The sequence below is a fragment of the Crotalus tigris genome, unplaced genomic scaffold (genome assembly GCF_016545835.1).
Source record: "Crotalus tigris isolate CLP2741 ecotype Arizona unplaced genomic scaffold, ASM1654583v1 scf7180000018371.15429387391:27106975, whole genome shotgun sequence".
NCBI classification, from domain to species: domain Eukaryota; kingdom Metazoa; phylum Chordata; class Lepidosauria; order Squamata; family Viperidae; genus Crotalus; species Crotalus tigris.
Window position 1 is genome coordinate 17,218,471 of NW_024096970.1, and position 72,089 is coordinate 17,290,559.

A 72,089-nucleotide genomic window follows, 5' to 3' on the forward strand; every position below is an offset into this window, starting at 1 on the left:
AGATTGTTAAACATTCTTACACTGTTCCTATTAATGTAGTCCATAACTTTTATAATTGAACGGATCTTTTTTTTCTTCTAAAATATTATCAAAACTGTTACTCACCCAGTAAAATTATCTCAAGCCTGGCAATCAGTTTTCTTTTTTAATTATATGTAATCTATGGATCTTTGTAGTAACCCTATATAGTTGGGTCTTTAAAAAACAAATACAAGTGTCAGTATTTTACAGCAAGAAATTATTTCTAAAATATACATTAGGACACGGGTCGGCAACCCACGGCTCCGGAGCCTCCTCTGCCATTTGCGCAGGCACTTGCACTTCTCTCTCTCTCTCTCTCTCTGTGTGTGTGTGTGTGTGTGCAAAAAAGAGAGTGGCCTCATGCTGTTCTCCGACGAGCTGACAATCTTATTGGATGGGGCTCCTATCTCGGCTGTCTCTCTGCAGGAAGCAGGAAGGGCAGGAGAGAGCCAGCCCAATAAGAATGTGTGTCAGCTTGTGGGAGAACAGCCAGCTTGCCAGGTGAGCAGAAGATTGGAGAGAGGGAGAGGGGGGGAGGACAGAGAGAGAGGTAGAGGAGAGAGAGAGAGTGAAAAAAGAGAGGGAGAAAAAGAGAGAGAGAGGGAGAGAGAGACGGAGAGAAAAGAGAGAGAGAGAGAGAAAAAAAGAGAGAGGGAGGAAGAGAGAGAGGGAGAGGAGAGGGGGAGAGGAAAGAGAGAGAGAAAGAGAGGGAGAGGAAGGAGAAAGAGACAAAGAGACAAAGAGAGAGAGAGGAAAGAGAGAGAGAGAGAAAGAGAGAGGGGGGGAGAGGAAAGAGAGAGAGAAAAGAGTGAGGGAGGGAGAGGAAAGAGAGAGAGAGAGAGAGAGAGAGAGAGGGAGAGAGAGGGGAAAGAGAAAGAGAGAGAGAAAGAGAGAGAGAAAGAGAGAGAGAGAAATTTCCACTGCAATTGTTCTAATGTTAATTTAAACTTCTTATTCCATGTGGACTAAATACACTCTAGGTCTGTCACAGACCTTTTTAGAAAATTTGGTTGTTTTATGAAATGCCATAAAGGTGGGATGAACCAAAGTATGTCTGGAGGATTTGTTGAATTAGGTGTGTCTGGGTCAAATATAGAAGTTGTACTAAACTTTAACTGTGGCTAAGAATGACAGATCACATTCACAGTGAAGGATCAAAGTTATTTAAATGTATTGTTCTATGAATATAGGGCTGAATGAAGAATGTTAGACTAGTCTTCTTGAGAGCTGTAGTCAGTTATAGGGAGGTTTCTCATCAAGCCATTCCACTGTGGACATAAAGGTCCAATTAAGAACTACTACCAGTTTCGAAGTCCAGGCAATAGATGCTAGACCATCAAATAGGGCACATCTTAGCAGGTACATTCTCCTCTTTCCTCTGGTGTTTGTTTTTGTCTATATCTTAAGTTTTGTAATATACCTAAGAAAGTATGGAAAACATGGACAGCATGGCTTCTGGAATATTTCCCCCCAAGGAGCATCTCCATTTTTTATGTATGTCTAGTTATCCAGTATACCCAATTATCCAAGTATATTTGTTCAGTATATCAAAGTATATTCTCTATTGCCTCTGTAAGTGTGTGCCTGTCTGCCTCTGTGTGCATTTCTGCCTTGTGTTGCAGTCTGGGTTCTTCTGCACTGGAAGTACACGGCAAGCTGCATATGCTCTGCTTGGATCAGGTGATGAAAACAAAGGAGGGGCAGCTTAGATTGGATCAATCAGCTGTCCAACTGACTCTTCCAAATAAATGCTTTGAGGGATTTTTTTTCTAGAAATGTTTTTCTTTGAAATTTTTTGGGATTCGAATTTTCTTTCAGCAGCTTCTGCCTTAGCACCACATCTGGTCCCATTTTGTTCTGTTTTCAGAGCATTATCTTGCTGATGGACAGAACCCCCGTATATAATTTCTTTACAATATTCCACTCAGTTGGAATGGATAAAAATTTATTAATCAAAATATCCTAATTTTACAACTAAGTGTCCTTCAAAAAACAAATTATATGCTTTTGTTTCCCTGAAGATTCCAAAATAGAATAGACATAATTGATAAAATAATAAACTATGGAGAGACAAAAATTAAGTATTAATTCAAATTCAGAAAGGCAAGTTCTCAATACACAGGTCAACAAGGTTACTATATTGATATACAGGTAGTTCTTGATTTACAACAGTTCATTGGGTTTGGCTAGTCTAAAGAAAAGAAGAAATAGGGGGGACATGGCAGCAGTATTCCAATATTTGAGGGACTGCCCCAAAGAAGAGGGCATCAAACTATTCTCCAAAGCACCAGAAGGCAGGACAAGAAACAATGTTTGGAAACTGACCTAAGAGAGAAACAACCTGGAATTAAGGAGAAACTTAAGGAGATAGTGAGGACAATTAACCAGTGGAACAGCTTGCCTTCAGAAATTGTGGGTTCTCCTGCTTGAACAGGGGGATGGACTAGAAGACCTCCAAGTCCCTTCCAGCTCTATTCTATTTTATTTAGTGACTGTTCAAAGTTACAATGCCACTGAAAAATTTGACCTATGACCGTTTTCCACAGTTACAACCTTTGCACATGATCACATGATCAAAATTCAGATGCTTGGCAACTGGTTCATATTTATAACTGTTGCTGTGTCCCAAGGTCATGTGATCACCTTTTGAGATTTTCTCACAAGCAAAGTCAATGAGGAACTCAAATTCACTTAACAACCGGGTTCCTAACTTATCAACTGCACTGATTCATTTAACAACTGTGGCAATAAAGGTTATAAAATGGGGCAAAACTTACTTAACAAATGTCTCACTTAACATCAGAAATTTGGGGTTCAATTGTGGTTGTACATCAAGGACTACCTATATAGGATATATGTTTATTCCCCAATGACAGATTCCTAAAATTAATCTGTTGGATTATCTCAAACTGAATAGGAACCAAAAATGTGTCTTTGTTGATTGATAAGAGAACACCTATCCGACCTTGATGAATATAAATCACCGGGACCCAACAAGTTACATCCCAGAGTTCTGAAGCAGCTGGCAGATGTTATCTCAGAACTATTGTACCACATCTTTCAAAAATCCTGGAGCACCAAGGAAGTACTTGAGGAATGGAAAAGGGCTGATGTGGTTCCCATCTTCAAGAAAGGGGAAAAAACAGACGCAGGAAACTACAGAAGAATCAGTCTAACATCCATACCTGGGAAGATCCTGGAAAGGATAATCAAAAAACAGATTTGTGAACAACTAGAAGCAAACAAAGTGATAACTGGTAGCCAGCATGCGTTTGTTAAAAACAAATCATGCCAAACCAATCTTATTTCATTCTTCAACAAAGTGACTAAACTAATAGACTAGCGAAATACTATGGACGTGGTAGACTTAGACTTCAGTAAGGCATTTGATAAAGTAGACAACTACTCCTTGGTAAAATAGAAAAAGATGGAATAGACAACATCATCACCGGATGGATCTGTAGCTGGCTGGCAAACCATACTCAATGAGTAGTCCTCAATTTCACTACGTCCACATGGAGAGAAATAAGCAGTGGGATACCACAAGGTTCCGTCTTAGGCCCAGTACTGTTCAATATCTTCATCAATGACTTAGATGAGGGACTAGAAGGGGAACTCATCAAATTTCCAGATGACACCAAACTGGCAGGAATAGCCAACACCCTAGAACACAAACTCAGAGTCCAAAAAGATCTTGACAAACTTGAACAATGGGCCCTATCCAACAAAATGAGTTTCAATGTGGAGAAAAGCAAAGTCTTACATTTAGGCAGGAAAAATCAAAGGTTTAAGTGCAGATTGGGCATGACCTGGCTTAAAAACAGTAACTGTGAGAGGGTTCTTGGAGTCCTAGTGGATGATCACTTAACCATGAGCCAGAAGTGTGCAGCAGCAACCCAAAAAGCTAATACAATCCTTGGTTGTATAAACAGAGGCATAGAATCAAGATCATGCAAGGTATTAGCACAACTTTATAAAACCCCACTAAGACTTGCTGAATACTGCAGCCAGTTTTGGTCACCATATCAGAAAAAAGATGTAGAGAGTTTGGAAAAAATTCAGAGAAGAGCAACTAAGATGATCAAAAGCCTGGAGACTAAAATGTACAAAAAATGGCTGCAGGACTTGGGCTTGGCTAGTCTAAAGAAAAGAAGAAATAGAAGAGACATGACAGCAGTATTCCAGTATTTGAGGGGATGCCTCAAAGAAGAGGGCATCAAACTATTCTCCAGAGCACCAGCGGGCAGGACAAGAAACAATGGTTGGAAACTGACCTAAGAGAGAAGCAACTTGGAATTAAGGAGAAACGTCCTGACAGTGAGGACAATTAACCAGTGGAATAGCTTTCCCCTAGAAATCGTATGTACTCTATCACTGGAGATTTTTAAAAAGAGGCTAGACAGTCACTTGTCTGAGATGGTGTATGTTCTCCTACTTGAGCAGAGGGCTGGACTAGAAGACCTCCAAGGTACCTTCCAGCTCTATTCTATTCAATTGTTCTATTCCTACTTGCCTAGGCAATTGTATGCCAAATCATTTAATGGGAGGCATGTACTTGCATTGTTATTTAGCAATGAAGCAAGACTACTATGTTGATTTCACAAGGGTGCCAATTCAGCTATCCTGTATTTTAGACTGGCCTGCTGTATGTTGATCTCCATAATGAATCCACCTGGTGGACCACACCCCAGCTGTTCATAAATTATGCAACTGATCCAAGCAATAGATAACATGTTTTTTTATTTCAAAGGTGTTTCATCAGATTTTTTCAGAGTACATGTCCATCCCACTGAGCTACTGTAATGAATCTCCTACATGAGGTCACTCCTATGACCACAATTGACATTGAAGTTGATGTTCTTCAAATGTGGAGCAGGTAAATTATTATCCCATCCCAGCCTAGGCATTCTTACCTATCCTCACTTAACTATAATGATTGGAAAATGACAAGATGTGTTCTGACATCATAACACAAACTCTACCTTTTCATTAACTGCACATACGAAACTTATTCAACTTGTAATTCATTTCTATCACTTTTTCCTCTATTTCTTGGTTATACTGTCAAATATCTATTACAAGAAAAGAAGAAAAGGAAGGAAAGGCTTTCTGTTGTGATGACCAAATGGCCATTTTTTTTAAAAAAAAAAATTCCATGTGGTTAGCTATGAATATTTAATTATTTGCCGCCTGTCTCACCATGGGGCTACATTACAAGAGATTTACAGGAAATTAATTACAGAATCACAGGAGATTCTTTTTATTGTTCACTATCCAACAAAATGTTGCAAAGACACTATGCTAAGGTGCTTGAAAATGACCATCTTTAATAGTATAACTCTCCCCAAAAACAGAACAAGACCAAATTTTATGTATTGGGAAAAGAAAGACTGTGTTTGAAAATAATCTGGATTTCTGAAGAAATTTCTGAAGAAATTCATTCAGTGCCTCCCTCCCTATAGGGGAAGTCAATGTGCAGCAGCTCGGAATGTTGTTTGCTCCTCCATTCTGAATCCCTCCTATTTGTTCTGGCCATGTGACCCAGGACAGAGCAGCTATGAAGGCATTGGAAAGAATCCCAGAAATCATGCTCCAACTCTGCTATGCTTTCCAATCTAATGGAATGTTGGAAAGAAATATTTAAAAAGGCTTGGGCCTCTGTCAGCAGAGTAATTCTCTGAAAACAAAAGGGACTGAAACCAAATTTGATATGGTGAGAGAAGCTGGCAAAATAAACCTTGAGCCAGAACTTGCCAGGACTGCTGACTCCTCCATTGTATGCTGCTGCTCTTTCTTCTTCTTAATCACACAACCCAACATGGAAAGTGTGCAATCTTCAAGTGCATAGATGTACTGTATAAAGCATATATATAGAGAGAGGAACAATAAGAGGAGAGAGCTTCAACAGACACATTGGGTTACTTCATTACCCAGATAAAAATACACACTAGACTCTTTCAAGTAGCTTGGATAATGACCTGAATATTCTCACTAAGATAAACAGAATTTCTACTTATGGGTTTCCAAGTCTACAGCTCATGAAGAACCATCAGCCAGTTTGATCAATAGTAAAACACAGAAAACTGTTAACCAATCATTGTTTACTTCTATTCAGTTAATGAATATTGCATCCCAACCTTCCATCATGCCTAAACATACATTCCTATCTGTTGTCATAGACATAAATGAGAATAAACTGCTTGTGTTTGCAAATGATCATCTAATCACAGCAGCCTCTATGATCGAATCCTAGAATCCTAGAACCCAAGAATCCTTTCTGTTAAGAATATAGGCATCTGGTACCCAGTTATGTGAAAATGGTAAAAACATGTGAGATCTTAACACAAATCCTGCCTTTTGTACTTGTATTCTAGTGTCTTAGTTTCTCACCTGAATACATAAGCTAGCTTGCATTGTGACATTATGATATGTTTGCCTCACTCCTGCAGAAGCTCACAATGTGTGTGTGCATGAGTGCATGTGTGTATTTGTGTGTATGGAGAGAGAGAGAGAGAGAGAGAGAGAGAGAGAGAGAGAGAGAGAGAGAGAGAGAGAGAGAGAGAGAGAGAGAGAGAGACTGTGATTTAATATACATATATTAGACCCCAAACAGCACTACATTGCCATTTTGGGTATTTGGTGCTTTGGTAAGGATTTTCTATACCATGGATACAGTATCACTAACAAAATTGGTCATGTTAACAAGCTCCCAGTTCCGATGTTGTGCAAACAGTGGGGGAGTCGTCTTATCTTACAACTGGAACTGTGGCTTCATTTGGAAGATCCTTCTGTACCAAGTTAATCCTCAATAAAAAACCAGTCCATTTCTGAGGAGCCAATTCACCTAGTTTTGAACAGCTTCCGCCTCTAAATCTTTCATCCCACACAGAACAAGTTTAACCATATTTCCACAGGCAACACAATTGTCTTTACAGATCAGAGTAGCCTCAGGGGTTAGATAATCTAATTGAAATATTAGACAATCATCATGAACTGATCCTCTCTGTGACCTTCCACTATGATCCTATGTCCTTAGCTAAAGCTCAGCTGACCTTACTCCATGACATAAATGTCAGAAGTGTTCTTAACCTATTATTCAAAGTGTTTGGCTGAAAGGGACCAAAGAATACTATTTGAGAATAATTGACTGACAGATAAAATATCTGTCTTCATCATATAAAGGAAACATTTTACTCTATAGGTGTTTCCTGGTGGGCTTTTTTTCTTTATACATCCACAATAAATTTTATTGAATTATTGATTTTATTTCCCACTGACTCCAATAACAAGAAACATAGTCCCCCTTTCTGGAATGAAACTATTTTATTTGGTCTAGTGGTTAAAGCATCAAGCTAGAAACCAGGGTGAATTCTAGTCCCACCTTAGACATGAAAGCTGGCTGGCTGACTTTGAACCATTCACTCTCTCTCTCTCTCTCATCGCAACCCATCTCACAGGGTTGCTGTTGGGCAAATAGGAGCAGGAAAGAGTATTAGATATGTCAGTCCCCTTGAGTGGTTTATTTATATCCTGCCTTTATTATTTTTATGAAATGAATAATTATTGGGTTGGGCAGGATGCTTAGTTTGTGTATTACAAACTGTTCTGACTCATTGAGATGTGTTTTATTGTTTGGTGATATGTTTATTTACTGATGTGTTTATTTACACAAAAGCCAGTTTGGTGTCATCTTTAAAGCATTAGGCTAGAAACTGTGAGACTGTGAGTTCTAATCTCATCTTAGGCATGACACCAGCTGGGCAACACTCTGTCTGGGTCTTAGGAAGCAGGAAATGACCAACCACTTCTTAAATCTTGCAAATAAAGCTTCAGGAACTGGTCCAGGCAATCCATCAGGAGTCAAATATTGATTTGAAGGCACTTTATTTATAGATTTATTTTGTATCCAGTAGGGCAGGCATGTCAAACTTGTGACGTCACCTGACATCGCACAATGTATCAGGCCAATTTTGCCATTGCCGGCAATGGGGTGGGAGTGGCTTCCATGTGACGTGTCCGGCCCGCGGGCCAGCAGTTTTACACCCCTGCAGTAGGGGATCATCTGTCAGAGAGGAGGAATGTTCTTTGCAGCTTTTCACCTGCCACTCTCAAATGCAGATCAGCTACCTGGCTTTCTTTTAATAAAGAGATTCCAGCAATCATGATATCATTAAAACACTAATATTGCTCTTCCATTGCAACTGATCTGGTAGAACTGATTCATCAGGAATGAGATGAAAGAGCTAAAAATCAGTTAAAATTCCTATTTTTTTCCTTTATCTCTTCTATGTGTTTTTTTGTTTGTTTCTGTTTATTTTACCTTAAGGTGCAACCCCAAAGAGTCAATAAGTCAAGATGGCAGCCATCACCATGTAATATTTAATCAGCCAAGATCATGCAATCAAAGTCCTGTTGTTGTTTTCAGACATCACGTGGTAAACAGGGGCAGGGTTTTGATCACAAGGTCTTGGCCATTATTTTGATTTTTTTAAAGCTGCCCTTGCGGGTGCTCTTGTCTACCTTTTAACTATATATGACCTTAGTTTTAGGCTCCAAAAATAATTGTAACCTTCATTCCTTCCATCTGCACTAGCTCTTCATTTAACAAACTCTGCAGCATTTTGGGATCTGATCAGTGGTGGGATTCAAATATGTGAACAACCAGTTCTCTGTGTGGATGCCACTTTTGGAAGTCCATTCTGGGCCTGGGCAACAAAAAAATTAGCTACTGGTGTGAACTAGCTGAATCCCACCACTGGATCTGATGCTTCAGAACATGTAGGAGCATGCACAAATGAGCATTGAAGGTACGGAGAAATTGCAGGCAGGCACTATAAATGCATCCTATATAAGCATCTGCTCCAAAGCAATCTTTTGTCCTTGTATCCCCAGCCCTGTATTTCCCTAATACCTAGAGTCATAGGTTGCCTTTCTTAGATCTCACTTGTGACCAGGGGTCAAAGTGCACCAGAATATGTAAAGCTACTCACTCTAGCCTGATTTCTTAATCTGAACAATATTGTTTGAACAATTGTTTGTTTTCAGAGCAGCTGTCTTGATTAACAGTTACATTGGCAACCACTTTCCTTTTTAGTGTGGTGACATTGACTCAAAGTAATCTCAAAAGCATTCTGTTTCCAGAATATCTCAATAGCTCAATAGTTTGTAGCTCTTTCTTAAACCATTATTTGTGGTGCACACTAAGCAAAATACTTTGCAAAATTACTTCTGCAAAATTTTATTTTGGAACACACGTATATAAGTTGCAGCAGAGGTTTCCAATCTCTCCTTGAGTAAAACTGATGCCAAATATTGAACTGAGTAACTGATTGTGATTCCCCCCAAAATACTAACATTTGTTAATGATTGGCACTACTTGGAATTTCTTATGCCTGGCCAAAGATACCAAGAAAATAGGGGTGAACAAATTCCCTTACATGATTTCTGGCAATAATGTAAACAATTCAAAAACTTCATATTTGAATTGCTATAGTATCTTAGACTATTGTGCATTTGCTTATTGATTAAAATTTTTCAATTGCAATGAACCATTATGAAATTACCTACAGTTGGCCACAACTAGCAGAATAAAATCCATAAGGACTCATTTGCCTTTTTTTTTTCAACCGTGATGAAACAGAGAAGTTTAATTAGCTGAAAAATTTCCATATATGCTCAATTCTGAACTTTAAAAGATAGTCAAACAAGACTTTGTTTTTTAAAAAAATAATATCTGAGAATAAGGGTTCTGTATTGTGGGGAAGTGACTTTGAGAGTTTACATATTCTGATGATTTGGCACAAAGACAATAGGATATATAATCTTAAGAGAAATTATGCAACATTTGGAAAAACAAGGTTGTGAAAGGGCATTCCAAGTACTACAGTTCAAAAGGAGTTGTCATCTCCTGTTTTGATCAAGAAGATCTACCTAATGTGTCATGCCATCACTATATTTGTACAATACTTTTCCCAGGGTGCAAAATTTCTGTCTGTCTCAGAGAATTCTTGAAGATGTTATTGTTGTTGTTTAACTTATATAGGGCTTTATAGATAAAAGCTATTCCTTAATGGAACCCAAATAATATTATACAATCAGCTTTCAGTGAATCATTGACTAAGGCTGGGATTACATAGTTTTACTCACTATCAAATTGGGCCTTACCTTGTTGACAGAATGCATCTTTATCTCTTGTAATTATCAACTCTTCAAGGTCATTTTAGTGATCTTAATCCTCTTCATTCATCTTATCTGTTGGCTTTGTTCTCTTTTATTTCCCTGAAACATGCCTCTCACATATTACTTTTCTCATCTATTATCCACTCACATATAATTAAACTATATGAATTTCTGCTTGCTGGCCATCACATCAGGGAGCAGTCATCTTTTATTTGGTCCATTTATTTGATTTCTTTTTGTAATCCAAGCTATTCTTGGCAACTATTTCCAAATTAATAATTTGAATGGGTTTATCTTCTTTCTTTTTGTTCTTTCAAGCCATATGTTACCACAACAAAACCTATTTTAATGAATTAATTGGAAGAGGTGTCTTTTTGATATCTGTTTAATACAAAACTACATCACATAAGAATTTTTAAGAATTTGCTTAATAATATAATTCTACAAATTATGGCATTTGAGTCAACTCACATAATTTACACAATGATGGCATTCCACAAATGACACAAATTGTGCTATTTGCATATTTTTATATTATTTGCATAATGATCTCAGTACGCAAGTGATACAAATTGACAGAAGTGATGTAATTTGCATCATTTGCAAAATATTTTAACTATGTAAATAATTGCAGAAATCTGCTCCATTGTGCTTGAAATCCATTATATCAAGTTCCACTAAGATATTTTTTCTTTCAATTATTCTGATATTTGTTGTCATAGAAATATCCTTATCCTTCATGATTTCACATTCATTGTTGTTCCTGTCTTCACTAGAATTAATTTCCTCTTTATTTATTCAATATACTGTTCTTTCTCTTGACACCAAGATGATGAAAACGATTTCCTATTTTTATTTCTTCACTATTAAGTTTGAGTTCATCTAGAGTGATTAAAATGCTGACCTACAGACCAGGAGAATGTGAATTCTAGTCCTGCCATGAAAGCCAGGTTACTTTGGCCCAGTCATTCTCTCTCAGTCCAACCAATTTCAAGGGTTGTTATTGTGGGAAAAATAAGAGGAGGAAGGAAAATTTGCTACCTTGAGTTACATATTAAGCAATAAAGGAAGGATTTTAAAAAAATCTGATAAAAATGCTGGTTGACATAGTCTTTGATGTCTTAATATTAATGATAATCCATATTTTACACTGTTTACTTTTACTTTGCTACTTAAGCAAAGCCTTAGGTAGCATTTAACCCTTATTTGCTTTCAACTAACAAAGTAGCATCATCTGTACATCTCAGATAGCTACTTTTTCTTGCTCCAAGTTTAATTGCAAATGTCATTTCTTCCAATCTTATCATTTTTTGAATTACATTTGCTTCACAATTTAAACAGATGCATTTTTGTCCCATTTCCACTTTTAAATCAATACTTTTTCAAACATAATTCTTATAGAAGTAGTTCCTTGTCAACTGCAACAGTTCCACAGAAAAATAATTACATATACAAGGGCCTAACCGTAGGTAAATTTCCTTCTTAAATTGTCTTATTCTCATCATTGTCCATCTTGTATTAGTTATCCTATCTGTTGTCCTTTTATCTTTACTGAAAGTTGCCTGTTCATATGGTATTGCTATATTTTTTATAAAACTTTAGCCAAAAATTTGCTTGCAGGAGGAATTACTCTGATGCACAATCTTTTGCATCTGTCTTGTTTGGTATAAGCAATTATGCACTAAACCTTTATATACATTGATTTTTATATACATTTTTATATATACCAATCTCATATTTATTGACATAGAACTGTTAGCACTTTAATTGCTGTTTAACTGCCTTTTATTTGAGTATTTCTATGCTTTTGCATTACACTTTTCCCCAAATATTTTATCCCTACAATTGTTTGTTTCATTCTACAGTTCCATTCCAGATAATCTTCCACTGTTATTTAACCCAATTTACTTTTGTTAGACTTCTTCCATGATTACCTTTGACTAGTCTTATATTAAATGTAGCATTTCATATGATTTCTGATTTTTCTTAAAAATATCTCAGTTTACTTTTCTCATTACTTTCGTCTGTTTGTTAATATTCTTAACTTATTATCCTTTTTTGCTTCTTGTGCAAGGTCTGTGTTCAGTGGTCATATATCCTTGTTCCCCAACAATTTCATCCCCTACTTTCTTAGCTATCATAGTAGCTTGGTCTGAAAATCATTTGGATGCTTTCTTCTTTGAACAGTTGGGAATTGTTTCCCCGCTTCATTTTTCATAATCCATCTCATCTGTTCCAAGAGCTTATTATTTATTTTTTACAGATTGGTTTCAAATACCTAAATCTTCACATTTTTTTCTTTTTAATATTCTTTTAAGAGACCAAAAAGTCTGCTGGTCATTCAAAAATCTAGCTTTGCCAGAAAGCCAAAGCAAGCAAACCAACTAACAAATTCACTTGTTAAATTTTAGTGTGCCAGATGGATTTTAAAAGGCCAGGAACTATGCCAATGTACCCAGTTTCAATGAAGTTACTATATAGGCTTAAAATGCTTCAATGCATATAATTATCCTATACATTCTTCCATGTGATTTTCACATTGTTCATGTGAGTATTGTGTACAACTTTGCCTAAGATACAGAGCTCTCTGTGTCATTTAAGATTAGACAGAGGAACTTCATGTCAAATGAACAGATTTTCTTTTTAGGACTCAGAAGCACAACAAATTGTCACGTCTTGTTTGGACCGCAAAGATAAGAATGATATTATGATTAGGGCCCAAATGCTTTTAATGTCTTTCTCCTTCCCAGGATTATTACAGGACAAGCAAGTTCCTGCACAAGGCACACAAATAATATTATCTGCTGGAAGCATATTCTCACACTCTTACAGTGAAATGCACGACCCCTAGAGGAGAGAGTACGCCATTGTTGGCTTCAGAGTACATTTTGCTGATAGAAGGAGAAATTGTTGTCTGTTTCCCCCCACCTCATCCCACTAACTTATAATGCAAAAGCACCAAAGTAATGTAGAAACTAATAAAAAAAAAACAAAAAAAGAAGACACAAAGAACTTTTCTCAGGAATATTTTGCACAGAAATATTAAGCAAAAATATGATTTCAGCTGAGGACAACACTCTCTTTTGTGTATTATATACCAGGGTATATAAAGAGTAGAAGAATATACATGTATTAACCTTCTTAAATAAATAAAAAATGCACTGCCAGGTCTGTGTTCTTTCAAAGCAGATTATTTGTTTTATGACAATGAAGAAAATTGTATTCCCTCTGATGCTATCTTCTACATGGAATGGTCCTGGTTTTGAAAACCATCTAATTAAGTTAGTCTTAGGACAGACATGTCAAACTCACGACGTCACGTGATGTTGCGTGACATATTGGAACTTTTTCCCCATTGCCGGCAATGGGGTGGGTGTGGTTTCGTCGTAAACACATCCGGCCCGCGGGTGGGCAGTTTGACACCCCTGTCTTAGGAGGTTACTTAAATTAATCAGAAAGAAGGAAAGATCCTCAAATGTATTTTACAAGAATAAAAGCAATGTTTATGATTCTTTTATGCTTGGGGAGAAAGGAGGCATATCCCTCAGAATAATGTCAGCATTTTCTTTTCATTGAAGTAATTTTCTAAAAGACAGAACTAAATAAGCCAGATGGAATTCAGCAGAAAAGGCATCCCAGAGTACATACAGCATGAAGGAGAGTGCTTGGGATCTCATCTACTTGATGAATCACAGAGGGCAGGGTCACGTAAAGCAGGCTGGCCAGGTCTGATGATCGTAATTGTAATGCAAGAAAAATAATATTTACAACAGAGATCTACTATATACTCTATTATTATTGCATTTAATTTGCTTGTTTATTGATTTTATAGCATTAATGGATCCTACTTCCACCCCAGATCTTGTCAGCTGCAAAACAAGTAGCAAATATAATGCAATAAAATATCACAAATAAACCAGAAGCATAAAATAGCGGAGCAAATCCAATTTTGTCAGCACTGCATATGGCAAGGCCCACATTTCTCAACTCTATATTAAAACTTTGCAGAGCAAGTTTTCACAGAATATGATGTCCTTTGCGAAGGTACAGTTTGTACAATGTCTCAATCTCAGGGAGTTGCTGTCTTTCCCAAAAGCAGAAGAAAAGTTCATTGTATGCTGTATCCATTGGAATCCAGAAATTTCAGTTTAGTTCTCACCAATGCTTTTGGCTCATCAAAGTTCCTTGGTAGTTGACCATGTTTCTGTATTCATAACACATGTGTGGCTCATGGTTTTTAATCAGGCGTAAGCACACACACAATCCCATGATGGAAAATGAACTTTATAGGCCCAGGAAAACAGAGGTCTTTACTCTGTCAAGTAAATATACCTGTTTCTTCACAGAAGAATTCTAATGCTAGCAAGATGCAGTGTCCTACTCTTGGTGTTAGTAAAGGAATCTTTTTTACATGGAACATTTCTATATTTGCCCAGAGGTCAAATATAGAAATACAGTCCATTACTTATTTTTTACTCCATTGTTCCTTCTATTGTACTTGCTACTTACTGTGCTGATTGATTAGAAATTGAAGTTGTCCATTTATAACTTTCAGACTCTTAAAAGGACATATGGAGAAAGGTAGCAAAATTTTGTTTAATTGCTATTGTCATTATGAAGTTATTTCAATTGAAATATTAAAAATAACCAATTCCACTTGTTATTTATTTATTTATTTTTATTAAAAGTTTTACAATTTTACAATAATATCCCTTACCCACTACCTCCCAGCCCTCCCAAAAACCCTCCCCCCCTCTTCCCAGAGCTGAATACAGGGTTAACAAGAACTAAAAATACAAAACATTTAAACTTAAGTAAACCTAAAACAAAAATTACATTAATAAAAAAAAATCCAATATATATATATATATATATATATATATAATAAAAAAATCCAATATATATATATATATAATAAAAAATACTTATTGTCTTAAACTTTAAACTTTAAACATAAATTATTCAAAAGCTAAATAATATCTTTTAATATCATACTTATTCCACTTGTTATTTATTATTGTATATTGCATTGATATGTTTAGTATGGGCTGGGAACAAATTAGTAAAATAAATAAGATGGAAATAAAAATGGATGCTCTATGATTTTAGCTTCACTGGACACTCAATAGGAACATTTAGTGACTAAACCATTTCCTTCCATTCTTTCTTTCCTTCCTTTCCTCCTTTCCTTGATCCCAAAATCATGGCTACCCTCTTGATAAAGATACATTGAGAAAAGATTTATACAGGCTATTTAGATTTTTAAAAAGTACACTTATTCCTACTCTTTGATATCTTCTAACACGACTTAAAATTGACAAAGTGCTTTGCAAATTAAGAGGGTAGAGCTATGTAAATAGGTTTTAGTATTTCTCAAATGAGAGCTGAAGAAGCTTCTTGGATGAAAAGTGAATCTCTTCAAAGAAAAAAAAGGAAGTCCAGTTGCCGCTTGAAAAAAGCACCTTTGGATTCTCACATTGGACACTATAACCAGTGTAAATAGTCATGATCTGGAATATCCAAGAGTCTTTTCCCCCCCTCTAAATCATTTAGGATGGGGAACAATTTTTAACCTCCACTTAGGTCTTTCTCTACAAATTTTGGCAATATATTGGTCTTTCTGTATATTTGTCCTGCTTGTTACAATGACCATGATTTTACTGATCCTAAGTGCTAGTATTGAAGCTCTTTCTCTCTGTAATAGCATCCCAAGAAATTGAGTCTAATAGGGCTACACCCAAAAGAACAACTCTGAATCTCATTGTCAGCAGTTGGTACTACATTCTGTGCAATGAAATTAATGGGAAAATTGTAGAATTCTTTCGAGGGAGGGAAAATTATTATGTTAGTGGAAAATGCACAGATTTGGATTACAGATGCAGAGATTTTAAAGGGAAAAGGACCCTGATTGTCATACTATTATTGCATTTAGTGCCTCTCCTCCCCTATATCTTTGTACTTTAAAGTTTTTTTCTGTAATAAATTGAAATATGGCATGCTAAAACTACACAACATTTAACAGACAAAGGAAGTTAAAAAGAAATGAATGAGTTTGAAGTGGCCATATCCATTATTGATAAACTTTTTAAAGAAAATAATTTTTTTAGATAAACTCCTAACTCCTTTTTTTGATTGAGATGAGGCTAACAAAACTCAGAAAATATTAAGATAGGAATTAAAAATTGTATTTTGCACATGGGTCCTTTTTTTGGCAGTACCTATGAATAATGGCTGATCTTGAAAACTAAACAGGGTATGATGCTGGGGGACCCACCAGGATATCTTGAAACTGTAGGTTAGTCTGAGAATTAAGGGGAAAAAACTAAGAAAAAGTGACAAACCATTTTCATACCTGACCATGATGTTACTGGGAATTAAGTATGATTTGAAAAAGAATTCACCATTTTACTCCTTTCTTTCAGGCAGAGCCTGAAAGCAATTGAAAGCAATTTCCCCAAGCCCACAAATGGAATGGATTCTGTCCAAAGTATGGTAAAGTATTTGAATAAGAAGGATCACTGTCATTCAAAGTAATAAAAACAATCAATTAAAGCAAAACCCCAAGGCTTATTTCAATATTTTGGTTCCCTCTTCACATTCCTGCTTATTTGGCCTGTGGATGGGAAAAAACAAAGGATGACTGACATGGATTAAGGTAGCAAACATCCTGCTAACTTCTCAACATGTTTAGCTACCATGAATCTTTCAGCTGGAATGTCCTCTTAGCCTTTATTTAATATTTATTAACTAATTTTATTTAGATTGATGGGTGTATTTTATATCCCAAGTTGCTCAAAACATCATATATAATTTTATCTTTTCCTATTTTCACAACAATCCTGTAAAGCATCTTAGAGAAAAATAATGATTGGCATAGGGCTACCAATAAGTTTTGAGACAAAGAGATATCATTTGTGCATGCATGAAGGGGCTAGAGTCACTTGTTCAATCCTCTTCTGACTGAGTATCTTAACAGTACTAGAAATTAGGCATACTTGTTACTCCTTTTTCCCAATAAACATTTTTCCCTTATGTTCAATTGGTCAGAATGTTTGTGGTTTGAGAGACAGGCATATGAAGGGAGAGACCCAGTTTAATCTGATAAAGTACGTTAAGTCTCTTTATTGTTGTTTTATTCTAGATTCCCTTTCAGTATCACATTGAAATGATCTTCAATTATAATTAAATTATGTTTATTTGAATGTAATTTTCAAGAGGAAACATCTCACAAAGACTCCTGGGAATATGCAATGGTATTTATGCTAGTGAATGCATTTATGTTTAGCATGTTGGTGAATCTGGTGTTTATAGATGTTGAGATACTATTCTGTTTTATAAGTGTTTGGGTAGGTTGATGCATGAGAATGGTTCTATTGTCCAAATCATAGTTTCATAGTGAATATACAGAGCTAACTGCCTTTCAGTCCCTAGGTATCAATAGTTTTAAAATTAATTTTCTGAGAATCCTACAGGGCTACATGTGGCATAAAGCTTCTTGTTTAGAATATACAGCAAAACAGTCATAAGAAAGTATAACAATATATAGATCTAAGAGATGAATAATGGAGGGAAAACTAATATTAGCTTATACCCTATTCAGGTATACCACCCTGGGCTGCATGGGAGAAAAAGAAAATTCATTCCACCCTTTTTATATGGGCTTAGTTTTTTTTAAAAAAGCTATTCTATTGCTTCAGAGAAGAAGGCAATTCACTATAACAAAACCTTTGGAAGGTATGTTGGTGGAGCCAACTGTTATCTGACACTGTCAGATACCTAGAGCCAGGTTTCCACAGCTACACTGAGAAGCCTTCACTAACAGATTTTATCCTGATGCAAGAGAAGTCCAAAATAATCTGAGATCCACAGGTCACCTTTCCAAAGACTCTAGCTCTGTAAGTTTTGTTTTTTTAACTAACTAACTAACTAACTAACTAACTAACTAACTAACTAACTAACTAACTAACTTAGGAAGGAAGGAAGGAAGGAAATAGCCATGGTGCAAATAATTGAAGATCAATTTAAAAATTGTAAAATAGTATTTTTGAAGCATTTAATCTAGAATGAATGACAAGGCTGCCTTTGAAATAAATTATAAGTCAATGCTCAGTTTAAATGTGCTCTTCTCTTTCCTGTTTTTTTATTCTCTTACTTTAACAGATGAAGTCAGACTGGGTGTTTCTTGTGTTTCTTTAAATACCAAGAAGACAACAAAAGATATTTAAAACAACACTCACTAATGTAGTTGATAGTTGTGGGAGGGAAATGTACCAAAATTTGCCCTTTTCTAGAATGTATCAGTCCTTACACCTTCTTGGAATATACAAAGGGCAAAATAATAATGGGGGAAAGCCATAAAAGAGAAAGAGAGAGAAAAATTCTAGATAACAGTATATCCTTTTTCTGTTTCACTCTGTTTTTTGAACATGCTTTCCCAAAGTTTGAAAGCATGTGTAAAAGACTGAAAAATGTGCATCTGAGATATCTAGTTTGTGGGGTTTTTTTTTTTTTTGAACAACAAAGCAACATTCTTCCCTCCCCCTCCCTTCTTGCTCTGAGAGAGAGAGAGAGAGAGAGTTTTGAGAATTTTACTTTTCTATTCACTGTAGTCCTGGCCAAAGTAAAGCCCTCTTTTACATTGACGTCAAGATCTTTACTAAGATTAGGGTTTCATTTCTCTATTGCAGCAATTAGCCAGGGAATGTATAAAAGGCTTGAGGGAACCAAGCGAGGACTCCAGAGGAAAAGCACTTTGTACCACAGGCAGATAGTGAGAGGCAGAGAGAGACGAAAGAGTGGCAGGGAGAGAGGCTGAGCAGAGCCAGCCCAGCCAGCGAGGGAAAAGCAGAAAGTTTGTGTGCAAAGACTTTCCTCCAGAGCCCTCCCTTGACAGAAAAAAAGCATTATTTCACCTGATAGCTCCAGTAATAAAAGAATGAGAAAACTACTGAAATAGGAGGAAAATTAGAGGAAAGTTAGCCTATTTCGTTTCAATTTTAGAATTATAGGCAATTGGCAGCCCGGCTGTCTCTCTCTCTCTCTCTCTCTCTCTCTCTCTCTCTCTCTCTCTTTGTATTTAGGGGACTGCAAAGGGCTTTTGGCTAAGTAAAAACAACAGTAGTTTGAGTTAGAGTTTCTGAAAAATTAAAAGCAGCTCAGTGTGGAAAAACGTTCATGTTGGCGTGGTGCTTTCCTTTTTTTTCTTCTTTTAAGCGGCTCTACTGAAGTGAGAACTGAGCCAACTTTGAAAGAGAGCTAACAGAGCACTATGAATTTTTAAAAAGCCCTTTATATTTTATTATTTTTATTGCTGTTTTTCATGAGGGCGCACAGAGTATGAAGAGGGAAGTCAGAGGAATCCTTTGAAGAAGAAGAAGGGCAAGCAAGATGGGTCTGTTAAGCATTGACCTGTTGATCACACTTCAGATCCTGCCGGTTTTTTTCTCCAACTGCCTTTTTCTCGCCCTCTATGACTCGGTGGTCCTCTTGAAGCACATGGTGCTTCTTCTGAGTTGCTCCAAGGCTGCACGTGGTGAATGGCGAAGGATGCTCACATCAGAGGGCTTGCGCTGCGTCTGGAATAGCTTTCTTCTAGATGCCTACAAGCAGGTAGGTTTGTGGACAGGCATGGGCTGAAGAAGACCAAACATCTGAAGAGCAAAGAGGAAGAGGTATTAAGAAAGCATGTGTGTGAAATTGATATAATGTTTACTAGATGAACACAAGAACTGTAAATATTACTAGCCTAGCAATTTAGTGCAGAATATACTAAGTTACCATCTAATTTTGGGCTCATTTGTTTCAGTATTTTTTTATTAAGAGATATTACATTCACATTCTAATTTAATTGCTTGGGTCTAACTATTCTGTTTTTAAAACCTTTTCTATAGTGCCCACTTCCTGTCTAGTTAATAGCACTATGTTAAGATTTAAGCAGAGATTGAACTGTTTGCACTATTGCCCTTATTGGTGATTTTTCTTTGTGCCCTCCAAACATTTTTTTTAGTGCATATAAACACACACACATACAGACTGGCAAATTCTCATGTCTTTCCTTTGTGAAAATAATGGTAAAGTTAGGTGAGTCCAAAGATACGTAGAACTTCAGACTTAATAGACAAACAAATTATCCCAATTTCTCATACAGCCAGCTATTAAACTTAATCAACCCTGAGAATATATTTATTGTTACTATTTAAAATGCTAAGTAGAATTAATAGGAAATTAAACCTCTTCATCTCACTATTTCCATCCACAAAATGGAAGTAGCCGTATACTACTTTTCTGGCCCAATTTCCATTTTACAGATGGAATCAGTGAGGTAGGGAGGATAATTGTCAGTTATGGAACTAATACATATATCAATTGCAAGGATATATGTATTAGTGCAGGCTGTCCTTGCATTTTGCAAGAGGAGCATAAAAAAATTCAGAAGACTGTATACAAGGGTTTTCAATACTTGTGGTTAATAAACTGATTGGCTGATTCCCCCCTAAAAAACATCACTGGGGGGAAACGTGTCATACTGGCATCATTTTACCTTGGTATTTCCCCAGTTGCTGACAAAGCAGAAAACTTAAATTCCTAGAAATTGACTTTCTGAAAAAGAAAAAATCTGAAAGAATAATAATAGCTAGCATGAACATTCCATACAAAATTTGAATATAAAATTCAAATAAGCCTTTGTTGTGTTACTTGAAACAGATAAATCTAACTTTTTCATTACCTTAGATAGGGAGACACTTGCTTTTTGTTGGTATCAAAGGTGCTTTCTATTTTTGCCAAAAAAGCTATTAAGCAGATTTTCCCATTTTAGCCTTTTTCTGTGGTATACGTATACTTGTGAGGGACGTCTTGCACCATGGAGAGCTCCCATGGTAGTATCATCACAAGTAAATTGGAGTCTTAGGTACCCAGGGATAACTCTCTTCATATGTTTTCCCTTAATAAGTAGAATTATTCCTGAATAAAATAACTCTCACAATTTTCAATAAAGATACACAAAACATTTTAAACTATACTTAATACTTTTCTGCTTCTGGGTAATCCTGTGGCAGGAAATATATTTTGCTAGAACGTTATTGGTATCTTGAAGTTTTGGAATATACATATTGAAACTCTTTCACTGCAGAATTTATACAGAAGTATAAACTAGTGTAGACATTCTACAAGGCAATACGTATAGGCAGACCTATATACTACTATATACAGTAGTGAACATTGTGTCCAGATTTCAGCTAGTTGCTTTGTATAACTTTCCAAGAAAAAAAAGGCTTGAGACATTAATATTTGGTGGATTCACTAGGTTGATTATTTTTTCTCTAACAGACAGAAAGTATTGGTGTTAAAAAATGTCCCAGAGAATCAGATTTTATGAGTATTTAAATTGCAAACATATGGATATATTTGGAGATGTTTTAATATCTTGACCAATATTAAAATTTGTCTGGAGTAGTAAAAAAAAAACCCCTCAGAAAGACAGTATTTGTCTTCTTTGAAGAGGTACATATCCCAACACTTTCTGAAGTAGTATAAATTCTGACTGTTTTGAACTGTGCACTTCTTCCAATGCAGTTTGCAAGAACTGCAGCCTAGGTTTCTTGAATACTAATAGCTCCAGTAGACAAGCAAACAAGCAAATATTTTCCCTCAGGCAAATAATAGCATCTTCGCCATTATGTTATTAAAATTCTTCTGTTTAGTTCTTCAGTGTTTCTGCTCCTACTCTGTAATATATTAATAAACACCTGTTGGTCAATCCATTCTTTGAAGCGCTTTTTGCATGTGAAATTTTCAGGCATTCTACCAAAAAACAATTACACAAACAATATTTTGATTAGTACCCAACTTTGATACATAGATGAACATATAAAAATTATTTTATTGAAAACTTGCATATTCAATTTCTTCTATTTTATTACACACACACACACACACACACACACACACAATGGCTATTTCTGCAGCAGACACAAAAAATATCACAGAAGTACTGGAGCTGAGATTTCTTTGAAGGTCATACTATTCTGCAAGATGCTTATGGTCTATACTAGACAAGATGAGCAAAGTTCAATTTAATAACTCCCAGGGATGTTTGTATAAAAAGAACATACATCTTACAATGGGATGGCTGTATTTTCCACATAGCCTAGATCACTGGTGGCGAATCTATGGCACGTGTGCCAGAGGCGGCACTCGGAGCCTTCTCTGTGGGCACGTGTGCCATTGCCCCAGACCCGCCTCTCCCTGCAGCCCCCTCCTCACCAGTAGCCCCTCTGGAGGAGAGTCACCCCCGGGCGTGGCCTGCACAGAGTAGTGCAGCCAAGGAAATAGCCAGGCATCAGGAACAAGACTCCGCCCTCACGCTCCAGTGTGCAGATGATGCTGCGGAGTGTGGGCAGAGGGCATGGCTGCCATGATGCTGCAGGGATGCCTGGGTTATCTGCTGCGGCAGACCATGGAGATGGTGCGTGGCCCTGCAGGTGGGCGGGGCAGGGGATGGGCAGGAGCGGAGCAGGCAGGACGGGAGGCGGAGCAGGGGCAGAGGGCGGGTTTTGGGCACTTGGTCTCTTAAAAGTTCACCATCACTGGCCTAGATCAATAAGGAGAAAAAAGGATGATGTACTTATCTGCCTGAGTCTCATTTTCATAAAATGTTCTCCATTTTCTACTCAACTGCACCACTAATGTGTTTGAGCAAAGCCCAGCTAATCTATTCCACAGTCACCAGTCAGACTATTCAGTTGCCTGTCAGAAAAAAAAAATGCTTTGTTTCCACCATTAATGGCAGCAGAAAACCAAGGATCTGTTTGCAGATAGTCAATAGATCATGCCAAATAGCTGGCCAGTGGAAGTAGTCAATGATATTTCTTCTGGCTCTGCAGAATTTTTGCATTTGACAGTTTCTTGCAGCCAGGTTGCTCCAGTCTAATAAAATATGCAACAATCTATGGCAAAAATACTATGAATTGGTTATTTGGTGAACCAAATGGGATCATTTCCTTATTAAAAGGCCAGGTACCCAATCTTGAAATATTCTTAGATCTGAAATGGAAATGGTGAAAATTTTCTGTTAGACTAAAGTAACTTGACAATTGCTATCCTAGCTATAGAAAGCTGATCTAACTATAGTGACACATGTATTTGTAATGTCTACATAAGATTACTGTAATATGATACATAATGAATTGTTCTTAATGTTAGTTTACAATTACAATTGGTAGGAAGAATGCGGTTGCTAGTTACAGATTTCATTATATCTATTCAACACTGGTTATATTGGAGACCTGTTTGCCTCCAGGTCTTTTGCAAAACACTGGTTTTCTTTAAAAAAATATTTCAGACCATGTAAATTGAAAGACAGACTATATTTATTTCAACCCCTAGCAGCATTAAAATCAGTATTGATTATTATATTCTGATCCATCATAAAATCCCTTTAGGTGATAGACATCCAAGACAAGGCTTCCTCTATGGTGGCCCTATACTTTAGGAAGTCTTTTCCTATCACTGCAGTCTTTAAATAAATGATTTTTCTGTTCTGCATTTTAGACTTAATAACATAATGCTTAGCTACTGTTATATTTTATTCATTTGTTTATATCACCTTGTTAACTCCCTTGTGAGAGCAGGGTGCCAAGAAAGAAAGGCTAAAAGCTTTAAAATAAATCAATACTTTACACATCTCATTTTGCACTAGAGCATCCTAGATTATATATGAATATGATTTAGAATAGTGCAGTAAAATAACTAAAAGCAACTGAGTGGATGTTCAGACTGTATTGAGAGATTGGTAATTAACATTGCACTAACACCTGTTCTGAGTTGAGCACTGGTCTCTTCCTTTCTCTTCAGCAGGCTATCTCTGCAAGGAGCAGAAATGAGGAACTTAGTTGTGTTGCTAGAAAGTTGGCATAGTGGACAAACTATGTTAGGAGCCATATTGAATTTAAAATTCAAAGTAAAATAAGCCTATTTACTGGCCAATACAATATGGAGCAATTTGTTGTTGAAACTGCTGGATTCTGTTTCATTAGATAAAGTTATTGATGATTCCCTTCTATTTGCTCATTTTTCCTCTTCAGGTACCCAGCTTTAGTAAGTATTTTCCACATTGAACTTTGTTGAACTTTGCTTTTCAATTTGAACACCTGCCAAGTCAGTGGGTTTTTGTTTTGTAGTGTTCCCTCCTTATCATTTGAAAAGCAGACCTAGTAGCATAGAGAGGGTTTTTAAATAATGTTAATTATCATAATGAGGGTTAATAGAGTTTTTAGGGTTTATAACACTAGGTCACTACACATTTTAGAAGACAAGGTCAAAGAAAGGGCTCATTTCTGAGGGCACTTCATATACTTGCTCTGAAAGGTACTAAACTATTGAAGGGTGCTATTAGAATGGAAAAGGAAGCTGAATTTTATCTTATATTATGAAAACATAATGCTTCTCCCCAGCTATTGTATATGTGCAAAATATGCACATGTCATCATTTCTATAAGTCATCCAATACAGAATTAATGCCACCATGTTTGATCTATATCTATATATGTGTAGAAATTATACAAACAATATTCAAGTCATTACTGGTCTTTTGTGGGAGCTGTAGATGGGGTAATGTCACCCTGTTCATAAGCTTGTGCTTCAGCCTTGCCTGGAATCTCATTTTATAAATTCCAGGAATAAAGATAGCAATAATGTTAGGCAGGGATGCTATCATTCTGTGATTGCATAAATAGTACGGCACTTATAAATGTCCAGTTTTACAACACTTGCAAAGCAGATGTCTCATGCTAAGATTCAGTGGGAGGTTCAAAAATAAAAGTCTAGATTGAATCTTTATTTTATGGATAGGGGACGGAAAGAATGTGATCCTTAGCAGCTAGAAAAAGAAATGCAAGGAATCCAGAGGTTCTTGCAGTACAGTATAATGAAAATTCCTTTCTTTGATCTTCAAGTTTGCATAATTTTTTTCCTGAAGTCCCAAAGATGTGTTTTTCTGCTCCTTTGCAAAGAAAGAGTCACTCAGGCTTAAACTGGAATAGAATAAATAGGAAATATAAAATATTTTTTTTTTCTGGATCAGACCAAAGGCCTATCTATTCTAGCACCCTATTTGGTCTGGGATCTGCTTTGCCTTTTTTATTTCTGAGAAACTAATGCTTCAGAGCCATACAAGTAGGAAAACACGATGCTGGCTATTCTATAAAGTCAGCATGACCTCAAAAGCTGACTTTGTAGTTGAAAGTAGAAGTACAGTAACAGAAATCAAACCCATGATTTTTTGCATGTGAAGCATCTACATCTCAACTTTCATTGGATTTGGGATCACTACTATGGTCCTATGGCAATATCTGGCTGTGCAGCCACTTTATTTTTGGTTCAGTGAAACTGCAGAGGTCTAAAATAAACAAGGAATCATAGTAAATCATTGTAGCAGAAACCCAGAAACTTGGGGAAAGGCAGTGTCCCCATTAGCAGGAACTTTCTTATCATCCAGAGTTTCAAATTCCCTATTCCCTTTGAGGTTAAGATGCCATGGCACCATATCACATATCAAGGTTTTTAAAGAGAAAAGCTCAGTTTTATATTTCCATTATATTTATTAATTTGTTGTGAAATCAAATGTTGGGTTAATTGAAGATGGTCACTAGCTAGATGCCATTTTCTATGGTTTTGTATTAATCACTTAGAGGGAGCATTGATTAATTTAACTAGAAATTATGGTATTTATTTGTTAAATTTATATGTTATCTTTTGTTTTGGCATTAAGGACTATACAGAAAGCTATCTCCATCCCCCCAACAACAAGTAGGGCTGGGAAAATATGACTGACCCAAATTCACCAGGTGAACTTCCATGGATTTGAATGTATCTCTCTGTTACAACTTCAACACATTAATGCCTATATCAGACTAGCTCTCAATTGGCAAAGTTGAAGACATTTATGAGTCAGTGAAAATTAGTTTCTGAGGATTTCTGAAGTAAAAAATGGTAGCTTAAATTATAGTTTTATTTTAAGAACCAGAGCCAGGAGGTCAGGAAACTTGATACAGCTGGGTGAAGAGAAAGTGCAGTATATACAGAGTGCATGTCTTTGTTTATATATGATTAGAGGTTACTATGACTCTTCTTACAGCTTTTCATGGTTTACTGAAAGCTTTACAATGATTGTGGCTACCTCAAACCATTCCTGAGATCAGAGTCAGAATTGCTACTTGAGGATCTCCTTAACACAAGATCAAGTTGACCCAAGTCTCATCTTTATAGATCAGGAATTGAATCATTTTGTATGCTCAAGGTACAAAGAAGCCTTTTACTGAAATTTAACCTAAAGGGCATTAAGCCAGTGAAAGGTTGCAGCACAAATTTACTTAAATGGGTGTACTTTTTTCTCTCATGGTTTGTAAGACTTCCAGGGTTCAATGGTATGGGTCTACCCTGTATTTCAGATTAGGACATTCTTATGAGAAAAGTGTCTGAAGGCCCAGAAGACAATAATACACTTGCTCATCAGGCATGTGTAGCAGAAAAATTAACTCCTAGAAACAATAGCTCTATTCTACTCTAAACTCTATTTCCCTCAAATCTTCTCTTAAGTGTCAACTGAAGTAGCTACTCAATGTGCTTACTCACTCAGAGCAGAAGAAAAACCTAGCAGCTAAGAGCAATTGTTCTGGGTTGGAACATCACCAGCAAATTGTCAAAGGTCAACTTTTGTTCCAGGTGATGATATATGTAAAGAATTTAGTTGGAAGTGGGCAGGGGGCAAGCCAACATGTTTTTACAAACTAATTTAGCAGTCCCCTCATCTCTCTCAGTTGAAAAATGCATAACTGCTGCTTTCAGAAAAAGACTTAGAAGTATTTAAGGAACTGTAAAGAAAATCAGTAAATTATTACATTGGGGGAAGGATCATTTCAGCTGTCAATGATAACCCTGTAGAACTTCTCTCATATGCAGCACTTTCTATGTTTGTAAATGAAATGTAAAGCATTTTAGTGCCTTAGATTGATATATGACCATAAGCATGTATTGACATGGGGTTCTGTGTAAGTTTGTGCTTTTGGAAAGTTGTCAGCACATACAAGTCTGAGAAATAATTCTTGCTTAACGTCTATTCATGATTTGTTTCTTGGAGAAGATGTCTCTGCAATAGTTTCCTAAATGACATCTCACTAAATCTCACTAATATGAAATACGATAAAATATAGTATCATTGTAGAAGCAGTATGTATAGAGGAAATATTGTAAGGAATAGTGGATGATATTCTTTGTATTGTATGCTTAGTCGGTAACAGTGGCTAACTTCTCTAGAGATGACATTCAGAGCCATGTACAATGTATATTGTAAGAAAATTAACCGTAGAGATATTCACAAACTGTTTCTGAAAAACAAGACCTCAGATTGTTTCTCATGTTGCTTTGATGTAGAATAGGATCAGTTTATGTCATTTCAAATAATTCACAACTTGCTTGAATTTCTTTGATACTGTTTTTGACAAAATAATATAATTCCTGACTTGAGAATGACAGTGCCCATTTCAACCTCATTTTTGGCTGAAATTATTATTTGAACTATGAATAAATAACAGTTATATCTAAGCCAAGAATCAGAAACCTGAACCCTCAATGCTTCCTAACCTTTGGAAATCCTCCATGCAATTTTCAATCAGTTACCAAAAATGGTAGAAAGGTTTCCCATCATTTGGAAGCAAGGAGAATTCAGAAGCTGCTGTAAAGAGTTTGAGATAGGCTTAATGTTCCTAAACTGCATTTCCAAACTTCATTACATCTCTACACTTTAGCCCTCATCCTCTATAAAAATGTTAGGTGTAGCCCCTGGCCATCACAAATTTCCATCTCTGATTTGAGTCAAGAAAGTTCTGAGGTCTTCATAAAACCACTTGCTCTTTCAGATGAAACATAAGAAGCTTTAACATTCAGGACCACTATGTGGTTACCAAAAGGAATCATTTGAGCCACTGGGAGGTGTCAGTAGTGGGGGAGAGAGATGTAGTGATTCTAGCCTCTGGTAAGGGCAAAGAGATGCCATTTCGGAAAAAGTATATTTCCATTCATAGCTTCTAGCATCTAGCTCTTTAGAGGTGTGGCTTTCCAGGAACTGTATATAATGAATAGGGCCACTGAAGAGCACAGCAAAATTGTGGGTCCTGTCAAAGGAAAAAACAACACAATAGTAGCTATGGACTGTTCTCATGCCAGCGGCTGTGAAAATTTGGATGAATCATTGAGAAATGACAGGCTGCTAAGAACTTGGATGTCTGTGAATGGAAAAAAATAAAAGAGTAAATCTTTAAATATTTCTGACTGCTAAAAGGAATTCTGAATATAACCCTAATATATTATGTCTGGATTTAAATGACTGGTGCCTGAGCCCACTGATTATTTGGCAACATTTCTTTTCTACAAGGAACTGACACAGCCTGACAGTCTAACCCCTATGGAGAATTTGAAAAGACTTAAAGTTGTTCCTTAAAGACGGATGAAAATTGTTTAAAAGGTTAGGATATTTTGTTCATGAATGTTACAGTGGCAAATTCTAATTCCAGTCAGTGATTTATGAATCCGACTCTTGTCTCCCTCCCTCTGACACTTCATTTTTCACTTTGCCTGCATAAGCAAGCCAATCATGTTCTTATTACAGAATATAAGTTTAAAGAGAGATTCCTTAGATTTAGAGTGTTAAATAAAACTGCCTATTGAACTGTATTTACAAAGCAACTTTCATCTAGTAGGATAATGGCAATGATCTAGAGCAGAAGTTCCCATTCTTGCTATCTGTTGCTCATATAGGTAAGATTCACTGTGTTTTGATCTGAATTAGGTTAGTCCTGAGAAAAATAAATGATAGTGCGACTTCATAATTGGCCTATGGAATTCACTGCCACTAGATCTGATGATATTTAGATGTATGTAAAAAAAATGAAGAATTTAGCAGAAGCTGTCAGTATAAGCTATATGTGTCCCAGTACATTTTAAAACTATGTAAGCAATAGCTCACCTTGTAGCAATAAAATCAATAAACCAACTATGCATTCATCCTTTTCACTGAACAATCTTCAATAGAGTGAAGAAGAGACTTCCGGTGGTTCCAGCGATGACGAATGGCGGCGTTTTACAAAGCCGCCCGTTCCTGGTGCGTGTAAAAGCCACGGGACTTTGACAATCAGCTGTCCCGCGGCTTGAATCTCCTCCCTGGGAAAAAGGGAGGAGGAGAGCTCTCAGGTAGAGGTAAGAGCTCCCCTGGATTCCTGTTATTTTGGGGATCGGAGGGTCGAGCTCCCTCGGAGCCTGAGCAACTCCGCGTTCCAGGGAGACTTCATTCCGAAGTTTTTGGGATGAAGCAAGTTGCCGCTTCCACATCTGCTTTTTTTCCCAGCTGCTTGTGAGTATTTGAAAGCAGACGGAGCAGACCAGGAGAGACTGTGCTTAAGTTTGATGGTGCCTTTAACTTCAGCAAGTTTCCTCTTCCTTTTCTTTTGTTCACTTTCCCTTTAGAAGAAAGGGAAAGTGAAAACTAAAATGGCGATCGTCTTTCTTGCCTGATTTGCATTACAGAGTAAAACCTGGATACAGATTAACTCTTTAAATACAGAAGTAAGAATTTGGGTTTTATTCTTTCCTCTTTTTTTCCTATTTTTCTCTCTCTTTTTTTTTTAAGAATACTTAAAAGAACTGTGCCCTTTTTTTTTTCAATAAGAATCTTTCTTCTTGGAACTTAAGAAAATGGCTTCAAAACGTCTTCCTCCCGCCCCTAAGGTTCCTATTTCTTCTCCAATGCCTCAGCCTGCATCTCAGAAACCAAAATCACCTCCACCTTCTCCTCCTCCTCCTGCAATTTCTCTTAATGATTTACAAGATGCTTTAAAACAGCATGCCTTGGATATTAAGGAGGAGGTAAAAGATCTTATAATTGCAGAGAGGGCTAGTACAGAAGAATTATTGGAGAAAAAGAATAAACAAGTAAGAGACCATATCCTTCTGGCCTTTCAGGGCTTAGCCCTGCACATAGAAAGGATTGATGACCAGATGGAAAAGATTACTGAAAATGCATCAAGGATGGAATTTAGAATGCAGGAGGTAGAGAACAAGATAGAACTTACACAGGATGAACAAATCATTTCACAATATAGGGAGATGGAACACGCATTGCGTATCAGAGGCCTGAGGGAGAACCCTCAGGAAGACTTAAAGATGCGTATTGTGAAAGATATTGCTCCTAATATTGGTTGGCGGCCTGAAATAATTGAGAATGAGATAGAAAAATTTTTTAGAGTTAATTCACGGGTTGCTAGACAGAGAAATCTACTAAGAGATGTGGTTATTTATTTTTCTAGAAGATCTATCCGTAATGAAATTATACAGGCTTTTTACAAACAAAAGTTTCAAATTGCTGATCAAGACGTGATAATTTTAAAAGAGATACCTCCAAAAATTTTAAGAGCCAGAAAAGATTTTACTTTCTTGTCTGATGAGTTGAAACATCGTCAAATTCAGTTCAGATGGGAGATTCAAAGAGGAATAATAGTAAATTATGAAGGGATACGTCACAGATTAACTACTGTTTCCAAAGCAAGAGATTTTTATCAGTCTATCTTAAAAGCAAGATTGTCACCACCTCCACAAATAAGGATGACGGAAGAGTCTCTTATGGCAGGAGCCTCATCAATGATGGTTATGGAACAAGCTGCACCGAATTCTGACATAAAAGAGCAAAGGATGACACGAGCTGCCCATAAACGTAAATAAAAAGAGCAGTTGCAGAAGAGTGGTGAAAGTTTGGTTGTTACAGAGCCTGTGGGAGGGGCAAGACCAAAAAGATCTTCGACAGCAGATCTGCAGGCCATGCTCCAGAGGCTCCAGGCCGGTGGAGATGGTCAGGTTCCTGACCTGGAATGTTAATGGCTTAAACGTGCCACAGAAACGAAGAAAGATTTTCCATTATTTGAAACAACATAATAATGATTTGATATGTTTGCAGGAGACTCATATAACTTTAAAGGATTCGAAATTTTTGATGAATTCCCGTCTGGGCACACATTTTACTGCTCCAGCCCCTGGGAAAAAAGGGGGAGTGGTAATTTATGTGAAGAAAACTTTTTCAGCTAAACTAATTGAGGCTGATTCTGAAGGAAGATATCTTTTTGTGGAATTATTATTACAAGGCCGAAAGGTTCTTATTGTTGGATATATGCTCCCAATCAACAACAGAAACAATTTTATAAGTTGCTGCATGGCAAGATATCTCAGTTGGATTATAAATCGGTAATTTTGATGGGTGACTGGAATGGGGTTGTAGACCCAACTATAGACAAAAGAAGTTCCTCTAAAACTTTTATTCAAACTAAATTACCTATGACTTTCTTTGATTTGAAGGAAGAATTGGAGCTTATTGATAGTTGGCGAGAAAGGAATACAAGTGATAGAGACTTTACCTTTTATTCTGATAGACACCAGTCATTTTCAAGGATTGATTTTTTTTTGATTACTAGTGACTTCCTCCCTAGAGTGAGGACGGTGAAAATTTTTCCTAGAACATTGTCAGATCATAGTCCGGTGTGGATGGAGTTATATTCGGAAGACGGGAATAGAAGATCCTGGAGATTGAATGAGAACTTATTTAATCGGGAGGAGTTCGTACAAAAGTGTAAAGAACATTTAAAGGACTTTTTTAATATAAATATGAATAAGGGAACATCGATGTCTATGGTGTGGGACGCTAGTAAAGCATATATGAGGGGAATTTTGATTCAATTGAATAAAGTTTTTAGGGAAAAAGGTCACAAAGACGTAGAGAAATAGAAGAAGAGATCAAATCAAAAGAACAAGAGTTGGTTCTTAACCCTACTGATAATAATTTAAAGGTATCTATAAAGATGCTTAAGGAACAATTTAACATGTTGATGGCAGATCAGGTGGCTACCAATCTGTCGTATATGAGACATAATACTTTTTGCAATGTGAATAAGCCTGGGAGGTGGTTGGCTTATCAGTTACAAAAGAAACAGAAAGCTAGAATTATAGAGAAAGTAAAATATAAAGGTACTGAGGTTTTTCAGCAAGATTTGATTAAAAAAAGCTTTTTGGACTTTTACACAAAATTATATTCAAGTGATAATATAAGGTGTTTGGATATAGATAAATATTTACAATCAGTACATTTTCCTAGACTTTCAGAGGAACAACAAAAGGGGATGAATAGTTTAATTACTGTGGAGGAAATTGGTTTAGCTATTAAGCAGTTAAAGGTTGGAAAGTCTCCTGGAACAGATGGACTGACTTCTAGGTATTATAAGATTTTATCTGAAGAAATGAGAGAGCCACTAAAGGAACTCTTTAATAGTATTTTGTTGGGTATGCAAGTTCCTCCTTCTTGGAAAAGAGCTTTTATATCACTGATTCCGAAGGAAGATCAGGATCTTACAGAGCCTAAGAATTATAGGCCAATTTCATTATTGAATGTTGATTATAAGATCTTTAAAAAAATTTTGGCAAATAGATTAATGCAGGTTATGAAAGACTTGATTCATAGTGATCAAGCAGGATTTATAACAGGGAGATATATGAAACATAATGTTAGACAAATTATTAACTTAATTGAGTACTTGGATAAGAATAATCAGATTCCTGTGGCTTTTATCTTTTTTGACGCTGAAAAAGCTTTTGATCAATTGGACTGGCAATTTTTATTTTCTTTGGTAGAGAAAATGAATTTTGGGGATAATTTTTTACATGCACTTAAAGCTATATATCAGCAGCAATCTGCACAAATTGTTGTAAATGGGGGATTGACTGAGAATTTCAATATTCAAAAAGGGACAAGACAAGGATGTCTATTATCCCCATTGTTATTTGTTTTAACATTGGAAATTTTATTGATTCAGATTCGGGAATCGAAGTTAGTTAAGGGTGTAAAGATAAGGAAGAATGAGTATAAATTGCGGGCATTTGCGAATGATTTGGTTTTAATTTTGGAACAGCCGAATCAGGCGATTGATGGTTTATTAGAACTTATAACACAGTATGGGAATGTTTCTGGTTTTAAAGTTAATAATTATAAGACTAAGATATTATCTAAGAATATGTCAGTTAAAGAAAGGGAAAGTTTGATTAAAGCCACAGGTTTTCAGATGGTAAAAAAGGTTAAATACTTGGGAGTATATCTAACTGCTTCAAATGGAGAATTGTACAAGAACAATTATGAACCACTATGGGCAAAAGTCCAAAAGGATTTAATAGATTGGAAAAAATTGCAATTGTCATTGTTGGGGAGAATTTCAGCTGTAAAAATGAATGTTCTACCAAAGTTTCTTTTTTGTTTCAGATGATACCTATTCTTAAAAAAGAGGCAAATTTGGAGGAATGGCAAAAGGGTATCAATAATTTTATATGGGCCGGGAAGAAACCAAGGGTTAAATTTAAGATATTACAGGATGCTCGAGAAAGAGGGGGACTTAAGGCACCCAATTTGAAATTATATTATGATGCAGCCGCCCTAACTTGGTTAAGTGATTGGCTTAATTTAACAAATATGGATATTCTTTTTTTGGAAGGTTGGGATTTAATATATGGTTGGCATGCATATTTAATTTTTAATAAGAAAGTTGATCGGACTTTTAAATCACATATTTTGAGGAATGCCTTACTTCGTGTTTGGAAGAAGTATTATTATAGATTAAATTATAAAATACCTATCTGGGGGATTCCCAGACATGCAATTGAGGGAACCTCTAAGGGGACAAATTTTGATAAAATTTCATATAAAGAATTGTTAATTTGTTCTGGTTCGAATTGGCATTTGAAATCCCTAGATGTATTAAGGCAGCAAAATATTCTACAGTCATGGTTTCAATATTTACAAATAATGGATAGATGGACTGTAGACAAGAAAGAGGGAATAACACTAGAAGATAGACAATTGGTTATTCAGATTAAAAACCAAGGTCCGGCTCATATAAAAAGAATATATAATGTTTTATTAGAGTTAGATTCGGAAACAGAATTGGTTAAAGATTGTATGATTAAATGGGCTCAGAATATACAGGAGCCGATCTCATTGGATTTATGGGAGATAATTTGGATAAGAAATGTTAAATTTACACAAGCTCAAAATTTGAGAGAAAATTTTTATAAAATGTTTTATAGATGGCATTTAGATCCTAAAAAATTATCTTGTATGTATTCCAACATACAGCCCAAATGTTGGAGATGTGGCAATAATGATGCGACATACTTTCATATTTGGTGGAATTGTAAAAAAGTAAAGGCTTTTTGGATTATGATTTGGTGGAACATTCAAAAGATTTTTAGAAAGAAGATAAAGTTTACTCCTCAACTATTTTTACTTGGTATTTTTGTTGACTTAAATGAAAAAGAAACTACTTTGATGTTGAATTTATTAACTGCAGCAAGGTTACTAGTAGGTCTATATTGGAAGAAAGATTCTTTGCCTACTTTAGAAGAATGGATATTTAAAGTATCTAGTTTTGCAGAAATGGCAAAAATTTCTGCTTATTTAAAGGATCATACACAAGAAAGATATATTACTGTATGGGGAAGGTGGATAGATTATATTCAGAAAAAATATGGAATTAAAAAGTTTTATTTATTTTATGAATGAATATCAAATATTATAGAGAATTGTTTTATAAGTTATGGAGTTAAAGGTTAATTATGATATTTTTTTTCTTTCTCTTTTTTTTTCTTTTTTTTTAATTATTATAATTTTCTTTTTCTTTTTTTTCTTAACCCTGTATTCTGCTCTGGGAAGTGAAGGGAGGGGGGGTGGGGGTGGGAGGGAGGGTAAGGGGGGGTTCTCTATTTTAAAATTTTATTGTATTTTTATAAATGATTGTATGTTTTAAAAAATAAAAATTTTCAATAAAAAAAAATAAAGTGAAGAAGAGAAGTCAAAGAAAGCATGGATGACTTGAACTGCTGCTTTCAGTTCAATAGAGCTAGTGGTGGAAGAACAACTTGCTATCTTCCCTATAGAGCAGTGGTTCTCAACCTTTTTAATGCCACGACCCCCAACCGGTTGTAAGTCGAGGACTACTCAACCAGTCGTAAGTCGAGGACTACTCAACTGGTGCAGCACCGTTTGCAGAATGGGACTTTTGGCGGGCTCAGCAGGGCAGAGACAGCCTGGACAATTCCTATTGGCTTTTGAAAGCCAATAGAATTAGACTCTATTCAAGAGAGTCTATTCTATTGGCTTTCAAAAGCCAATAGAATAAAAGGGAGTAGCACAGCTAAGGAAAAGGGGAAAAAAATGGCGGACTGCGTTGTTTAGCGACCCCCATTAAATGGTCGTTCGACCCCAAATGGGGTCCCGACCCACAGGTTGAGAACCACTGCTATAGACAAGAACTATGTGAGAGAGAAACTCAGTCCCTTTTTTGATAGAGCCTCCATGATAGACTATGTAACTAGCTTGTTAGGGAAAAAAGTCCATGGTTATAGGAAAGGAAAGCTGGAGCCAGAAATATTGCGTGTGAGTGAAATTTCCTGGGTTTGCTTCTCATAACTGCTCTCTTGCTGCCTTTGTCTATAATTTCAAAAGATGTTTGGCAGAGAATTTTTTTAAAAAATTTATTTATTTTGGATGACATTTCACTGTGACGCATTATAGGTATTTTTCCAAGAGCTAATTTCACTTCAGTAATGAATGACAACAACAAAGAAACCAAACAGTCCCTCGAAATGGATGTCAATCCCATCTCTCAACTTGCAAGTATAAAGATGACCTTTGGGAATGTTACAGCTTCATCAAGACCAATTAGCAGGAGATGCAGCCAGTTTTGTCTAAGCATTAACTACTAGTCAGGATTGGCTTTTTGGAGTGGCTAATGCTAGCACAGAACAAGGCACCGACCTAATTACTCTGTTGCAAGAGCAGAAGAGGCCTTGTGAATGTTTGCTTGGCAAGTCTGTCTCATTAAGGATAATTTTTTTCAAGCAAACACAAGGACTTCTAACAGTAAAACAACAATAACAACAACAACAACAACAACAACAACAATAATAATATATGATAACCTGTGGCCACAATATTTCTTTTGCTGATGTGGGAAACTCAGTGATGCTGTCCATACTAAGGGATATCTTATGATGTCGTGAAACTGGTATTATTTATTTGCCAAGTCAGTTGTGATTCCTTGATTGGAAGGCAGTTGTTAAATATTCCTTTGTTAGAACATAATTAAACCAATGTCTTGGCACCAAGAAAGTTTGATAAGTGAAAGAACAATGATAGCAAAGATCCTGGATACAGGGTGCTCCTTCTCCTCCTCCTCCTCCTCCTCCTCCTCCTCCTCCTCCTCCTCCTCCTCCTTCTTCCTCTTCTTCTTCTTCCTTCTCCTTCTTCTTCCTTCTCCTTCTCCTCCTCCTCCTCCTCCTCCCCTCCTCCTCCTCCTTCTCTTTCTCTTTCTCTTTCTCTTTCTCCTTCTCCTTCTCCTTCTCCTCCTTCTCCTCCTTCCTGATTTTAAGTTCCCACTTTTTAAAGAATGGCATTAAATATTGCTTAGTAAAACCTTCAGAATGGAAGTATTACCATATCAATCTTACTTTTTATAATTTGGAAAAGCAAACAGGAAGCCACAACTGACAACTAGTTTTATATTTAATACAAATTGAGAGCCAGTTGTTCTAGTTATTAAGGCACCAGGCTAGAAAAAAGGAAGACTGTGAGTTCTACTCCTGCCTGAAGCATGAAAGCTGGTTGGGTGACTTTGGGCCAGTAAGTCTCTCTCTCTCAGCCACCTCACCTCACAATGTTGTTGTTGTGTGGAAAATAGAAAGAAAGAGTATTAGATATGTTCACTGCCTTGAGTTATTTATAAAAATAATAAAGGTGAGATTAAAAATGAAGAAAGGAATAACTATAGGATAATCCTGGTTTTGATTACATGGACTGGCATATTGCCTTGGTCCTGGACATACATATAGCATGGTCTAGAAGCTCACAAGATAATTTAGGGTCATCCAAAATCACTAAATTGGTGTGGCAGAGAAATAGGAGAAGGAAGGTGTATATGCCACTTTGAGCAAAAAAACTCAATAGAAATCAATGAAAGAAACAAGATATGTTAAATCATCAATTGTTATGCCAGGGTACAGAACCAAATTTCATATTAATAATAGTCATTTTAGGATAACATATTTATACTACAGAGAGAAACAGAGTGAGATAGAGATAGAGGTGATAGAGAGAGATAGATAGATAGATAGATAGATAGATAGATAGATAGATAGATAGATAGATAGATAGATAGATAGATAGATAGATAAACTACAGCAATGTTCTAATTAGCACGCAAGTTAAATGTGGGCTGAATGATACATCTATTAAGTGGATCCACAGCTGGTTTGCAAAGGATACTTTAAAATGTTTGTTATATCCTTGTCAAATCAGAGGGAGGTTTTACATGAGATGCCAAAAGAGTGCAGTCCTGGACCAGATACTTTCCACCAGTTTTATTAATGAATTGAATGACAAGGTGGAGAAAATGCTTATTAAATCTGGCTATGACACTTAATTGGATAAGATAATTCAAACCCTTGAAGAGATATGAAATTTAAACATCTTGATAGAACTGAGAAAAATGGATTAAAAAATAAACCAAGAAAGGCAATTTTTTTAAAAAAAAAATCTAGGAAAATGAAATAAATGCATCACAATAAGATCAAGGATACATGGCTTGACAACAGTCCATGTCCAAAAGTCCTTGAGATTGTAGATGATCATAACCTGAATGTGAATCAGCAATATAAGGTGTCTGAAAAATAGATAAATACATGCATACATTTGAGGCTGCATAAATACATTAATCATGATAATCATTCCATTTTATTTTGAATTAGTACACTTCACCTCACCTATGCAGTCCAGTTTTGAATACTATATTTTAAGAAGATTCAGACAAATTAAAATGGGACCAAAGAAAGGCAAAGAAAATAACTGGGGAGTTAGAAACTCAACTCTAGGGAGGGAATTAAAGAAATGAAAATGTTTAGCCTTGAGAAAACTAAAGGAATTCATGATAGCAGTCCTAAATGAAAAGAGTAGGTCACGCTCTATTTCTATAATTCCATTAAAAATGATTAAAGAGATTCTATCAGGATCATATGTGAGTTTTCAATATTTCTACATTAATGTGATCCAAAATGTGTTCTGTTCTCCATACAAGTCCTAACACTAAAGAGGACCCATTTAAGCACATGAATCAAAATTATTATACGTCTTTATTTTTATTTATTTGTTAACACCTATTGTAACATGAAACACAATGTATTTGTTGAGGAAAATGATTTGTACTTGATCTGCCTGAAAAATGGACTGGTAGAATCCATAGTGCAAAAGGTTTTATGATCTTTTCCAGCCTGGTGAGCATCAACAATAAGAAACTTCATTTGTTGATACTGTGACATATATGATATTCAGACTTCAATAGTGACTATTCAGAATTCTGTTCTTTACATATGGTAGGACCTCCCACATTCATACTTGATTATCATCTCACTGATTGAAACACCTGGCTCTAATTTCCTGTTCCACTGTATTCTTAATCCTACAAATTCCAATGAACTGTTAATCTTATAAATTCACATAATTTTGCCACACACAAATAAGTAGTTTTGGATCATTTTCCTCAAAGAATGGAACAAGAAGATGATATTATCTCTGTATAAAATTACATGTGCATTCATGTTGCCAACTAGTATACCCCTAACACAATGTCTAGTATTTCTTAAATATCTATTCATCTATAATGTGATTACAAGCATACATTGATTGACACTGGGCTATGAAAATGAGTTTCAGTTTTCAGTAAAAAATGTATAATATTGTACAGTATGTATGTATATATACACACACGTTACATATATAAAATTTTGCTTTCACTTTGTCATTATGGGGTACTGAGTGTAGATTAATGAGAAAAAATGGATTTCAACAACTGTAGCTACAGCATAACAAAATTGTGGGGTACAAATACTTTCTGAATGCAATATGTGTGTGTGTGTGTGTGTGTGTGTGTGTGTGTTAGTTATAAATAGTGGAGTATTTTTTAAAAAAAAATGTGAAGAAATAATTATATGTCTTGGAAATATTAGACTTGCTATTTAAAAAGACTGATTCTTAATCTACTAATGATATTAATATCTATGCCAGAGTATAGTAGAATGGTTGTCAGATAACTAATGGAAGAAAGGAAATTCATCTAGAATTTACTTCTGAATGGGCTCAGAGGTGGGGGAGATAAGAGTTATTTGTTTAGTAAGGGGAACAATGCAAGAGAAATGGCAGCAAATTATAATAATTGATTATATTTTTGTTTTAATCAATAGGTGAAATTGGGTGGAGAGGCTCCCAATTCCAATGTCATCCACATACCTAATGGCACTGCTGAAAGTAGCAGCAACTGCAAATGGAAAAGCTCCATGGGAAAGTACAGTACTGAATGCCATCTCTTAGACTTTGCCAAATCTGAGCGCCCACTTGTAATCAACTTTGGGTCAGCTACCTGACCTCCCTTCACAAACCAGCTGTCTGCCTTTGGCAAGTTGGTGGAAGAGTTCTCTAGTGTGGCTGACTTTCTGTTAGTCTACATTGATGAGGCTCACCCATCAGATGGCTGGGCTGCTCCTGGTATCTCATCTTCATTTGAAGTCAAGAAACATAGAAACCAAGAAGACAGATGTGCTGCTGCTCACCAGCTTCTAAAGAAGTTTTCTTTGCCACCACAGTGCCAGATAGTGGCTGATTGCATGGACAATAATGCCAATGTGGCTTATGGGGTCTCCTTTGAGCGGGTATGCATTGTACAAAGACAAAAAATTGCTTACCTGGGGGGGAAAGGCCCTTTTTTCTACAATCTTCAAGAGGTTCAACTTTGGCTGGAACAAAACTTCAGGAAAAGATGAAATCCAAATTTACCAGATAAGAAGTTAAGAGGACTGTCCTTTTAAAATAATGCAAAAAGAAAACAAGTTGGATTTTGTTTTGAATAGGATTTTTCTGCCTTTGGGGACAAAACAGGCCTAGTAAAATGTGCAAAGTGGTTACAAACAACAATGAATTCTCAGTGGCTCTCTGAAAAAGGAGCTGGGAATTTTTTTCCCTTTCATAGAACAATACTTCTGAGATTTTTAGCCATGAGATAGTAGAAGCACCCAAAACCATTATTTCCAGAAAGATTATGAAGAATGATATATCACACTCTGAGATAAAAAGCACTTTGTCCTTCAGAGACTGTCCTGTTACATTCCATCATAGCATGTTCAGAATCTAAAGCTTGCCAGGATGATGAAATAATTATTTTAGTTTGTTGTAGTGAGGTACCATTTGGTAAATTTTCCAGATTCCAACATCTACTGTAAATTGGATAGCTAATTGCCTTATTAATTGCTGAAAATAAGAACTGGTATTCACTCTGCTATAATACTTTTTTGTTTTTGCAATGTAGTATAGCTGCAATTTGGAAATCTTTTACTTTGATTCTATCTCTTTCAGTGCTTCAAAGACAAAGAATTCTGTAAGAGCAGGTTATACCCTAACTCTGCATTGCATGATTAAACTGAAATATCTCCTAGCAATAGTCATTGTAGAAATTACTTTAATTGCTCTGATTTTTTAGTTTATATCACCCAAAGTGAATTTCTTAATAATTTTGAAGTAGTGAAGACTGTTATGTTTTGGGCCAATTCGGACAATCTAGCTCAAATGGATTTCTACCATTTGTTGTCTATAAAAGAAATAATTTCTGTTGAAAAAAATGTCTAAATCAACTGACAGTTTCTTTTGTCTGCCCCAAACCCAATTTTCAGAATTTTGCTGTGAGAGATCAGTATTTGACTTATTATGTTTGAACCTGGATATCTCCAGGACAGTTATGCAATCAGGTCTGCAATTGATTTCTCATATCCAATTCCTATAACTGTTTTTTGAAAAGCATGCTTCAGTAAACATCAGTTACTGCCCCCAAAAAAAAAAATAGCTTGTGCTTTCTGCCAGAATAAACTAATTTTTGAAAGTAAGCTCTTCAGGTGAAAAATATTAACACTTGAAGTATTTTCTTTCAACTTAAACTAGCCTTTAAGACACATCTCATGGCAATCTCATTTCTCATTATCACATTATTTGGGGTAAAAACACAAGGATTTCAGAGGGTGCAATACTATCTGTAAATATTTACCCTTTGCTGATCCCACATGAAGCTTTCAACTGGTGGATCATTACAAGTGAAAAAGTGCCTGTGATCTTGGAATTGGCGTGGGTTGGCACTTTGTATTGGATCACATAAGGAACAATTGTGAGAATATTACCTTGCATTCTTTCTGCACTGAAGTAATGTCTGAGCAATGTATTCCAAGGTTATCACTGTGTAAGAAAAAATATTGTGTGTATCCACAATATTTTGGGAACATTGATGGAAAAATGCCCAGAATCATACACAATATAGAAACAAACTTGTTTTATGTTAAGTCTGGATGCATGGATAGAAACTATCAGATTTATTTGCCTTTTTTTTTCAAATTCAACAACAGTGCAGTTAATATTAGCTGTTAGTATATCTTTTTTTTAAAAAAAACACAATTAATTGCATTTGAAAATAGTGCAAGTGAGGTATCTTTCTGTCATGATAAAAAAGATAGAATGAAAAGGGGATGATGTTCTACTTTATTGGGACCGAGATTTTATTCATAAATTAATGTGATTGGCATGATGCAATTCTTGTTGATGCATTGTTTACCCTAATAAGCTGCATTATTGTGGTTAGCTTTTAACCACATTAATTTAATGTGAAACAGATTTCTGCTTTAGGACTGATGAACTGCAGAGCAGCAGAAAGCCAAATCCTTTGTTCACCTTCCATTTTTAAAGAAATAATTTCCCCTTAAATATTAATTTTGGCCTCATGGCTACTATCTCTCTTCATCTGCCTGTCTCTGTACCCCACTCATTTAATGGGTGTCAAAAACAGAAGGAGTTTTGATGAAACAGTTGGGATGTTCAATTTTGAAGGAAGAAGGCAAAGTGGAATGGTTTTGAGAGAAAGGCTGGGTAGTATTTTACTGAAAGATGCATTGAAAGAAATATAGTGAGTAGAATTGCCCTGTTAGCATAATGGATCATTTGCCCATTTTTATTCAAAGTACATAAAAATTGTGAAAGAAAAGAGAAAGGGTAAAAGTCCTTTTTCTGAAAACAAAACTCAGGGAAGGGCAAGAATACATTAACAAGCAATTAAATTTCACAAAGACTTAAAATTTTTCACTGCTTCCTTGTGGAACCATTGTTTTGATGTTGGTCAAGAATTCTTCTAATATATACAAGACATATTTTAGATTGTGTTCCCCTCCAATGAAGGAATACAAACTTGACAGTGGGGTATGAATACTATTTTTTTCTATGTCCACTTTTTTTCTTTGCTTCCCTTTTACAGGTATACAACACATGGGCACACAATTATAGAGAAAGATGTCAGAAGAGCTGAGAATGAATGTACTAAAAAGCTGACAGATGGAGCATGAGGAGGTGGCATATGTTGTTACAGTTTGAAAATTTTAAGGACTTGGTGAAGGTATAGAGGCAGACAGTTGCAGGAAAGTAGTATTTTAATTTAGGATGGGGATCATTGCTAAAATATGAAACAAGCAATAATTAATATAAATGAAATGCTCATCTTTTTAAAAAGTAACCTGTTGGCAGGGATGCAAAACATATTTCTTAGCAAATGATTTCAGTGGCATTCTTTTAAAAATGATCTTCCAGTGAACAGATTCCCTAATGTTTCCCCTATTTATTTTTTTTTACTTCTCCTTATTTTGCCATTATAACATACAGATAGTTCTTGACTTATGACTGCTAATGGAGCCTGGAATTCTGTCATATAGCAATTTGATGGTAAGTCAAGGCCACCACTGGACAGAACCAATTTTATGACCATTTTTGTGGCAGTAATTAAGCAAATATGGTCATAAAGCAAACCCTGCAGCCATTAAGTGAATGCTACAGCAAATACCATAGTTATTAGGTGAACCATTGTCAGCAATGGGCACCTTTTGATGGAAACCAGTGGTAAATGCTGATTTCTGCCACAAAAAATGTATAAATCATAGTTGTGTGATGATGGGACAAATGGCCATAATGCAGGAGAGTTCCAAATGCCCAAAATACAGTAATTGACTGGTGGCGGGGTGGGTGGGTGGGTAAGGGCAGTCCGAACTGCCCTCCCCATCAAAACTTCAAACCTGAATTGCAAGTACCTTTCTGGAGGTCCATTGTAACTTTTGTCACTAATTGACGGGTCGTAAGTCAAGGACTACCTATATAATTTATCAATTGAAGGCCTTATTTCTATTCATATTCATTTAATAGTTCGGCACATAATTCTCGGTGAATTACATTTTGGGATTGCTATCTAATCCACTTAGTGTAGCATTTTGCTTCAGACAGCCTTTTTGACTTAAAGCTGAATCCCATTAAGGCTCAGTCCAGCATAATCATTGCGTTGATGAAGAGGTTTTCCCTACTGCATGTCTAATAATAATTAACTTTTAAACCAGAATGGCAATCTAGAACTTGAACTGAGTTTATTTGTTAGTCATCCAGGTGCCATAAGACTCCTGGTTGCTTCTGAAATCCCATTCTCATACTACGTTTATTGACCCTACATTTACACATCTTAAATGACAAGTACCTTCTCTGATCAATTATTTATTTGATTACATCTAAATTAACTAGGTTATAGAATGTTGTCATCTTTTTAAGAAAAAGAAATATTTAGTGTACATCTCATTTTCCCACTGATTTATACCATTAAAACCTTATTGTTCATGTAAATCATTCTATGTTTTGAACAATTACTCAAATTATTCCATTTCTTTTTTTCATAAATGCTTTATTTTCAAACCTGGGATGGAAATGAAATAAGTAAAACAAAACAAAAGCACTATTTTGAATGGAGACAAAAATGGTTAATTGTTATGCTCTTCTTTGTATTCATTATTTGTTTCATTTTTTTTTTCTTTTTGAGCATTGCAAACCTTCATCCTCATCCCCTTTAACTCTCTTTAATATGACAGTTTTTTAAGAGAGAAAGACCAAAACATTTTGTTTGATTGCTATAATATGCCTTAACTCAGATGGATTGAAAATGACTTTAATATAATTTAGCACATTTAAAATCATACAGAAATTTTGATTTAGTGTATCAACCAGTACCATAATTATGACAAAGATACAGAATAACAGAATTGGAAGGGACCTTGGAGTCTCCTAGACCAACCTCCTGCTCAGAAGGAAACAACATCATTTCAGACAAATAGTTATCCAATCTCTTCTTAAAAACTTCCAGTGTTGGAGCATCCACACCTTCTGGAGGCAGGTTGTTCCACGGATTGTTCTAAATGTCAGGAAATTTCTCCTTAATTCTAGGTTACATCTCTCCTTAATTAGCAATCTAGAACTAAGCTCTGTGTCTTAGCACTTTCTTTTCTTCTCTTCCCTCTGAAAAAGAAAGAGAAAAATATATAGAGGAGGCTATATTTCCATCCCAGTCAAAACTGTCAATGAAATACAAACGTTTTAGATCCACATTGAAAATAGCATTGGATTAGCATGACTTTAAAATAAAATATACAGCTGTCAAACTTTAGACAGTTAAACTTTAGTGTATGTTTTAAATGTTTCTCAAACAACATATGTATAAGCAGATGGACATAGAATGGTGTTCCTACATTCCATTTTATTATTCAACTGCATTCAAAGAACCTCCCAGAGATCAATGTGGAACTTACCTTCACATCATCCAAAAAGATCACTCTAAGATAAGAACATTGCTTTCATTTTGGAATAATTTGTTGTCAGGGAATATATTTTGCAGTTCTTCTATGTTTTGAACTGAGCATTTGGCAAAAGCAATAACTTGAAAAATGTCATGAAAAGCTATAAATTTGCACTCAAAGTTAGCACTGAGCCTGGCTAATCTTTAAAAGTTCGGTGTAGGCCAAGGGGATTTAGGTCTTTTCTCCACCCCTCAGTGAAGTGTTTTCCTTCTGGCCTCAAGAAGGGAGAAGAACATGTTTCTTTGAAAAAATCACTGCCTCCAAACTTCCAAAATGAGTTGCTGCCCTCAGTTTGTTGTGGGAGATGCCATGGGAAAAGGTGGTGATGGCAGTAGGTGTAGGTGATAGGAATAGTGCAGGGAAGAGGATCTTTGTCTCCTCAGGATTTTTACTTTCCAGCAAATGGAGAATCTAGGTAGGAATTCCAACCTTCTGGGATGCCTTCCAAATCTGACCCTAGCTAAAAAAAAGGAGAAAACAAATGTGGGCTGATGGGAAATTATTTCCCTCCATAGTCACAGTAGACATGGCCAAGGTTATGTTCTTGGACAAGACAGGGGTCTCCTGCAGTGGACCTATTAGAGCCATGCAGATTGTCAACCTTTCTCGGGCTTCTCCTATTAAAATCAGAATGTTCATTTGGGAAATTGCATTGCATTTTCCAATGGAAAACATGACTTTTCCGTCAGATCACTGATCCAGTTTCATTCTGCCTCAGTCTCAGTCTGACACCAAGATGGAGATTCCATTGGGAGGACATGTCCTCAACATATAGTTAGCAGGCCATCTCAATGTTGAGTCAGGGAAAATGTGTGGATGAGGCCTCAGTCTTATCCAGAACAGTCTGACTTGAAATCAAGTATGATCACAGCTAGATCCCAACCATTCCAAACAATGGCAGATCTAGTATTCAGTCTTAGATGCCACTTAGGAAACAAGCTCTGTTACGTCTTGTATTTTGAGCTCTGTGAAAATATAGTCTGTGAAAAACCAATTTCATGCCTCTTAACATTAGACTAGCAGTATACTTTGCTTATATTTTACACTTACGACAAGGCACATAATTGAATCAGATCTGTACTATTTTTAAAAACAAAATATACTATAAATCTGTAAGAAGGCTTAAGGTGAGATCACTTATATGAAGGGTATTTGGTAAAGTATATTTTTGTGAGCTTATTTAGTGTCCTGTGTGATCTTTTGTGTTGGCAGACGTTGGCTTTAGATTTTTAAATCCTACATTCAATAATATAACCAAAGCAATAAAAGATGTATCAGGTAGGGAATACAGGCCAGTCATATTCATTTCTTTACCATAATCAACTCAGAACCCATATGGACCAAACTTTGGCTGGACCCAAGACTTGGTTTGCAAGGATGAGAAGTTTAGATGAAGCAGAGATGCTGGTGTTTTCATGAAGACCACTAACAAAAGAGTACCATGCTCAGTTGGTGATCAGATACTTTCTATACTGGCATTTCTTTTTTCTTCTTATATCTGTGGGTTTAGAAATGTGGGGGTGTTTGAAATCCATTTGATATGAGTCCTGGGTCAATATGGTGGAGAACGTTTGTTTATGAATATGCATGTTTTATTCTTAAATGTCATAAATACTCTCTCTGTAGAAAAATGAGCAAAACATGTTACAATATTGGTGCTGTGTGGACCGTATACTTTATAGAACTGTTTTTTCTCCTTGTATTTTAATAAAAGTGGAAGAAAAACAATAAGTATTCTCTCTCCTTTTTAAAATTATTGTAGGAGATATGTTTTTGAAGGCAATATGAAAACAATATCCACTTTATATTGTACAAGTTTTGCAGTAGCCTGATTTGGGATGATTCAAATAAAATATAATAGCTGGCTGAAGCCCAATTCATTCAGATTTACTAATCAAGGCTGAAACCATAGTGGGTAAATTGATGTGGGTGGAGGGGGAAAGCTTTAGATGTCTCTTTATCAAGGACTAGAGGGAGATGAAGGAGGCAGCAGAAGAGATGAGTGACCTCTCTAACAATAACATCTTTTTGGCTATTCAATATTTTGTTAGTTTAGTATTATGAGTCTAGGAGGATCAGTCTGAATCACTATTGTTTCCATCTATAATGCCTTTGGGTTTGATTCACAAGGCACATGAAGGACCCCAAAGCCTGTAAGATCATAATGGCAGCAATTACCTGGACTGAAATTCTGTGTGATGCCAGAGCATAAAAGGTTGTTGTTGTTGTTAAATAGGAAGTTCAGTATCAGATGCTTGGGCTTACCATAATACATACTGTCATCAAGCCCACTACCTTTTCTGTATTGCTGATTTCACTGGAAGAGTTTTAAGCACATGTTTAATACTCCAATTGCAACCAATAAAGCATAAAATATTTTAGATTGGCTGAACCATGATGTCTGGCATAAGTGACTTTTAAAAAACACACAGTTTAGCCTAATGGCTTATATGTATTACAACTATGCTTCACTTTGAATATACTATTCCACATCCTTTCCCCCCCCCCCCGAAATGAAACAGGTACCAGATTTCTTAATTCAATTAGATAAAATTAACAGTGCAATCCTACACAAAAAACTTCCTTGCCGCATACACAGACAATTAAAGGAAGCTTAATATTGAGTATCACCATTCAATATTACTGGAGAGGAAGAATCATGCACATAGGAAACAAATATGAGTGTATAACTGCTGCCAACATACATTAAAGTTCATTAGCATTTTTTTTCTGTCAGCTAATTACCTCTGAAAAAGCAAGTAGTGACCCTGTTGGTGACTGGCTCATTCAGTTAATTTAAATAAAATGATCTTAGTATTTCATTCATTGATGAGTAATAGATGAATAAGCGTCATCCCTTGCTTTCTTAATGAGAAAGATTCTAATAGAAGGGGATGGTTAAAATATTTTATCTGGCTCCTTCAAAAGATTCATTTAATTGCTGGTAGGATTTATAGTTTTGGTGCTGGAATTGGAGGAGATGATGCCCCTTCCTAATTCTACTTGTACATTATATATTAAAATTGTATCCCATCAACTCCTGACAGACTTAGGTGTTTGTTGCATGTGGTTACAGAATCACACAGAACAAATAAAATTTCCACTGTACAAAACTCATAATGTATAAAAATAGCATCCACATATCAATATTGATGACAATAAATAAGAGTCAGAAGAAGTGGGTCGGCTGGACAGGACTCTCAGTGCCAGAGTTGAGTATAAAAGACATCCCCTGAAAATAAGACCTGGTGCCTCTTTTGGAGGCAAACATAAAATAAAATAAGACCCAGTCTTATTTTTGGGGAAACACGGGTAGCAATGAACATGAGAAAGTTCCCATGAATGCCAGTATATTCAATAACATTCCTATCAGAATGCCAGTGTGTTCGATAACATATCATGGGGTACCGTTCCCATATCTGACACCTATCCACACCTACTCCTTCAACTGAATATTTTTTTTTAGATTCTTTTAATAAAAAGCACATCCTGGCAAGCAAGCTTGCTGCAAAGCAAACTGATAAAATAAGATAAGATAACCTTTATTGTCATTTTTTACGGTGGGCACAACGGCACACATTAAAAATGAAATTTAGTTGCCCGTTCTCAAAGTGAACACATACATGATACACACCTAAACATACTATATACAACATATGTATAGATCCACACCCCTACATATACATAACAAATAAATTACATAACATAACAAATACATAACAAATAAATTAATCACATGAAGTATTAATACCACTCTACAATGCCTTGGTAAGGCCACACTTGGAATACTGCATCCAGTTTTGGTCACCATAATGTAAAAAAGATGTTGAGACTCTAGAAAGAGTACAGAGAAGAGCAACAAAGATGATTAGTGGACTGGAGGCTAAAACATATAAGGAACGGTTGCTAGAATTGGGTATGTCTAGTTTAACGAAGAGAAGGACAAGGAGGGACATGATAGCAGTATTCCAATATCTCAGGGGCTGCCATAAAGAAGAAGGAATCAAGCTATTTTCCAAAGCACCTGAAGGCAGGACAAGAAGCAAAGGGTGGAAACTAATCAAGGAGAGAAGCAACCTAGAACTAAGGAGAAACTTCCTGACAGTGAGAACAATTAATCAATGGAACAGCCTGCCTCCAGAAGCAGTAAATGCTCCAACACTGAAAGTTTTTAAGAAGAGACTGGACAGCCATTTGTCCGAAATGGTATAGGGTTTCCTGCTTGAGCAGGGGGTTGGACTAGATGACCTCCAAGGTTCCTTCCAACTTTACTACTATTACTATTACTAAATATTAAACACTGTTCATCTTGAATATATAATGGAAGGAGCTTGAGAGTTCCCAAGGTTAATGCTGTATGGAATGAAACTATGGTTGAATCTGGATGTTCTGCTTCGGATACCATAAAACCTCCTTCCAAAAGGTAACAAGGAAAACAGATCATAAAGAGGATGTGTAGTGTGCCAGATAATCTTACAGACCCTGCTCAAGCAACGCTTCTGTGCTATGTCCTGGATGGAAGGGAGGGAACTGCCAATGATATTTTCAGCCATCCTGACCATTGTCTGCACTGCCTTCCTGTCTGAAGCAGTGATGCTTCCAAACCAGACTGTGATGCTGTATGACAGGATGCTCTCGATCGTCCCCCTGTAGCAAGTGGTAAGGATAGGAGAAGGACATAAAAAAACCAAAGGACATAAAATTATTCTGCCAAGATGGCTTATCTTTTAAATTGGAATCTATAAATTGTTCTGATAGTTTGATTGAAACTTCAAGGTTTGTTTCAGAGATCTGTCTAAAATTCAGGTGTGAATGTATTAAACTATCTCCGTACTCTGTTAGTCCTACATTTGCCTTCAGTTGCTTGTTATGCTTGACTACATCTACAGAACTGGCCCACTACTATTAGTTTTATAAGTTGGATGCATAAATAGCTTGATAAAAGCCCTTCAACTCTTCCTCATGAATACAGGATATCAAGCTATGGCAGTATGGGAGGAAGTGTAATATCATAGCTGCTTCTTTTAGCACTAGGCTCTTATTTAAATGAAGACTTTATAAAGTTTGAGACCTGAGGTTTATAAACCCCATCACAATTTAGTTTCTCATCAGTTTATCATGCATGGTATCATACTGACAGTGTTCTCTTGAACATAGAGTGAACAAATGAAATCATCTCCTTTTTTGGCTTCTTTTTGTTCTCAAATTTTACTGTCTCAAATACTATATTTTTGAATATGAATGTGGGCAACTCTGGGAGACAGTGGAGGACGGGGGGGGGGGGCGCTAATGTGCTATGGTCCATGGAGTCATGAAGAGTTGGACACAACAACAACAGCATATTATATTTTGATTCACAAATGTGAATCTTTTGAATCTTTTCAGTGCAATATATTTTGAAATTGTACCAATTTTATATTTATCTATTCATTCAGTCAATCTATGTGGCCACCAATCTTGCAAATCTGACTCAGGGAAGCTACCATAAGGTTAAAAACTTTCAATACAAATGAATAACAGCAGTATGAAATTTGTAATATTAATGAACAATTTGTGCAGGTTATCTTCTCTTTGATCTCCTATTGGATAAATCATGTGTCACTAAAGATTAACTTATAGTCCCAATGCTTTTGATAAATGCTCAAATCTGCACTTCCATTCAAGTCACTTTTTTTGGAGTTGCAAGAGGAAAAAATATTTGGTTATTGGAAATATAAGAGGTTGCACTCACTTCCCCTGTGATTAAGAGATTCGCTTTCTTTTCAAGACTGTGGGTCTAGGAAAGTCTTTGCACTGTTCCTATGTATTGTTAGCTGACTAATGAAAGACTTGCTCAAACCTGCAGTTTTTATAAAACAATTTGCTTTTATTAATGAAAGCTTCTACTGCCTTCCTGACTCTATGACCCAAGGAAGCCTCTCCTCCTTCATTCCCTTGCAAGCTATTAAAACACAAAGCAATACTTGTGACCAATTCATTCTTTTCTTTTTTGTTGTTGATAAACCAAATGTTACCAGGTAGCATTTCAGCATCTCTTTTAATGCCTCCAGCTTTTATTCTTTCTCCATACAACTGACAACTGATTATAGAGTCCCCAGCTCAAGCTTGCATCCTGAAGACCAGATTGAGAAAATGGAGCAGGTGCTCAATTCCTCAAGCTCTCTGTTCACCTGCATTGAGCTAGTTCAAACATTAATGTTTATTCACAATATGTGTAAACTATCCCAACTTCAGTGGTCTCTTAGCAGTACACAACAAATACATATAAAACACACAATCCTCCTAACAATACAAATACAATACAAACCTCCTCACAATACAAATCTCAAGATTGGTGTCCCACAGTTACTTAACTAGACCAAAGTCTCATTGGAATAGAATTACATTGAGTTATGTCCAAACATCAACAAAGTAGTGGGCATAGAGTTCTGGGAGAGGGTAATCTATAAATCTTGCCATCTCAGCTATACCTAGGTACTACAATAGGAGGAGGAGTTTACAATAGGTCTTCTGTGGGTGACTGGTCTATAAGAGCAAATTTGGCTTTGGTGAGGTATTCTCTGATATATCCTAATGCTGTACTTTTTAGAGTTGTATGGATAATAGCCAACATTTTGAACTGGGTCTAGAAGCCAATGCAATGACTTTAATAGATGTATAATATACTGCCAGGATTATTCTATCAAAACACTGGCTGTCATATTTATGCCAGCTACAGCTTCCAAGTTGTCTCTGAAGGCAGCTTCACATAGAACATATTTCAGAGGTTCAGTTGGTAAGATTAGCTGACCAATATCCTTGTTTTTAGTTTTTGAATGGATATGCTATACTGAGCAAGACAGTCCAGCGATGGACTTTTTTAAATACAGTATGTGTGTGTGTATATATATATATATATATATATATATATATATATATATATATATATATATATATATATATAGGTCTTTGGTTGTTCGGTTTTCTCCCGCGTAAAATTGGAAGTGTCTTGGCGACGTTTCGACGAAGTCCATTCGTCATCTTCAGGCTGGTGTTTTCAGCTTCGTGCTTTGAGCTTCGTGCTGCTCAAAAGCACGAAGCTGAAAAGCACCAGCCTGAAGATGACGAATGGGACTTCATCGAAACGTCGCCAAGACACTTCCAATTTTACGTGGGAGAAAACCCGAACAACCAAAGACCTACATACAAATACCCGCGAAAACCTCAGAAAACAAATATTGAACCTCTACGGGGAGGAAATCCACCATCTGACCAGGACCTATGAAAAACTTGAAGTCCAAAGAGCTTCCATTTTATGCGACCTCGCATTCCTACGCAACTGCCGAGATCAAAATCTAATCCCCACATGTTTCCAACTGAAATTCCACTCCAAATCTGCAGCCACCAAACGGATCCTGAAAAGAACAGAATTGGCCCTAATCAGAAATGAACTTCACACAAAAAGATTCCAATTTTATCGTGGGAGAAACCCGAACAACCAAAGACTACAACAAACACCCGCGAAAACCTCAGAAAACATATAATTATATATATATATATATATATATAATATATATCTAGATTATATATTATATATTATATGTCTTAATACAGTATATATATATATATATATATATTATATATATATATTAATATATATATATTAATATATCTATATAGGTCTTTGGTTGTTCGGTTTATCTCCCGCGTAAAATTGGAAGTGTCTTGGCAACGTTTTCGACGAAAGTCTCATTCGTCATCTTCAGGTGCGTGGTTTTCAGCTTTCATGCTTGAGCAGCAATGTGTGGTCTTAGCTGTTTATTCCTTTTAACTGCCAGTGGGGGTATGAACTGATTGGGTGGAGCTTGGCTGTGTTCTGATTGGGTGGAGGTGTGTTCTGAATGGTTAGGGGCTTGGCTGTGCTCTGATTGGCTGGGGGAGTGTTCTCTTTGGTTGTGCTCAGGTTAGTCTGAGTTGCAGAGGGGTTTAAGATTTTGGGCTGCCTTGCTATTTTTTGGCTTCTTGTTCGTGGTTGTGTCTCCTCTTCATGGAGGGTGTCAGTTTGCTTCATGTATGGATTGGAGGGGTTTGAAGTGGCTAATGATGCAGCTGTGGTCTGGCTTCTGGTTTGTAGTCATGCCTCGTCATCGGTGTGGCTTTGGGTTTGTTTTTTGCGTGGATGTGTGGTGGTGACCTCCTGTGTGGTTTTTGTGAGTGTGGGTCTGGTATCATTTTTTGTGTTAGGGAGTCGTTGGTCAATAAGGGCAAACCTCCTCCCTCACAGCCACACATGAAAACAAAACAGTGCATAACTCTCAGATAGGATCCTCACCAAAGCGAAACCAATGTCCTTTCCAAAGGATTCAACTTTGCAGCGCTCCCAACACATCCCACTGAAACCCATTATATGTGGAGTTAAACGCCAGCCCTTACCAAAATCAACCCCGACGACGCTAACAGAATCAGACTCAAAATCACCAACCTCCTCTGCACCAGCAAGCCACCCAAAAGCAACTTACCAAAGAGGAACAGACAGCACTACGTAACCTGAAAGAAGACACCAGCATAATAATCCTACCAGCAGACAAGGGCAACGCCACGGTGGGTTATGAACACATCTGACTACCAAACCAAATTAACCAACCTACTCCAAGACTCCACATACAAACCCCTAAATACAGATCCCACCACCTACCTGGAAAAAACCACCAGATACCAAAATAAAAGCCTCCCCCATTAGCGAAGAGATCCAGCAAAGAATCATTCCCAGAGAGAAATCATCCAGATGCCCCAAACTCTATGGTCTCCCCAAGATACACAAAGAAAGGAACCCCACTCAGAACCTATAGTCAGCTCCATAGGCTCACCTCTACAAAACCTAGCCAAATTTCTTGCCAAACAACTACAGCCCTATGCAGAATCCATCACCTCACACGTAAAAAACTCATTCCAGTTTATAGAGATCATAAAGAAACAAAACTTACAGCCCAGCGACCTACTAGTGAGCTTCGATGTCATATCCCTCTTCACCCAAGTGCCTATCAAAGAAGCCTTGACAGCTATTCAAAACAAATATAACCCCCCCAAACACATCTTAGATCTGACCAACCACTGCCTATCCAACACATACTTCATCTATAATGGACAAAAATACAAACAAACAGAAGGAGCACCCATGGGATCACCCCTCTCACCTGTCATTGCCAACCTCTACATGGAACACTTTGAAACCCAAGCTCTAGAAAAATCGGATCACAAACCCAAACTCTGGCTCAGATACGTAGACGACACCTTCATAATCTGGCCACATGGGAAAGAAAAACTGGACAACTTCCTCACACACCTCAACAGCCTACACCCCAAAATACAGTTCACCATGGAAACAGAAGCTAACAACCAACTTCCCTTCCTGGATGTCTTAGTCTACAAGAAATCCAATGGCTCCCTAGGACACACCATCTACCAGAAGAAAACACACACAAACCGCTATCTGCACGCTCTCTCACACCACCACCCAGCACAGATCAACTCTGTAGCCAAGACACTCATCTCCAGAACAAAACGCTTAGCTGACGAACAACACCTAAAACCCGAACTACACACTCTCACCAATGTACTAACATCCAATGGATTCCATAGAAATAAGATTACAAACCTAATCCAAAAAGAAACCCCCACTAAAATCCAAGACAAAGAACAAGAAAACGGCAAAGCCCTCCTCCCATACATAAAAGGCACCACAGACAGAATCAGTAAGATCCTCCATAAACACAACATCAAAACAGCATTCTGCACAAACAGAAAAATATCCACCATCCTTAGAAACCCCAAAGATAAAATTGAATTAGAAAATCAAGGAATATACGAAATCCCATGCACCACTTGTCCCACCACATACATCGGACAAACCAACAGAAGAATAAGTGCACGCATTGAAGAACATAAGAACTCAGTCAAAAAAGAGGAACCAACATCTTCCCTGGTCCAACACCTTAAAGCCACAGGACATGAAATTGACTTTAAAAATACCAGAACCATTGCCAAAAGTGAACATTTTAATAACAGAATAATCAGAGAAGCCATCGAGATAGAAAAACTCCCACACAGCATGAACAAGCAAGATGATACCTCCCGCCTACCAGCCATTTGGAAACCCGCCCTTATTGACAAACGACTCCCTAACACAAAAAATGATACCAGACCCACACTCACAAAAAATGATACCAGACCCACACTCACAAAAACCACACAGGATGTCACCACCACATATCCACACAAAAAACAAAACCAAAGCCACACCGATGACGAGGCACGACCACAAACCAGAAGCCAGACCACAGCTGCATCATTAGCCACTTCAAACCCCTCCAATCCATACATGAAGCAAACTGACACCCTCCATGAAGAGGAGGCATGACCACGAACGCGAAGCCAGAAAATAGCAAGGCAGCCCAATATCTTAAACCCCTCTGCAACTCAGACTAACCTGAGCACAACCAAATAGAACACTCCCCCAGCCAATCAGAGCACAGCCAAGCTCCCACCCAATCAGTTCATACCCCCACTGGCAGTTAAAAGGAAGAAACAGCTAAGACCACACATTGCTGCTCAAAGCACGAAGCTGAATGCACCAGCCTGAAGATGACGAATGGGACTTCGTCGAAACGTCGCCAAGACACCTCCAATTTTACGTGGGAGAAAACCCGAACAACCAAAGACCTACATACAAATACCCGCGAAAACCTCAGAAAACATATATATATATATATATATATATATATATAATATATATATATATATGTGTGTGTGTGTGTGTGTGTGTGTGTGTGTGTGTGTGTGTGTGTGTGTGTTTTCTGAGGTTTTCGCGGGTATTTGTATGTAGGTCTTTGGTAGGTCTATGACACCCACCATGAACATGAGGCACAACCACGAACACGAAGCCAAAAAATAGCAATGCAACTCAGACTAACCTGAGCACAACAAAGCCCTCACCCAAACAAAACACTCCCACAGCCAACCAGAGCACAGCCAAACCCCCAGCCAATTAGAGCACAACCAACCCCCCCAGCCAATCAAAGCACAGCCAAGCTCCTAACCAATCAGAACACACCTCCATCCAATCAGAACACAGCCAAGCTCTCATCCAATCAGTTCATATTCCCACTGGCAGTTAAAAGGAGGAAACAGCTACAATCACACATTGCTCCTAAAAGCACGAAGCCGAAAGCACCAGCCTGAAGATGACGAATGAGACTTTGTCGAAACGTCGCCAAGACACTTCCAATTTTATGTGGGAGAAAACCCAAATAACCAAAGACCTACATATATATATATATATATATATATATATATATATATATATATATGTGTGTGTGTGTGTGTGTGTGTGTGTGTGTGTGTGTGTGTGTATGTATATGTATATGTATATGTATATACATATACATATACATATATGTTTTCTGAGGTTTGTATGTAGGTCTTTGGTTGTTTGGGTTTTCTCCCACGTAAAATTGGAAGTGTCTTGGCGATGTTTCGACGAAGTCCCATTCGTCATCTTCAGGCTGGTGTTTTCAGCTTCTGCTTCGAGCAGCAATGTGTGGTCTTAGCTTTTTCTTCCTTTTAACTGCCAGTGGGGGTATGAACTGATTGGGTGGGAGCTTGGCTGTGTTCTAATTGGGTGGAGGTGTGTTCTGATTGGTTAGGGGCTTGGCTGTGCTCTGATTGGCTGGGGGGGTTGGCTGTGCTCTGATTGGCTGGAGGGTTGGCTATGCTCTGATTGGCTGGGGGAGTGTTCTGTTTGGTTGTGCTCAGGTTAGTCTGAGTTGCAGGGGGGTTTAAGATTTTGGGCTGCCTTGCTACTTTTTGGCTTCGCGTTCGTGGTCGTGCCTCATCTTCATGGAGGGTGTCAGTTTGCTTCATGTATGGATTGGAGGGGTTTCAAGTGGCTAATGATGCAGCTGTGGTCTGGCTTCTGGTTTGTGGTTGTGCCTCATCATCGGTGTGGCTTTGGGTTTGCTTTTTGCGTGGATGTGTGGTGGTGACATCCTGTGTGGTTTTTGTGAGTGTGGTCTGGTATCATTTTTTGTGTTAGGGAGTCGTTTGTCAATAAGGGCGGGTTTCCAAATGGCTGGTAGGCGGGAGGTATCATCTCGCTTGTTCATGCTGTGTGGGCGTTTTTCTATCTCGATGGCTTCTCTGATTATTCTTTTATTAAAATGTTCACTTTTGGCAATGGTTCTGGTATTTTTAAAGTCAATTTCATGTCCTGTGGCTTTAAGGTGTTGGACCAGGGAAGATGTTGGTTCCTCTTTTTTGACTGAGTTCTTATGTTCTTCAATGCGTGCACTTATTCTTCTGTTGGTTTGTCCGATGTATGTGGTGGGACAAGTGGTGCATGGGATTTCGTATACTCCTTGATTTTCTAATTCAATTTTATCTTTGGGGTTTCTAAGGATGGTGGATATTTTTCTGTTTGTGCAGAATGCTGTTTTGATGTTGTGTTTATGGAGGATCTTACTGATTCTGTCTGTGGTGCCTTTTATGTATGGGAGGAGGGCTTTGCCGTTTTCTTGTTCTTTGTCTTGGATTTTAGTGGGGGTTTCTTTTTGGATTAGGTTTGTAATCTTATTTCTTTGGAATCCATTGGATGTTAGTACATTGCTGAGAGTGTGTAGTTCTGTTTTTAGGTGTTGTTCGTCGGCTAAGCGTTTTGTTCTGGAGATGAGTGTCTTGGCTACAGAGTTAATCTGTGCTGGGTGGTGGTGTGAGAGAGCGTGCAGATAGTGGTTTGTGTGTGTTTTCTTCTAGTAGATGGTGTGTCCTAGGGAGCCATTGGATTTCTTGTAGACTAAGACATCCAGGGAGGGAAGTTGGTTGTTAGCTTCTGTTTCCATGGTGAACTGTATTTTGGGGGGTAGGCTGTTGAGGTGTGTGTGGAAGTTGTCCAGTTTTTCTTTCCCATGTGGCCAGATTATGAAGGTGTCGTCTACGTATCTGAGCCAGAGTTTGGGTTTGTGATCCGATTTTTCTAGAGCTTGGGTTTCAAAGTGTTCCATGTAGAGGTTTGCAATGACAGGTGAGAGGGGTGATCCCATGGGTGCTCCTTCTGTTTGTTTGTATTTTTGTCCATTATAGATGAAGTATGTGTTGGATAGGCAGTGGTTGGTCAGATCTAAGATGTGTTTGGGGGGGTTATATTTGTTTTGGATAGCTGTCAAGGCTTCTTTGTTAGGCACTTGGGTGAAGAGGGATATGACATCGAAGCTTACGAGTAGGTCGCTGGGCTGTAAGTTTTGTTTCTTTATGATCTCTATAAACTGGAATGAGTTTTTTACGTGTGAGGTGATGGATTCCGCCTACCAGCCATTTGGAAACCCACCCTTATAGACAAACGACTCCCTAACACAAAAAATGATACTAGACCCACACTCACAAAAACCACACAGAAGCCAGACCACAGCTGCATCATTAGCCACTTTAAACCCCTCCAATCCATACATGAAGCAAACTGACACCCTCCATGAAGATGAGGCACAACCACGAACGCGAAGCCAAAAAATAGCAAGGCAGCCCAAAATCTTAAACCCCCCTGCAACTCAGACTAACCTGAGCACAACCAAACAGAACACTCCCCCAGCCAATCAGAGCACAGCCAACCCCCCAGCCAATCAGAGCACAGCCAAGCCCCTAACCAATCAGAACACATCTCCACCCAATCAGAACACAGCCAAGCTCCCACCCAATCAGTTCATACCCCCACTGGCAGTTAAAAGGAAGAAACAGCTAAGACCACACATTGCTGCTCGAAGCACGAAGCTGAAAACACCAGCCTGAAGATGACGAATGGGACTTCGTCGAAACGTCGCCAAGACACTTACCTAGATTATGTTTCTCTGAAAGATTTGTGCTTCACCCATTCAGCAGCCATCTCATAGCTTGGTGCTATGTTGCTTAACTACTCCTCCCGCAGTCCCTACCTCATTAAGGCTGCTGGGCTTTAAGATATACATAGTAAAGAATATGAAAGACTTACTTGCCTTCTGGGCTGTAAAAGCAGCTGGCTGGCCCCTCAAGGGTAGAATTTTAACTGTTTTAATCAATTTCACATTTTATCTTGTAGCAGAAGCAAATTGGCTGCTTCAGTGATTTAAATGCTTCTGTCTCTGGGACAACCTAATCCAATTGAACTCTAAGTTTTCCTTTGTTGGTGTGCTTTGTTCCAGCTCAGGTAAGTAGATAAGACAAGCCATTACTAAAATCATTATGGGCTGGATCATTACCCAGAATACCATCTGCTGTTATTTTATCAAGCCTCCTCTTATTAAGCTGTCATTAAATTGCCTCAGATGCTCACTTATGGTTGATGAGATAAATCCGTCCACTTGACAGATATGCAGAAAGTCAGGTACCCTTTTTTTAAATGGTCTCAGCTACAATCGAGTGTCAGTCACAATCTATTTAATCAACAATAAGCCTTTAATTAAATATAATCACCAGAAATGAGCTCTATTGGAATGGCCTTGTTACTTTTTAAAACAGATTGTCTTACCAATGACTGGAGAAGATGGGAGAAAAAGTACTATAAGAAAGAGGCCATGACAGCTGGTGAGAGTTGATATGTCTCTGACTGATATAAATAATGAATGGCTATGTTGCCAGGACTCATCAGAGCTGCCAGGAAGGGGGAAGAATCTTCTCATCATAGTCATCAAGTTTTCTACTCTGCTGATGTGCTCCCATTCTAAATTGGCAATCCTACTTGTGGGCATTGTATGAAGAGAGCTGTGTGAGTTTATGGTTCTCCCAAATTAGGAGAAGTCATGTAGTACCTTTTCAGACTAATACATTTTTTAAAAAGTCATAAACTTTCATGAGCTACAGTTCACTTCATCAGACAATGTCCACTATTTGTTAATGTGAAAAGGTGCTATCAGAGGCTTGTAATCTTCCAGCAGAAAATCTGTCTCTGATGAACACGGTCTCAATTATGTTTTTGTTCTCTTGGGTCTTTTTATTCTTTATTACTAACATTCCTGTGCTGCAGTAGCAGCTTGGATATCTATTGAGGCAGCGTAGGTCAAAATGGTCAAGTCAGCAGGCATCACAATCAGTTCAAAGCCCTGCTTCATTGTACTTGTGTCAACTTTGCCTCCATGTTTCAACTGCACTGCCACCATGACTGTCTATTCATGTTTTTTTGACCTCTCCCTTGCAGATACTGCTATGCAGGGAATCTTTTCATTCATTTTATATCCATTGTTTTTATTGATGCTGCCTAGATAGCATTTCTGGTTGTGGGTTACATCTTTTTAAAGTGTATCCTTCATTTACATATATTTGGTTTAGACTATGAAGTGAATCTGCCCTACTTACTGAAATGTAACCTATAAATATAAATAAAATAAATTGCATTTTCAATGTAATTCATAACTCTGAAAGGCGACTATAATAGGAGTTACCTGGATCTTGGGGGAAGCATATTCCAGAAAGTTAGAGCAGTAATACACATTAATTTTGGCTCCCACCTCACATCACCAACAGCATATTGATTCACTCCAGATTGATGGCATCTCACAGATAATTCATATTGATGTTAAATGGAGGAAAGGAATGAACCTTGCAACGTATTCCTCAGCAGACATGTATAGGATTGCACAATGAGAATGCAATCTTTAGCAAAAAGAGTCCCAGCGATGCTTAAGAACTTCTACATTTATTCTATGTCTTTCTCAAAGTCTGTCTTGGTTATTAGCTACAATATTTCCTGTACATGACAGTCTAGGCACAGTGATGCATAAACTCATAATCTCAAAGTTGAGCTACAGCAATCTTCTAATCTAGAAACAAAAGCTAATGGAAGATCATGCATCTAGACTGCTGAAAGCGACCTATTGTGATTTTTTTAAAAAAATAAATATCAACTGGACATCAACTTTTTAGCAACTACATAGACAGACCTTTTCCAGAATGATCTGTCCCAACCCGGCCCTTCAGGTTTTCATTGTGTATTCATCTCCTGTAATCAAGCCCATATGTCTTGTTAGTGATCATCTTTTTTCATTCACTTTACCTATGATTATAGTCCTCTCTAAAGAGTTAGGTTTTTGCATACTGCATGTATCGAAAGCAGGCATGTCAAACAGCCGGCCCGCAGGCCAGATGCGTCACTCCAAAACCGCATCTATCTCATTGCTGGCAATGGGGAAAAAGTCATGATATGTTGCACGACGTCATGTGACGTCATGAGTTTGACATACCTGATCTAAAGTATAATAATATAAGTTTGGTCATTTGAGCAGCATGTTATTATTGTTATAGTTCTGTTTGAAGTGTGTTACTCACAATGAAAGTTCTACTCCTTTTCTAGGTATGCCATGACATAACAAGCATACGAAAGGGACAGAACTTGAGGAATAATGTTATGATACTACTTTCATCATTTTGATGAACATGACAAATTCCTATTACTGCTGTGAAATTCTATTTGTTTTGTTTGATTGCACTCTTCTTTGGGATTAGTTTTAATATAAATTGGACTACATATTTTAAAACTACATTATTAGTTTTAATCAGGCTATATAAAGGGAATGAATGAAGAAAATGTATTATGATATAATCTTCAAAATTATGTTGGATATATATATATGGACAGCAAACCCTATAATCCCAGTTAACATGACCTAGGCCACCTCAAAAATACCAAAGTAAGCAAGACTGGTTTAAGGTATAATTATATTTGTTATTCTTCATGGTTCCATAACCTCCTGTATTGTTTTCCCCGTTAACACTTAATCATCTCAAAAGTCCCAGTCTCTACAATTCTACAAATCAAATAACCATGAAATTATAATTTAAATGTCATAATCTTAGTGCTTATTTGAAAGATAATCTATTATAGGCATGATTTAAATATACTGTTGTTACCATTAACAACATTGAAATAGCATAAATTGATAAAACTATTTTTGTGTATAAAAGGGAATTTTTCCTTTCTTCATTTTTATTACTCTGCTATTTTCTTTCTTTGAAGTCTCTTTTATAATTTTTTTCTACAATTTGTCTCAGTAATGGATACACACACACACACATAGACACACACACATCTTTTTCCATTCAAACTTCACTATCCAAACTTCTCAAAAATTGGACATAGATGACTACAATTCTACTCCCAACTCCACCCCGTGGCTTCTGGAGAAGATTTATTTGTCAAATTGTCTGGTGGTGATCACATTATTAAAATTGGTTAAAGGACATTAGGAAACATCACTCTAGTATTATGTTAAGTAATTAAAAAAGTACTTTTGGAAAACATTTGAAGAAACACTGTTTTGATCTTTGCACATGTTTGCTTGATTGTTCTGTGTCATAAACAAAATTTATTGTAATTTGCATTTTATTACCATATCCCAGAGATCGATAAATTAACCAAGGTCTGCAATCTATATAATTACTATTTCTCAACTGATTTATTTTCATATTAACTTTCATTGAAAGCAAATATTCCCAGATCAGCAATGCATACATAGACAGATACACATAGATCAGACTTCTCATTTATGATCATTTATGGCTGGCCTTATTATAGAAACCCAGTCTTCTGAGGGATCTACTGACTGGAAAATGGAGTTGAACTTAGGGGGTCAGGACACAACACCAAAGAAAGACCCCAGGGCTTAATTCCCTGAAAGTAACCCACTGTCAGCCCTCCCAGGTAAACCAGACAGAAAACAGGACTACAGGAACTAATTCTACTATATTGTAAGGCTACATAAACAGAATCTTGCAAATCTGAAGGCACAAACTTCCCACAGCCATTTTTAATTGCTCGATTAAGCAAATGCTTCCTAAGTTTCTTTTTCTGAGCCACTTTGGAATTTTTGCCTTTCTTGATCTTCTCTTTCCCTTTCTCACAAAGTCATTCATACATTCCATTACATCTGCTTCCTCTCTCCCACCATGTCTTTCATCCTGTCACTAATGACATGTTCTGGCTTGCCCAAACTCCCCCAAAATCATTTTTCCATGTGGTTGGTCCCCAAAGATAAAGATTATCACACCATCAAAACAAATCACACAACAGACCTATAGGAAGAGAAGGTAGTTAGACCAACAGCGCACTTCTGTTCCTGCTTTCAGCACCTCCAGCAGAATAGGCAATGCTATCATCTATCTCCCCAGCAGTATCCCCAGCCAAGAGCTCTCACTGGCCTGGCAGGAAGAACCCCCATGTTAAGCACCACACACACACACACACACACACACACACACACACACACACACACACACACATGGCAGTCTCTATACTTGACAATGATATTATTTTTATTTTATTTTGTTTATTGGAGATATTTGCATTTCCTTATGAGAGGAGAGGAGAGCTGATTGAGCCACTGGTAACCTTACTTTCAGCACTGGGAGAAAGGCTTTGCCATCTCCAGTTGGATAGTCTGAATGATAACATTGAACTTCTCAATTCCACTACCTCTGAATCCTTGGAGAGGTGGGATTCACTAGATCACTAGGATGAATGGCATCATTCAGAAGAACTGTCATGAGTATGGACCCTTTATTGTCAGCTGTACAGTATATATCCATAGCAGATTGAAAGAACACTTATTTCAGCATGGCTAAGAAAAATGTGCCATACAAGAATATGCAATCTACCAATTGACATGCTACAGCATGTTGTAATGTAGAGGAAATACGCGATCCATAGGGTGATTTGATCTTATAGTTTCAAACTTAAATCTTTTGTCTTTCCTATTTATTACAGCATAAACATATTAACAGTTCTCAAAATAACATGAACAAAAAAGGAAAGCAAAGCCAAGGGTTTTTTCCTTTCCTTTCCTTTCCTTTCCTTTCCTTTCCTTTCCTTTCCTTTCCTTTCCTTTCCTTTCCTTTCCTTTCCTTTCCTTTTCCTTTCCTTTCCTTTCCTTTCCTTTCCTTTCCCTTCCTTCCTTCCTTCCTTCCTTCCTTCCTTCCTTCCTTCCTTCCTTCCTTTCTTTCTTTCTTTTTTTCTTTCTTTCTGGCTCCTCAAAATGCAAATCCCTCACAAAGCAAAAACAAACAGACAAACTTGGAGCTGCCAAGGAGCAGTAGCATCAGAAAGTTATTTGCAGATGTCTGGAAGCAAGTTTCTCTTACTGGCCAAACAAACAAGTAACAGCTGACATCTTTGAAGGCTTTCTCATGTCTTCAAAGCAAGAGGAAAACGGGACAAGCAGGAAGAAATTGTAGTGATTGACAGGTCCCTTAATCACAATGAACAGTTTTGTGGAAGATCTCCAATCTATGAGGATAGATGCTGAGCTTTATGTTACATTTTGATACATCCTTATTCTATTTTCCCTAGCTTTTTGTTCAGGTCTTCCTTTTTCAGTTCTATCTATTTACATCTTGCCCCTGATGATCTACTTTCTACTCCTTCAGTTCACCAGAATGCTTTCTAAGCAACATCCCCAAGCTTCAATTGCTAAAACTGCTTATGGGGTGCTATTCAAGACCTAAGCCATTTTTGTAAATTAAGATGATGCTAGGCCAGAGTTTTGGCTTTGTAGCATTCCAGTTTTCCAGCTTTTTTTTTTTTTTAAAGTGAACTAAAATTTTGTCTGGAAAAAGCAAACAGACAGAGGTACAAGAAGAGAAGTAGACTATTTAAGGAAAGCACGTGGGCACAATAGGTGAATAAAAAGTGTTGAAATAGGTACTGCTGTATTGAAAGAGCATCAGAGTGAGCTGGGGAGCCTGATTAAGGCAGATGGTGTGTAGAGGTTCCCATGGGCATCAAAGGCAGGAATATCTTAGTTCTGTAACTATCAGGTTACACTGTTTGCTTCAAAATATTGCCCCCCCCCTATGTAAACAAAGGTATTTTCACTGTAAGGAGCTTCAGCTGCATGGGGAATGTCAGCAGTGTTTCTGCCTGTATCTAGGATCACAATGTTGTTTGCTATTTCTACAAATATGTTTGGTAGTGCTCTAAATGCTAACAGAGCTGAGCAATCTTCACCCTTGGTCTAAATATAAGCCACCTGAAGAGTCTTCTCTTTTTACAGCCACTGAAATGGGCAGCATTATTATAAAGACTATGGCATCCTTTTTAGGTCTGAAACATGTGTAGGCGTGCATATGTTACATGCATAGGTATTTGTGCATGCTATTTTAGAATGGAATTCCTTATACACCAGGGGTGTCAAACTCGCAATGTCATGTGACGTGTCGTGACGTATCGTGACTTTTTTTCCATTGCCAGCAATGGGGTAGGTGCGGTTTCGACATGACACAGCCAGCGCGCGGGCCGGTAGTTTGACACCCCTGTTATACACTATTCAGTAACCAAGAGGCCTCTTCATCTGAAAAAGATTGCTCACCTTTGCTATAATTTCAGCTCAATATTTCTGCAAGTGAAAAGCAAGTATAGCACCCAGAGGTTTAGCAGCTTTTTAAAAGACTGTATTACAGAACCAAATCTGTTTCTTCTTTTTGTTAAGATTCCATTTTTCTTCCTCTATGCCTCCTTTCTATTCTTCTTTCCCAATGGACATGCTGTGATAGTGTGTCTTGTATGGATTATTTATCATTCATCTCTAAATATTTAATTAGACTCAATTACATTGCCACATTGTGGCTATGTATGATGATCCTGTTCCCTGCATCATCTTTAGGTGCATGGGCCATTTATTTCTCTTCTTTAGGATTTTTGCTCAAACTTCTCTCTTGTTGTGCAATCCCTCTCAAACCTTTCTCTTTTGATGTGCAGAAAAGGGCAACTAGGATGATTAAAGGCCTGGAGACTAAAACATATAAAGAACGGTTGCAGGAACTGGGTATGGTTAGTCTAGAGAAAAGAAGGACTAGGGGTGACATGATAGCAGTATTCCAGTATTTGAGGGGCTGCCCCAAAGAAGAGGGAGTCAACTTATTTTTCAAAAGCATATTAAACAAGACAAGAAACAATGGATAGAAACTAATCAGGGAGAGAAGCAACCTGAAATTAAGGAGAAACTTCCTAACAGTGAGAACAATTAACCAGTGGAACAGCTTGCCAATAGAAATTGTGGGCGCTTCATCTTTTTAAGAAAAGACTGGACAGCCACTTGCCTAAAATGGTATAGGGTTTCCTGCTTGAGCAGGGGGCTGGACTAGAAGATCTCCAAGGTCCCTTCCAGTTCTATTCTGATTTATTGATGGATAAGTGTTCTGCTTTTGATTATAAATCTGGTGAGCTAAAGCATCTGATTTTCTTATTACAGGAATGATGGAGGATTTTCTTTCTTTCTAAAACAAACAAATAGCCACTACATACTAGTGGTGCAAGGAGAAAAAATACAAACATATCCAGTCTTCTTTCAATGTCACCGAGCAATTAAGAAATTATATGGTAAGAAGCTAGGCAAATGCACCAGGAAAGAGTGAAGGATATAGAGAAAATAAAATCTTCCTGTTTTCTAGGTGCCACAAGGAGTGAACAAATGCAAATAGACATGGACAGCAGCAAACAAATGAGTGGGTCTATGCAGTGTATTTAAAAAGTGAGAGTACCATTGCTATCTTCACCCCAAGGGACATACAAAATAATTCTAAAAAAGAAATTGATAAATTATATAATATAAAAACAATTGAAAAGCTATCTAGGGTTGGAATAAACTTTTATTCATCACCAAAGTCTACAGCCCAGCCACACCACACCAGACTGTCTCATTCTTGAGCATTGCTACTTAAAGTAATTTTCATTCACATTTTCATTTAATTTCAGCAGTGGAACTATTCCTGAGAGGTCTTCATTCACAAAAAAATATATATCAGTCCAATTTTTTTTCTGTTTCATAAATAATTGGCTGTCTCTTTGTTGTCGACTTATTTATGGGATACTATTTCTATGCAAGTTTTTGGTAAACATTTTGTTCTCTCCTTAGTCCTTCATACATTGTTTTTAATTAACCTTTGGGGCAGTTGCTCCAGAATCTTCTGGGCCTGTTTATGACTATGAAATCAGCAGACCATTTCTTGTAACAACAACACAGATTAGTAGTTTTATTAATGGCCAATTGTATCATCCTGGGAATAAAATGAATAATGTGACCTTGTGTTTTACAAAAATGTTTTTGACATTCAGAAATGGAATGTGTTCATCACAGGTAACCATAGTAATTTGACCATTGGTTATTTCTTGTGTATGGTAATTCCTGAATACTGGTAATAATCAAAACAGTGGTCTTTGTGATAGAAATGCTTGATTATTCATCGAAGACACACCCATGGGGGAATATCCAGTGTCCTTAAAACACTGCCCTGGATTTTTTCCCCCAATCAAATTTTGATGGGATTAATACTTGTCTCATAGAAAGTTGCATCATATTTTTAAAAGAATAAACATTTTAAAAATCCAGCTGTTAACATTTGTTCAAGTCTAAAAAATTTCCTTTTTATTCCTTTTTATTCATTTATTTATGTTTACCTTTCTACTACTTTAAGTTCAGTCAAAAAAGGTCCCACAATGCCTTCTGGAGCAATCAAAAGGCAAGATGGTATAATGTAATCATGGGGAAAAAGTGAACTGGCCTCCCATATAAGAGGCAATTAGTTTTAAAACTACAGAGTTATTACAAAGCATAATGCATATCTGAGATAGAAACAGGGCAGGTTTCCTTTCCACATTTCCTGATTTAAATAACAGCAACAGACAATGGGAGACATTGTGAAGTGAATATTTGACAATTATATATTAATGAATTGATCAGTTAATTTGGAAATATATTCTTTTTAAACTTTTCTATCTTAGTTTTCCATTTCAATGAGGTAGCTTCCATCTTAGAGGGAGAAAGAAGGTAAACTCATATGGATCAAAAACTTCACATAACAAATGGCTACTTTTCAAGGTAAAAATTGAGGTTAGTTAGGGGTAGGGGTAGGGCTATGGTTAGAGTTAGGGTTAAGGTTGGTTTGTCTTCCCTGAGCAATAAGTTTTTTATTTATTTATTTAAAGCAGGTTTTATTGGTTTTTTAATTTGTACATCAAAGTGTTTAAGAAACAACGTGGTGGTGGGGTAATCAATCATCCAAAAACAGAATCATACATATATAACTCAGGTTAATTCATTAAAAGTTCCCCCTCCATTTACCTCAAATAATATAACCTATTCAAATTAATACATTTCTAAATAGAATTCAATCAAACAAAACAGCCCTCAATAACATTTCATCTATAAAAATCTAAGCTTTACTAATTTACAATTACCAAATTCCAATTTAGCCTTGAATAAACATATTATTAACACTTCGGGTATTCCTCATTTCCCTTTTTTCCTAACATAATAGTTATATCTGAAATGCTTATATTATTCCAACAGTAACATTCTTGTATTTTCACATATATACTAATTCTTAATTTAATAAGTCATTTATTAATACCATTTCTTCTCTTGTCACAAATCCCTCTTATTCTCCTTCTGTTATGAAATAATTATCCTACCTAAAATAAAAATATTACTCCAGAAAAGACATTTCTACTCTATTTTAGATATATATTCTATCAATCAATCTATATCTATAAGAATTTTTTTTAACCCATAGGTAAAGTTTAAATCCCCTCCAAATAGTTATGATATCTACGACAAGCATATTATTACAAAAGATATCTCCTTACTAAATTCACATACTCCATTAATTATTAAATCAATCAAGATCTCTAAAGCCTTTTTAACCCATTAAGTGAAATTTTAAGTCGCATTTTTAAATCTAACTTTGGCTTTCTTCCTGTGCCAAACTGGTTTCTGTATCATAATAAAGTTTCTGTATCATCGAATCTCAGTATTTGAGTAGGGGTATTTATCAACACTTCAGTCTGGTCAAAGTTCTCTTGCCCTTCTTCCAGTATCACCTGAATGGTGTAATCAGTTTTATTCCATGTTGTAGTTAATAGTTGATTATCCACATTATCACAGTTTTCAGTAACTCATGTCTGGAAGTCAATTTCTATTGTTTTTGACACTGCAGGTATCTCAGTTAAAGTCATTCTTTGGTTGTCAAGCTTCTCCATGAATTGTGCATGGGGTTGTATAATATCCTCTTTTATGTTAATTGATTCCTTTTCTGTTGTTTCTTGACATATGGCATAATAAGGCATTTGATAAAGTAGATCACAACCTACTACTTGATAAGATAGAAAAATGTGGGGTAGACAGAATCACCACCAGATGGATCCGTAGCTGGCTGACCGGCCGTACTCAGCGAGTGGTCCTCAATGGAACTGCATCTATATGGAGGGAAATGTGTAGTGGGGTGCCCCAGGGCTCTGTTCTTGGCCCAGTGCTCTTCAACATCTTCATCAATGATTTGGATGAAAGGATAGATGGGGAATTCATCAAATTTGCAGACGACACCAAGCTGGCAGGAATAGCCAACACTCCAGAAGACAGGCTTAAGATACAGAAGGATCTGGACAGACTTGAACACTGGACACTAACTAACAAAATGAAATTTAATGGTGAAAAAAGCAAGGTTCTACATTTAGGCAAGAAAAACCAAATGCACAAGTACAGCATAGGTGGCACCATGCTCAATAGTAGTAACTGTGAGAGGGACCTTGGAGTCCTAGCAGACAATCACCTAAATATGAGTCAGCAGTGTGTTGCGACTGCCAAAAAGGCCAACACAGTGCTAGGCTGCATTAACAGAGGGATGAATCAAGATCACGTGAAGTATTAATACCACTCTTCAATGCCTTGGTAAGGCCACACTTGGAATACTGCATCCAGTTTTGGTCACCACGATGTAAAAAAGATGTTGAGACTCTAGAAAGAGTACAGAGAAGAGCAACAAAGATGATTAGGGGACTGGAGGCTAAAACATATAAGGAACGGTTGCGAGAATTGGGTATGTCTAGTTTAACGAAGAGAAGGACAAGGGGGGACATGATAGCAGTATTCCAATATCTCCGGGGCTGCCATAAAGAAGAGGGAATCAAGCTATTTTCCAAGCACCTGAAGGAGGACAAGAAGCAACGGGTGGAAACTAATCAAGGAGAGAAGCAACCTAGAACTAAGGAGAAACTTCCTGACAGTGAGAACAATTAATCAGTGGAACAACCTGCCTCCAGAAGCAGTAATGCTCCAACACTGGAAGTTTTTAAGAAGAGACTGGACAGCCATTTGTCCGAAATGGTGTAGGGTTTCCTGCCTGAGCAGGGGGTTGGACTAGATGACCTCCAAGGTCCCTTCCAACTTTACTACTACTACTACTACTACTACTACTACTACTACTACTACTACTACTACTACTAAAGGTTATAATCAATTGGAGTCTGAAAATCAGTTTGAGGTTTTGGGGCAAGAGCTTTTCTAAAATTAATTTGCTCAGTAGCTTCCACCTTTTTTCCTGGTATAAGATAGTTGAGTTGTGGGTATGTTTCCTCCATCTCTTTGAGTTGTGTGTATTGTTGCATACAAGCCTCTCTAGAGCTAATCTGTTCCTCTTCTATTGTTCCTTGGCCTATAGATTGATCCATTAAAATTTGAGGTTCAGTTTGTGGTTCTGAAATAATATTTCTCCAAGATTTCATGTACTCCGTAGCTTCCAATTTTTTTTCCAATATAAGCTCATAATCAAGTTGTGGGTAAAATTCCTCCATTTCAGTGGTGAAATAGTCTTTTAATCTTTTAGTGGAGGGTATATTTACTAAAAGTCAATGAATATCCACCTCCATAATTTCGAGTAAACAAATTCACCACCCAGCTGTTTCAAGTCCTTTATCTTTTCCCTTTTATTATCATTTATTATTACCATCTAAGTTCTTTTTAGATGGGGGACTTATTTTGTATTTTGTAGAGATCAGATTCTGTCCTTGCAACCTGTGAATAAGTTGACTATTTGGCTCAGATGTGAAATAGGTTGCTATTGAAATATTCCTTTTTTTCCATTTATCATCTTGAGTGAATAGGCTTTTTGGTTTTATTTGCTGGATAAGATCTCTGCACACCCTTCTTTAATTTATTAACAATAAACCTATATTCAGCTCTGCTCTCTATCCCACCACTCAGTTGGCACCATCTACCTTGGACTTGCCTGGGTGGCATTATGTTTTAAAATGTCTTTGTAAATGCAAAAAAAACCCAAAAAACTTGTGTGAACATACTTCATATCCATATATTCAAAAATGTCTTTTATATTCTGATAGCTGGAAAACATCTATTTAAAAAGTAAACACTTATGTGTTGTATGTACTGTATGTTGTGTTTCTTATTGTAAATTCAATAGCATCACACTAAACTTCGTATTATTTTTGTATAAAAGCAACTGTTTCCATAGGAACACATGTTTTTCCATCTCTGGCAAGAATGAGATCATATTACACAAGAGGGGTGCATAAAGGTCACACAATCCATTAAAAATATTAAAGAAAACTTGGTAATGCTTCAGCCTGTAATTGCCTGGTAACACTTAGTGGTGTGAGGCACCCCAAAACAAGTGCTGCACAAATGCAGAAACTGTAATAATTTCATCTATTTAATCCTGTTTCTGGATTGCCTTACTCAACCTGATAACTTCCAGATATGCTGGATTTCACCTACATTGAACCCTAGAAAGGTCTCTCAAATTAAGTCCACATATGGGAATTGAAATAAAGGTTTGTCCATCTCTGTCTGTCTGTCTGCCTCTCTCTCTCTCTCTCTCTCATTCTCTCTCTCTCCCTCCCTCCCTTCCTCCCTCCCTCCCTCCCTCCCTTCCCCCCCCTCTCTGTCTTTGTCTATCTTTCTCTCTCACACACACACAAAGGTACATACACATAGACTAGGGTGTGGCCTGAAAGATTATGAATTGTAGAAAAAATAACCCAAATATTGCAAAAACATCATCAGACACCAATGTTCTTTAAGCACAAGGAACTAAGGCCAACAGAGATGCCACGCTGGAACATCTCATCACATAATATTCAATTCCTTTTATGTTGCCTGAATTTATACCCATCCCCATCAAATGCAAGGCCAGAATGGACATCCCTGATGTTCAGGGATGATTATTCATATTTCTTGCCT

General features: G+C 36.9%; 1 protein-coding gene across 2 annotated transcripts; it reads left to right on the forward strand.

The window, feature by feature from the left end:
- The first annotated feature begins 17,952 nt into the window (after positions 1-17,952).
- Positions 17,953-42,388, forward strand: DIO2 (iodothyronine deiodinase 2). Of its 2 annotated transcripts, XM_039351550.1 has the most exons (3): positions 17,953-18,095; positions 19,525-19,809; positions 39,571-42,388. In XM_039351550.1, the coding sequence occupies exons 2-3, from the start codon at positions 19,588-19,590 to the stop codon at positions 40,189-40,191; spliced, it is 843 nt and encodes a 280-aa protein (XP_039207484.1). In that variant the 5' UTR covers positions 17,953-18,095; positions 19,525-19,587; the 3' UTR covers positions 40,192-42,388. The 2 variants fall into 2 exon arrangements, with proteins under 2 accessions (XP_039207484.1, XP_039207485.1); XM_039351551.1 differs by lacking the exon at positions 17,953-18,095 and having other exon boundaries at positions 18,344-19,809; positions 39,571-40,146.
- The last annotated feature ends 29,701 nt before the right edge of the window (positions 42,389-72,089 follow it).